Source organism: Palaemon carinicauda, chromosome 27, assembly GCF_036898095.1.
Source record: "Palaemon carinicauda isolate YSFRI2023 chromosome 27, ASM3689809v2, whole genome shotgun sequence".
NCBI classification, from domain to species: Eukaryota; Metazoa; Arthropoda; class Malacostraca; order Decapoda; family Palaemonidae; genus Palaemon; species Palaemon carinicauda.
The window spans coordinates 27,311,053-27,383,141 of NC_090751.1; the positions used below are offsets into that span (position 1 = coordinate 27,311,053).

The 72,089-nt window shown below is 37.4% G+C and overlaps 2 protein-coding genes and 1 long non-coding RNA gene across 6 annotated transcripts in view; 2 read left to right on the plus strand and 1 right to left on the minus strand.

Annotated features, from left to right (window-relative positions):
- Window positions 1-8,538: 8,538 nt before the first annotated feature.
- Window positions 8,539-13,227, plus strand: LOC137620633 (techylectin-5A-like). Its single transcript, XM_068350935.1, is given in 4 exon segments — window positions 8,539-8,662; window positions 8,664-8,741; window positions 8,864-9,255; window positions 12,844-13,227. Coding segments are annotated over 4 exon segments (759 nt in total). The 5' UTR covers window position 8,539; the 3' UTR covers window positions 13,010-13,227.
- A 930-nt stretch (window positions 13,228-14,157) lies between these two features.
- On the plus strand, window positions 14,158-41,157 carry LOC137620631 (kielin/chordin-like protein). Of its 4 annotated transcripts, none has more exons than XM_068350932.1 (17): window positions 14,158-14,360; window positions 21,168-21,320; window positions 23,730-23,955; window positions 24,271-24,456; window positions 25,120-25,305; window positions 26,079-26,264; window positions 27,038-27,223; window positions 29,525-29,710; window positions 32,755-32,940; window positions 33,978-34,178; window positions 37,219-37,332; window positions 37,638-37,838; window positions 38,230-38,343; window positions 39,012-39,212; window positions 39,481-39,621; window positions 40,138-40,302; window positions 40,617-40,644. In XM_068350932.1, exons 1-17 carry the CDS (start codon window positions 14,261-14,263, stop codon window positions 40,627-40,629), a joined length of 2,745 nt encoding a protein of 914 aa, XP_068207033.1. In that variant the 5' UTR covers window positions 14,158-14,260; the 3' UTR covers window positions 40,630-40,644. The 4 variants fall into 4 exon arrangements, with proteins under 4 accessions (XP_068207033.1, XP_068207034.1, XP_068207032.1 ...); XM_068350931.1 differs by lacking the exon at window positions 40,617-40,644 and adding an exon at window positions 40,795-41,157 and having other exon boundaries at window positions 14,159-14,360; XM_068350933.1 differs by lacking the exons at window positions 27,038-27,223; window positions 40,617-40,644 and adding an exon at window positions 40,795-41,157.
- A 21,039-nt stretch (window positions 41,158-62,196) lies between these two features.
- The window catches only part of LOC137621145 (uncharacterized), a 44,247-nt gene continuing 34,354 nt past the window's right edge, over window positions 62,197-72,089 (minus strand). The window contains exons 2-3 of the long non-coding RNA XR_011040133.1: window positions 68,749-68,844; window positions 62,197-62,464 (exon numbers count right to left, since the gene is read on the minus strand). This is a non-coding gene — a long non-coding RNA (uncharacterized lncRNA). The remainder of the gene's footprint in view (window positions 62,465-68,748; window positions 68,845-72,089) is intronic.

Sequence of the window (72,089 nt, forward strand, 5' to 3'; positions counted from 1 at the left end):
CTTCTTCCTTTCTTCCATCGTGCTTCCCAACCTGTCAGCTTTTTCTTTATATCACAACTTCATGGTTTTCCACTAGTTACATTGTGGCACTGAATGGCCTCCCAGGCTCCCAGACATCAGTATCGAGCCCTGTGGCCCAAATTTATAAATCTATCCAATAGGTATAGGATGATGATCCATCTTTCAGAACCTTACTGCCATGTATTTTCTACTGTAATACTATATGCGCTACGGGCATTAAGAGTAATTTTTCGCAGTATTGCATTGATAGAACATGTTTTAACATAGTTTATAAGAGCAGTAGCTTATTTTATGAAGGATTTAATAATTAATTAATTGTCCTAAAATTTCGATGTGATTCTTCTTACTTTTGAATTGCAGTAGGAGCCAATCTTTTTAATAGTGATGCTCATTTGATATTTTTTTTATGTATGTGTACGAGGTTTGTTTACGTTTTCTCACTTGAGAGTCACAACTCGGATGGAGCTGTAGTGGAAACTTTAAGCATTAAACGTATTTCAATAAGAAGTCTCTGATTGTACCCCCTCCAACCAGAAGAAAAGTCGGCGAAAGTCCTGGGATAGGAACATTCTTTATTATTATTCCAGGTATGTTTGATGGAAAAATTCAACTTTGATAACCAACACCATATCCAACACTCACAATAGAGTGCTTTCAATGACGTCACTGGGAATCGCCGGCGGCCATGCTGGAGGGCATACAAAGCGAAAACATGGCGGCTGCTACAGCGAATATGGACAATGAGAGCGACTTTGTCAAACAATTGTCAGGTGATGATAAGCGTTTTTACAAGCAGAAACTCGATCTAATTGATGGCCTAGATCCATACCAGATGCAGAATTCATTCAGTCAAAATATTGAGGATTTTCCCAGTATTTCATACATTGATATGGTGAACTACTTGGTACTGTCGGCCAACCCAGAACATGAGTGGGCACACATTTCCATTGAATAATCTGCTTCCAGAATTTGTTGTTTTTCCCTTTAATGCTTTTAAGTCCAAAATTAGATAAATACTGGGCCGATGAAGAGAGTGTTTATAATTATAATGCTAATATTGATCATTTAGCCTAACCTTGTGTATTATAATTTTTTATTGTCAAAATGTATGTAAAAGTTTTGCATTATTATGTCAAATCTTTATCAGTTCATGCCTAACCATTGTGTTTGTGTTTGGTTACAAATGCTATAATTTCTTATATACATATAAACATATGATGGACAAACTCTTTTGTAATGCTCTTGGATGATCGTTTTGCCTCCTTGCAATTAAAGGCGCAAGTTTAATTATTTTTTCGATGTTTCATATATAAGCTGAAGACCCCTTCGGATTAAACCAGCTTTCAGATATTATTATTATTATTTATAATCAATGTTTATTCATCACATAGGCCTGTATGTCTGCACAATTTAATACACAAATTAAAATAGATATAAATATACACTTAATTATATATAGGCATGAGCACCTTGGCGAAAGAGAGACCTAGGTAAGTAGCCTTTGTTAATATAGCCAATATGGGCGCTTTTAATTTTTGTTTTGTAAATCTGAGATGCCCCTTTTGATGTTTAAAAATTGAGATGCCCCTCCCCCACACACACTACACACTGAACTGACGATGATACTTTTGAAGTCACCCATGCGATCGGATATAGCATGTTTACACAGGAATAATAATACTTTTAGGGCCTAGCCGAGACTGACCTGATATGAAATAATCAGAACAAATACGTGCTTAGGGTAGTGAGGATTCACGTAGATCAGCCCGTGATATTCTGGTCAACCACAAGTCACGTCTGCGCTTGGATAATTCTTCTGTATCTTTGTCCTGATTCTGAATAACTGCCGGTATGCGGTAGAAACTCTTGTCATCTCTTCGTCCTCGATTCCCACAGCCAACAATAGCGCAAAAACTGGGCATTGTGTGAATGTGAATGGGATGAAATGGCTAAATATTCAACAGCTCAACCATAGCTATTCACTGAACGCGTCTTTGTATGCCCTCCAAGATGGCGGACCGGAAGTTTGATGACGTGTATTGAAAGGACTCTATCAGTTCATGATTAAAAATCGTTTCAACTCTCTCCCCCAGTGATGTGAAAACCCATGAAGTGTGTTGACAGTTCACATGATTATCTTTAGTTTCGTCTAAAATAGCCTCATTTTCTTTTTCCTGCCTACTTGAAACAACCAGGTAAGCGCATCCTGAAAAAAATGGGAAAATTTACATGGTTGACGTACGGCATTTTTATATTCATACATTAACTGATGAAAGGCTTGGAGACATTGATACTTTCTGTAAATTTTGAAAAAAAAAATAATTCAACGTAAATGTTGTTCCATAGAAAGCATTGCGTCAAACAGGTTTATATTACTACTTGTTAAACGTCTTATTTATTCATATTTTCATTTTATTTTGAGCAACACTATTGGTAAAGAACTTCATGGTTATCTATTGTAGAATCTGTGACGGGAAAAGATAAGAGTGAAAAATAGGCTACCATCGAGATATCTTGAGAACGACACAGTCTACACATTTTTTTTTTGTTTGGGGGGTGAGGGGGCTGTTTACTTCTCATGGATTCTTATGATTGTATAAAACAGTTAAAGATAAATTTCATAAAGAATGACAGAATATTAAGGCTATAATCAAAAGTATACTCTCAAGCGCGGTCTGTTACCATTAAATCATTAAAGTGCTGCTTATTTTCTAATGCCAGAATTAGTTGGAACCTAATCAAGTTATCAAAAGAAGATAAAGATGATTATTAGAAATTAATACACAATGAGCAAATAAAGTTCAATACAAATTCGTACACTCTCACCTACGACAGATATAGCTGATTTAAGATTTTTTTGTTTTTTTTTCTTTCATCAAAACTACTATTAAACACCTGTCACGCTCCCAGTAATTCGATAACAATAGCGGCTGTCTTCGTGTAAAAATGCTTGTTCTAAGTATTTATTTTCAAAACTAAATTTAGAGTTTTATACACTTTTATTCTCTTGATATTTCATCAGTTATTAAGCTGGATATTTAGGCGAATGATTTAAAAACTGATGTTAACGACAATTGCAAGGTTGTATGGAGAGCAACGCCAATTTATGATTTTTTTTTTTCAATAATGTTAGTGATAATAAATAATAATGATATGTTAGAATTGATACGAATTAAAGACAATACATACACAAATATGACAATGTTTACGGCATCGGGCTTAGTATTTTCTATACACATAATAATACTCTATCAAAACTCCAATTCTATTTTACAGCCAAACTTATTGTTAGATTAAACAACGCCATTATTGTTGTTGACATATGAATTACATATATATCCCTTAGTGGAATGACTAAGATATAATAAAATTCTGCCAGAATTTGGTGTTCGTGTTCTTATTAGGCGTTCGTAATATTTGGTGTATCGCAGGTTCTTGCCCAAATCAGGAGGTTTGAAATTACATTCGCCTTTTTCCTTTCATTGAAATGGGAGACTCAGTAGATTATAACAAAGAAACAAAAATATATGTAGGCCCAAAAAGAAAGCATGAATATCCTAACGAAAGAAAGTATACAGTATATTATTATTATTATTATTATTATTATTATTATTATTACTTGCTATACTACAACCCTAGTTGGAAAAACAGGATGCTATAAGCCCAAGGGCTCCAACAGGGAAAAATAGCTCTGTGAGGGAAGAAACAAGGAAATGCATAAGCTACAAATGACGTAATGAACAATCAAAATAAGATATTTTAAGAACAGTAACAACATTAAAATATATCTCTCATATAGAAGCTATAGAAATTTCAAAACAACAAGAGAAGAGAAATAAGACAGACTAGTGAGCCCGAGTGTACCCTCAAGCAAAAGAAATCTATCCCAAGACCATGGTACAGAAGCTATGGCACTACCCGAGACTAGAGAACAATGGTTTAATTATGTAGTGTCCTTCTCCTAGAAGAGCTGCTTACCATAGCTAAAAGAGTCTCTTCTACCCTTACCAAGAGAAAGTAGCCACTTAACAAATACAGTGCAGTAGTTAACCCCTTCAGTGAAGGAGAATTGTTTGGTAATCTCGCTGTTGTCAGGTGTATGATGACAAAGGAGCTTGTGTAAAGAATAGGCCAGACTATGTGTTGTATGCGTAGGCAAAGGAAATTTAGCCGTAACCAGAGATAGGGATTCAATGTAGCTCTATATGGCCATTCAAAGGACCCAATAACTCTCTACCGGGTGGCTGGTGTCCTGGCGAACCTACTCGCTAAGGTCATGATGTAAAAGAGATTTTTTAGGACTTAAACATTTTAGGGATCCTGCTCACTTCTCAAAACAAGTTTGCGGCCACTCTACTAATTAATAGATAAGTGCAAAACTTCTTTAGAATATCCTTTATACTGTTATAATTGTTTTTCCGTAACTTTATCAGTTTTTGGCAACCTATTCGGGTATTTTCAAACACTTCTTTCAGATTTAGAAGCCAACTTACGTATTCCGTCAGCTTTCTGATAAGATTTTGCAACATATCAACATGTTTGACTTTTCTTTCATTATAGAATTGCCTTAGCGATATCCATTGCTCAAACATGAGGTCATTCATTTCTATAAATCTCACTTTCCACCCCTTTCTTTTTTCTTTAATTGTTATCCGTCTTTTCTATAACTTCTTGATTTCATTTTCAGGATCCTCCCATCCCCATTACTTAGTTCTTCCATTTTCATTCTATATTTATCACAACTTTTTTCAATGCTGTTGCTCTAGCAATTTCCATAGGGCTCCCACAATTGGTCTTCAACTATTTTTCTGATTAATCTCCCGTGAAAAAGGTTTTGATGGTCATTACATATCTTTTTGGCATGAAAACTTAGATTTACATACAATAAATTGGTTGAATCAAGTATTCAATTAAATAACATTTTTTTTATCTTCCACTGGAACAAGGGATTTTTTTTTTCAAACTCGAACATTTTTACAGTTATTGAATTACATATATGTAAACATTCAAACTTTAAAATATGGATCACCAGTGAAGCCATTTGCAACGAGCAAAGGCAGTTAGTGGGATACATATTCAACTTGACCCAATTGTCTGCACGGTGCAAATTATGGGGCATGAAGTTGAACCCCAAAAAAAGAAAGAAAAAAAAAAAGCACGAACGTAGAGGTCCTCAACATCCAGATCTCATCATTAAAAATGTTTCTTGAACTCTAAAAGACTCAACATTTTAGGCATAATTCTTTATATCAAATTTACTTTGAGAAATACACTGTCTGTTTCTTCTTCAATTGCACAAAAAATGGGCTTAAGATATTTTTTTTTTGGTGATCAATCTATTCTGAAGAAGTAGGCTATTCTTTTTTTTTTCTACCTTGTTTCGTGTATTGTTATTATGTTTGGTCTTCCCCTGTTGAATCTCATCTTAATTTATTGGAAAAGAACTTACGGTCTATTAAATTTCCTATACCGATCTAGATATTAATCTCCGGCACCGTCGTTCAATCAGTTCGTTATGCATATTGCATAAGATTTTTCATAATTCTCACCACCCTTTTATTCGGATCTCACAAGAACGTGCCATCCTGCTCGTAATACTAGGAATGTATTTAATTCTAATAGCCAGGCCTTCTCCATCACAAGGCTCAATACTGCGCAGTATTCTAGAAGTTTTATTCCAGTTACGACCGATTTGTGGAATGATTTTCCTAACCAAGCAGTTCAAACTTGCAGTGAATTTTTTTTTTTCGAACAGGCTGACATGCACAAGTCTCTCTTTAAAGTTTTTATGTGAAATATATATTTTAATGTGGTTACTGTTTTAAAATGTGTTACATGATTGGTGTGTTACTTCCCTTGTAGTCTATTTCTTTACCTCACTGGGCTATTTTTCCCTGTTGGAGCCCTTAACTGTTAGCATCCTGCTTTTCCAACTATGGTTACAACTTAGCTAATAATAATAATATTGATAGTAATAATAATAATAATAATAATAATAAGAAGAAGAAGAAGAAGAAGAGGTCAGTTGTTTGTTGTTGGGGTATTAAAGCCAACACTTGTTGTTGGCACGGGCCTTTCCCTTGGTTGGCCCGTAGGTGAGAACAAGAGGTCAGAGGAACGTTCTCTTTACATAGAGAACCGAAGCCCTTTTCGTCGGGAAAAGATGATGATATTTAAGATCTTCGGAACGCGCTAGTCTTTGAAACGGCTCCCAAGAAACGAGTTATTGTTAATTCTATTTAACTACTCCGGGAAGATCTGTATCAAGAAAAAATTATATATATGAATCATTCCGTTCCAAGAAATATTCGTGAGAGATATTGCAATAATAAGAAAGAATTTTAAATTTCGTTATCATAATCTTTTATCGGGCTCCAAAAACCGCTGTATATATATTGAACTACGTAGTTATTCAGATTAGTGCGAGTTTAGTCTCTTCGGGAGAGAAAGCTAAAGTTTAGGCTAAAACTGATTGGGATCAGATTCCAAGGTTCGTTTTCACTTTTAGTTAATTCATTCAGATATGGTTGTAATTTTCTTTTGCATTCTTATGTTTTTGCTTTAATTAGTCTTTAGGAGATTGAGGGAAGCGTCAACCCCTCCCATAGTCTTATGATACAACGGACTCGTGTAATAGATTTATATGATAAAATTAAGAAGACACTTCTCTCTCTCTCTCTCTCTCTCTCTCTCTCTCTCTCTCTCTCTCTCTCTCCTCTCTCTCTCTCTCTCTCTCATAGTCTATTGATACAACGGACCCTTATTTGTGCAATAGATTCAAATGATAAACTTAAGTAGACATCTCTCTCTCTCTCTCTCTCTCTCTCTCTCTCTCTCTCTCTCTCTCAGTATTTTGTACTGGGTTTGGGACACTATGGACCAGAATTAAACACACTTCTTATATTCTACTTTATTCACTATGTATACACATTCAAGCACTATAATCGCGTAGGCTATATTCACTTATAATAACTTAGTTTTATCTTCGTTAATATATATCCAGCCTAACCTTATTTTCTTTTTATACATATTATTATTATTATTATTATTATTATTATTATTATTATTATTATTATTATTATTATTATTATTATTATTACAAGCTGAGCTATATTATAACCCTTGTTAGAAAAGCAAGATGCTCCAAGCCCAAGGGCTCCTTCAGGAGAAAATAGCCCACCGAGGAAAGGAAACAAGGAAATAATTAAACTGCAAGAGAAGTAGTAAGCAATAAAAAGAAAATATTCTAAGAATGAAGACATCCATAATGGACAGTAGAAATAATATATTTATATTTATGTATATATATATATATATATATGTGTGTGTGTGTGTGTATATATAAATATATATATATTATATATATGTATATATATATATACATATATATATATATATATATATATAAATATATATATATATATATATGTGTGTGTGTGTATATATAAATATATATATATATATATATATATTATATATGTATATATATATATATATATATATAAATATATATACTGTATATATATATAATATATATATATATATATACTGTATATATATAATATATATATATATATATATATATATATAATTATAAATATCACCCACGAAATGCATTTAATACCGAATTCTATCTTGGGAATACATATCCACTTGGAATTCATTTTATGGTAACAGCTTCTGGCCGGGTGGTGATTCGAACCACCACCTGTACGGCTAGAAACCATGCTGGCAGGGACCCTACCGAATTCGGTATTAAATGCATTTCGTGGGTGATATTTACATTAATTAAAATCACGTGTGCTTGTGATATATATATATATATATATATATATATGTATAAAGTAGGTCAATGCAGCTGAAAGAAGAATGTAAAAAGTCCAAACTCACCACAACAGCTTTCCAAAACTGATAACAGCAAGGTGTTATCCCAAATGATTCCAAGGTAGAATGGGATAAAAGTAAAGATTAAGAATTTCATTATTATTATTTTTTTTTCTTTTAGGTGATATAGGTAAATAAGCTTGATCAAAATAATATGTATAAACTTAAAAGCTGTGCACCTATCTATAATGCAATAGAGTGCCCGCAAACTTTATTTTGCGCAGTGATCAGTTAGGAACAAGGAACTCTTCCATAATTAACTTTCTGAATACGCTGAATACGTGTTTCAATGTCATATAAAGGATAACGAAAAGTTAACATTGTATCGAGTCCTTACTATTGACCTTCATTTTGCGTTATAATCCTTACAGCATACGTTTTTTTTTTTTTTTCTGTTTGTCATACCTATAAATCACCGTGAGAGAATTTCTTTCCATCCATCTAGATGAAATAAATTTGTTTTATTAAACATCTTGTTTACATAAATGTCGAATAGCTACAGATATTAATCTAAATGTATGTACAGATTTAAAAATAAAAATGTTGAGGTATAGGCTAGGCCTACCCTGTAAAGGGCCCAACATAATTTCACCCTTCAGCTGTAGACCTACTTATATTTGGAATCTGTTTCAGGATGATGATGCTATCAGTGATGTTTGAGGCTGCTCTTTTGCTAGTTTTGTCCTCTGCCCATGCTTTGGTTCCAGCGTCAAACGTCTCCCAGTCTGAAGGTTTGAATAGTCGGAACTGCCTCGAAACTTCGGCAACTGGGAATTGATATCAGTGATGTCTACACAATCTACCCTTACGACAGCGCACCTGAGCATCCTGTAGAGGTTTGGATGTGTTACACTTTCTCTGGTGAAATCTACGAAAATAAAATCTCGTTTTTGAAACTGGCTTTGCTTTAGTTTTCTTAAATTTTGAAGTCTTTAACAGCTCAATTGTTTTGAACCAGGTATTCTGTGACATGAAAACAGATGGAGGCGGATGGACAATCATTCAGAGGAGGGATGACCTTCAACCTAGGGAAGACTTTTATCGAACTTTGATCGAATATGAGCTAGGCTTTGGAAACCTTCGAGGGGAGTTTTGGTTGGGTCTCAATCACATCCATGCCCTGACAGACCAAACGCTGAATGAAATACGATTTGACTTGGAGGACTTCGAGGGCGAAAGTCGATACGCCAATTACCGTACCTTCTACGTCCACGATAAAGCATCGGAATACCTATTGGAGGTCAATGGCTACTCGGGCGATGCTGGAAACTCATTTGATTATCATAATGGGCAGAAATTCTCGACTATAGACCACGATCGTGATGATTGGTCTGGTGATTGTGCTGCCACGTAAGTTGCAAAGTTTTTTTTTTTTTTTATATATATATGATCTGATAGCATTATAAAATAACCTAGAAAGCAGATTTGTCTCCGGAATACTTTTTTTTTTTTTTTTGGCTTAATATGAAGTGCTTGTTATGGGCAGTTCTGTGTCAAGTTTGACAGTAATGGAAAAATCTATATGTGGCATGCATGGGTCTAGAAAAGGTTTAATATAAACGAGGAGGTCCCTGATGATGTATAAGTTATAGCCTACATACCAATTTCTACGACAGAATTTGTTGTGAATTTTTCTCCGACTTATTACAATTATGATTCTAGGCCCGATGGTGTGGGCCGATAACAAGACCTTGAAGAGGTTGGCCTCCCAAAACTGTCCAGGATTCAATAAAATATGAATACACTTTACAAATTTATTACAACAATAACTATTTAACAAGGAAATAACACACTAAAACATTTGAACTAATTGATAAATGAAACTATCTCCCTTAGGGGTCTGTAACATGTGCCCGTGGGGCACTAGGTCCAAGTCGGACTAAAAAAAAAAGGACTAAATACACTTAATTTCAATATGATACCTTGGTAGAACACCTCTGACGTATCTTAGTAAATAAATCTAATCCCCAATCACTGGGATCACAAAGTTACGGACAGATATAAATTACACTTCGCACTCAGAAAAAGACTAGGGGGAACCGACCTGGTTTCACACGGTTTGGAACGGAGACAGAGAGAGTAACAATAAGAAGAACTTACTTGTTTGGGGGATATAGGCAGAGAGGACGACCGTAGCTCTGGACAGCCTCAAAGAAAACTATGATCTCCCGCGCTTACTAAAGTGTCCTTGGGAGAGGGGAGGGAATTCTTACGTTATTTATTCATAAGGGGTCTGATAAAGCTTCTTTATCGACCACAAGACGGAGAAACTGTTAAAGTCTTACTTCAGATCGAAGGGTGAGCTTAATGCTTCGGCTGAAGGCCATAATTTGCTGCAATCCACCAAACTAGAGAGTCCTTGGCTCTAAACATATACATCGATATTTTTATCGTGGTGCAATAATACGAGATGATTTTTGTGATTCGTAAATAACAAATACTTAGTTTCTCTGACACCCGCTCCTTCCCCAACAGGTGGTTAAATTTTATGCCCCAATACCGTCACGTATTGGACCATAGTCATTAGCAGCAACGCCCGCGAGATCTTCCAATCTTACCTCAATTTAACGTAACGTTTGTGGAGTTAAATGGCGGGACTTTCGACTGATCAGTTCGAAACTCCCGACAGAATTATTTGCATTTGAGAATGACTAGTCTGACGTAAAAGTGGGTTTGAAAATATAGTGTATTGTATTTCCGTGGCTTGTCAGTGACTCATCAATGTTTGCCAATGATACGGTACCAATTTGATTTTGAAAGGGTTTCAATTGGAGAAAAGGACATAAATTTGAGCAATATGAATGTCAATGGTACCATGAATTAACCAATGAATGTCGATATGAATGTTATTGTTAGATAAGTGAAATCAGCCAATTCTTTAACGTATTTGGGAGCAAATATGATTGATGAGGGTAGGTGGTGAGGTGTAGTAAACCGGGAACGGAATACGTGAACACGGTGCAAAAGATAACGAAGAATTGTTAAGTCTCTGTGAAACAAAAGGTTGCAGTATATGAAGCGATTATTGAGGCAGGTCTTCTGCCTTATGAAATGGAAGTCCAAATGTTGAATTTAAGGAGATTAATTATTTGCATTGTGTTTGGTGTAAAAATGACAAAGTTATAATTATGGAGTTAGCTTATGTAGATGTTCAGTGTAAGCAAAAAGAAGGACTAGAGTGTTTAAAGGTGCCTTGATCAATAAAAAGAAAGAAAGCCTGAAGGTTTGTGGAAAGATTTCTTAATTTGTAAGCGTCGGGAGGGGAAAGGAGAGGAAGACCCGAAAAGTATTCGATAGATGGCGTGCAAGATACGGGTGGCTGATGCAGGGTGTGACACTGTGAGCAGGTTATATGCACTGTTGATGAGCCTAGAGTGAGCATGATGTAGCTAATATGTGGGAATTTGTTCAGCACAGAGTATTGATGCATGAATCAGCAGTAACAGTAGGGCCTGTACTTGTTTCAGAGGCCATTGTGTTGTATTTTCGATGTTGCAACTCTATTCAGGCTTAGTGTTGAGCACACACACATATTTATATATATATATATATATATACAGTATATATATATATATATATGTATATATATATATATATATGTGTGTGTGTGTATGTGTATATATATATATATACTGTATATATATAAATATATATATATATATATACATATATATATATATAATATATATATATATATATATATGTGTGTATATATATATATATATACATATATATATATATATATATGTATACATAATATATATATATATATATATATAATTTATGTGTTGTATGTGTCCATCTTTTCATTCATGAGAGTGTGGCTCCAGAGAAAACAACATAACAGTCTGTCACATTGTGAAAGAGATTGCTTTGCACACATGTACATGCATGGCTCAACGGCAGTGCTGAATTAAATACCCTGCTAACTCCTAATGCTGGGATCACACTTGGACGATATGGCCATGGCAATGCGGTGAGATGTTGATTTTAACAAAATTTTGAGCATATCACCACACATCCCCATTCATCCCATGTGTGTTTTGCCCCAAATCCCACGGACCGAGATGAGCATCGTTACGTCTGCGATACATCCTAGATTGCCACACGCCATCGCAACACTGGTGGACAGAATGAAACCTGCTCCATGTTTTTGCCTACTCTGCGATAATGGTCCGGCACCTGGGATACAACGCGTGCAAGTATATAACGCATCGCATTATCCGTGTTCTGATTTGCTGTTATTGCTAATGTAATCGCCTCTCAAAACTATATATGCGATATATCTCTCTATGGGAGATGTGACAACATGCATCACTGCACATGCATTCAGCGCTGGTATGTAAAGTGAGAGAGAGAGAGAGAGAGAGAGAGAGAGAGAGAGAGAGAGTGGAGTGCAGTTATACTCTGGAAGAGAGAGAGAGGTTGGAGTGTAGTTACTGTATACTCTGGAAGAGAGAGAGAGAGAGAGAGAGAGAGAGAGAGAGAGAGATACTTTGTCATATTCGAAATATAATACAAAGCCTGAACATGTAACAAATGAAATATATTTGGGTGGAAACAAACTTTTGCTTTTATGATATAAAATGCTTTATTGGAGTGGTGGAAAACTTTTTATATATGGGAGTCCCGTGAATTGCGGATGCTGAGATCCGATCCGTACCTTATGTATATTGCATACATAATGATCACTACCGCAAAGTGCCAGACCAATTGAGATGTCACAATTTGGCCACTGCGATGTATGCTGCGGCGTCCTGCGTTTCGAAAAATATGTGCTGAAATATCGCCTGAAAGCGCCTGTGATATTCAAATTTTCAGGATTTTTCCATATCTCCTCTGATCGCCCAAATGTGATCCCAGTTTAAATATACAAATTGCATATTATGAGCTACATATGGCTATATCATCTTCACCATCTTGCCATTTTATTCATAGATATGCTGGAGCTTGGTGGTACAATAACTGTCATCGATGTAACCTGAACGGATTGTACCTCTCCGGTGCACACGAGTCTTTTGCTGACGGAATTGAATGGGATGCTTGGCATGGCCTATATTATTCCCTCAAGCGAACGGAAATGAAGATCAGGCCGGCTTATTAATAAATGGAATGTCGCTTGCTATAGATTGGCCGGAAGTCTGTGTGTTGTTGACGGAAGCAAGAAGCTGCCAAACCACTGATATTTGAGGGAAGCATTTTGAAAAAATTTGTTAGTGTTCTTTGTTGAAATAAATTTCTCGTAAACAAATCAATTTCACAAATTAATCTTGTTAGTAGAATATAATTTGTATCACTTTTAAAAATATGCACTGAAAACCAGCTGGCGTTTTTCTCATAGATTTATGCTTTTTTTTTACCAAGTTTATTGTAATTGTCAGATGATTCCGTACTTGTGGGGGATCTTAGAAATTAAGAAATACTCTTCTACTCTGTTTTTCTGGGAGCCCGAATGCTAGCCTACTTGTAAAAGGATGCACCCTTATCCCCACATCTATGATCTTCATTTATTTAGATCATATTGTGTAGGCCCACGTAAGCTAATGGATATTTCAGCATTTTTTTTTTCTTTTTGATTCGGGAGTGAAATTCTATAGTTACGACAATGCCTCGGCCAGAATGAGAAAGGTATTGTTAGGTATAAAACTGAATAGCCAGTTATTACGGTTGGTCAGAATGTGTGCTTGTTATTTAAATTTTCATAAAGGAAATATTAATTGATGGAAGAAATCACCAATTCAAGACAAATATTGGTCATCTAGTCAAATGTTTATGGAAACATTGTAAAATATGATTTGGAAGTACAGTATGTGCATTATTGATAGAAATTAATTATTGTTTTTTTATTATTCTGAATTCTTACTAAATAAAGAATTCAGAAAACAATGAAATGGTTGCGCACTTGAGGAATTGGTGTATAAGTTCCTCACTCCATTATCCTTGCTTGTAATTTTACACAGTGGGTAGTTCGAAGCTTCGAAAATCTTCTCGTTGCACATAGCTGTCTATCGAATAAACGAGATCATGATAAGTTTAAGAACGAAGTAACTAGTAATTAGAAGTCAAGAATCATTTATACCAAATGCAATCACTCATGAATATTCTCTACGTGTTTCACGGAGAATCCTCTAAGTAAACGGAGTTTCTCATTTGACGTTTGGTTTCGAACTCGAATTATGATCGAGATACTGAGTCGTTAAATGTCAGGTTAAAGGAAGTGTCGTCAGTGGTCCTTTACCTTGATGACCAGTGACTTAGTTTATTTACGTTGAACGTTGTTAATCATATTCCGGAAGTGTATATTTCGAGTTACGTCGATCTGATTTTCTGAATAAGCGAAGTTTCTGAATTTACAATGCCGTGGAAAGACCAGAAAATGCCGTTTTTTAATATGGCGTGTTTGTTGATGACAAATTCAATAATCTCTGGACAGCTGATATCATTAGAGGAGCCGGGTGAGTGCATATGTATGTGTTTAAAAGTATACTTTAGGCTACTGCAAGGCAGGAAAGTTCATGTTCATTGAAATTAACTAAGCCGTATGATAACGATATTTATCGAACAAATACTAGAGGAATTGGCTTGTAAGAAATAAGATTCCTTTTCTTTTGGTCACTCAAAGGAACTTCTTAAAATCTCTCTAAAATAGGGTGTGGTAAGTTATGATACTTTAAATCTCTAGCAAACTACATGAACAATTTGTTTGTCCAGCTAGTTATATCCATTTCTGACGCAAGGTTATTGGTTTACATAAACCCTTACATCAACACGACACAGCATTTGGGTAGTTTGTAGTGCTACGGCCAAGCGTCCTAATTTGCTTATTATCGCTCCGACTGTCATCTTGTATAGAATAAAAACGTTTGGAAATGGTCTACGGATTTTAAATATGTTGTGTAAGGGGGGTCCGGGGGGGGGGGCGCAGCCCCCCTGGGTAAGGACACGGCTTTTAGCATAGGTTAGGTGGGTTTAAGTTAGCTTCTCCCGTCGTACTCGTAGGTAAGGAAACTGTTGTGTAAGGGGGCGGGGGGAGGGTCCGGGGGGTCGAAGCCCCTCTGGGTAAGTATACGGCATTTAGCATAGGTTAGGTGGGTATTTTAAGTTAGCTTCTCCCGTCAAAATCTTTTTTAGAACGACGGCCACAGTTCAGAATATTCCCGTTTTCTACGGGATCTGGCCATCACCCTACAAAGGCTCCCAGCATTTTCCCCATTAGTTTTCCTGTATTATAGTTCTGATGTTACCTGTTGGCCGTTAACACAAATGTATCCATTTCCCTGTTACCACTACCAAACACCCTTATTCCCAGGTGGGAATATGGGTTTTTGGGTGGAATGAAATTAAAACTAGTGAATTATATGTCAGACAATTACCGCTAAAAGCAACTAAACAAGACGACCAACAGAAATAATTTTTCTCATTCCAAAATGACCGTGAAACACCTATCGAATAACTGTTGCAGTTCTGTCTTAAGCAACATTCTCTTAAGTTGTGTATGAACCCCATTCTCTATGGAATGCAATTTTTTTTTTAACGAGGTCTTGTTTTCTAAAAGGAAATATACACTAGAATACCAGCTAACCTAACCTTCCCTTTCCTGCCTAACGTGGAAGCCGTATCCTTACCCACAAAACCCCTTTGCAACCCCCCCCCTTACACAGCCAAATCTGTCTTAAGCCGAGACCTGTTCTGCAACGACTTGCCTTATTTATGCGAGGTTATCGGAATTGCGTATACAAACAAAGGTGACATTTTAGCCTGAAAATAGCTTTTAATCTACTCTGAGAAAATACTCTGGTCACGCTAATCATTCTAGCATTCGCATGATTGCCATTAGTCTCCCCTGTACATAAAATTTAATTTTGCTTGGCTTGGAACACCTTCTTTCTGATGGAAAATTAAACCTTCTTTGCTATTGGTTAACGCTAGCTGTGCCTCGGCTAAAATTTTATTGAAATGAACTGATGAGCTGCCATCAAAAGGAGTGATTAAAATTTATCTGGATTCTGATTGGCAAATTCGAAGTAAAATTGGTAGAAAGTGTCGATAATGTGTACCTGCTTAAACAAGTCGATAATGTCAAAATATAATGGCCAATAGTACAGTAATGCTTTTAAGAGGTACAATGTTTCCATTGGAGCACAGAGTTCGGTGGGGATGGAGCTACCGTACATTTGTGCAGAAATTGGCAAGGTGCACAATGAGGAGTTTTAAAGAATGGGAACAAACATATGGAGTAATGGGAACCAAGTTTTGTGGTGGCATTTAAGTTAGCTAACTCATTTGCCTTATATTGAATCAGTACTTGAGCACCTAATGGTTCACAAACAAAATTAATAATCTAGGGAAAATGAGAACAAAGTTTAAGTCCCTTTATAAATATCTACTCATATATATTCATATAGTATTTGGGATCAGTATCATTAGTCACTCAATAAAACTCTTAATCACTCATACTAAGGACATTCACCCTGTAGCATCAACTTTACTTTAGTAAATTTGGAGGTCAGACAGTTTTATTGCGATGCTCTGTTAAATTCTTGCCCAAAGCTGTTGCAGCTTATATTTTTTTGTGAAATTTTACAAATATTTAGTTAATATTAAAACGAAAATTCAAAGTACACCATGGCTGGTTGCCCCCTATGTGGATTTTCGAGGGGAGACCAAAGTGGGTATGTGGCTGTAACAGGTGCTACCACAAGAAGTGTTTATAGAGGCAAACATCAGTGATGAGTATGCAGCTAACTTTAAATTGATTCGTCCACTAGCTTAGCAAGTAATAATGAGTGTAGATGAAGCAATTATGGCCAAGGCAACTATTTTAAGAATGAAGGAGGAATTTATTATGACCTTTATATGAATCGACATGGAAAAAAAAAATTGCTGAATTGGAATGCCTTATAGCTTAACTAGCCCCAGAGGCAGCCCATTCCACCCTGACCTTTGATCTCGCTGAGAAAGTTTATAATCTATCGATGAAAAAGTTAGTGCTCTAAACACTACAAGTAATTAGACATTGCAATTCTTAACAAGTAGTGAACATCCAATGGAAATTTTATAAACTTTGCTGACAAGATCAGAGAGGAAGCAGCAAAAAAGATTCAAACCATGGTTGCCAACACAGTTGGAAAACTAAAACTCAAGATTTTCATGTATACAATAATGAATAGTCATTGCTTTAATTCGAAGAATTCGTTGCCTATACCACAAACAAAGCATATGGAAGCTAAGTCTGGTATTCAAGAAAAGTGCTGTAAGTGGGTCTACCCACTACTTGTTGAAATATGATCCTGAATTTCTGAAGGTTATTAATGTTAATGGTAACTTACGTTGTGATGGGTTACTTATAACATACATGAAAGGTACCATGTGATCACATGCTACCACTGTCAGGGGAATGGATATTTTGAAAAACAATTCAAGTTTAAGACTGAGAAATTCTGTTCAAACTGTTCAGAAAAAAAATCCAAAGAATTGTAATTTGCAACAGGAAAAATATATAAATTGCACTGTTAAACAAATCAAATGACCAGTGAATTAAAGATATTGTAAAGCTTATGATTTTTAATTGAAAAGATTAGCAGAAAATATTGACCATGTTGGTAATAATTCTTCTAATTCAAGAATTGATAAATCAAATATTTGGACATGCTAGCACTAGGACAAGGCTAAAATTTCTAAAGTGACCCGCTACACTTTCACATTCTGAAATAGGGCAGGTCTGGTGCGGGGATCGTGGTCTTCATTCTTAAGGGTTACTCAAATCTCAAGATGTTAAAAAGAAAGTCTAACAAGCTTTGAATATATAGAAATAAACTTTATGCACAAAAACAAACAAATGTCCAATGTAACAGTTAACAACCTCCAAGAACAATTACTAGTATCTTCTTTGAAGAATTCAGTTTACTCATTGGGGTGATTATCAGGGAGAAAGTGTTATTTGTAGAGACTTCAATCTTTGGATGGATGACGCATCACCTCTGTTTCAGCAATTAGCGAGTTATTGGAATCATATCAATTGGTGAATTAATGTAGACTGTGCAAATACTTATACTGGGCATACTTATGGACCTAGTTTTAAGTGATGGAATAAATAAAATTTTATCTTGATATAAAATTTAGAAAAGTGAGTGCACAAATTAGTTACCTTTACGCTACCTCGATAGAAACACACAGTGGTGAAGAAAGTAAACTTAGACATAAATTAAACTTTTCTACTTTTGTATTTATTAAGGTTACAAAGAAATAAATTAAACTTCCCTCCTTTTGTATATATTAAGTTACAAAGAAAAATGCTACCGGTATTCCCTGCGATCTTGATAGCAAAAATTTTTTTGGCGCTGTTGATTGCTGTGTATAATAGCGAGCGTAAAAGTGAACAGGATAGTGTCCACTGATGGAAAAGTCTATTGTTAATGACCGATCTCCTTTGCATTATCAAAACTAAACAAGCAAGAGGTTTCTAGGGACTCTTCCGGACTTTATGAGATAAACTGTAGGGAATAAGCCTAGAAAATGGAGAGGCCTGTTACCCACTATAGGACTGTTACTTTCATCCAAGTGTCTTGATTAATACAGTATATTTGTAGGTGCTTGGTTTGGGCTCCAATTTGATGAACTGTTCTAAGCCTGTATGGCTTCTCTCTTGACTCCTGCGGGTACAGGTTAATAAGTCTGGCATAGAAAACATGTAACAAAATACTGCATTTAGATAATCCTGGTGGCTTTTGTTAAATACCTAGAAAGGTATTGATACAGAAAGGTATTGATACAAATATTTTGCACATACTCCATGCCATGTGATCCACTCTAAAAGAACTGAAGTCTCAAGGTATTGGTGCTGATAGGTCATTTGAGAGTACTGTATTGCACTTTCTGCCTGTATTCAAAAGATATGAGAACATAGAAGGAAAATAATTATGGCAAACCATATTTTTTAAAAATGGGGAAAAAATAGATCGCCAAGAACTCTGAGGGGGGGAAATATAGTTTACAGTAGTCTTATACTGTATAAGAGTGGGTATGGATTTGAAAGGTTTATGTGATAGTCAATCTGTGTTATACATGTTCGTACAATATGCTATGTATATGTATGACTAAATTTTTATTGGCTTTACTGCTGTACAGTATGAAAATTAAGTATTTGGGAGCAATATGCCTCTGATTGTACAAGGTATTTAAACTTGGATTATCGTATACTAATGAATGGGCTGCTTCACCATGCATTCTGCTAAGACTAGATTGGAGGAACTCTTCCTCACCAGACTGTGATATGTGCTTGCCTATGGCACAACATTAGCACACTCAAACACCTCTAGGGCATTGTCCTGCTTGATAGGGCTATATCACTGTCCCTTGCCTTTGCCATTCATGAGTAGCCTTTAAACCTTGAAAGGGGAGGAAAGTGGAAATTATACCAACCCATCCATTTAAAAAGAATAAAAAATAAATAAAATAGGTAGTCCTATATTCTTAAAGGCTGATTTCCCCTTTGGGAGGAAATGGTTTAATTTGACAAGGAATATTTGTGTGAAGGCCAGGCTCTATCAGTCTTCTCATCCCTATGAAAGTCAGTCAGTAGGTTGCTGAAGTCTGCTCATTGTTCCCATGTGGGACCAGGCAGTTAGACACTTTCAGGGAAGAACCAACCATCCAGTTTGCCTCTAGGCTAGGGGATTAACAACCCAACAAGCCGTTCGTCTCCTTATTAAAGGACGATTATTTGCATTTGTCTTGAAGAAATAGCAAAGTTTTAAAGCAGTTTGTATGTTTCCTAGCTACATTATAGCCAGAACAACCGAAGTCCCTCAAGGGGTCTGGCTAGCTAATGCTGTTTTTCAAGAACAGGACTTTGACATCCATACCACTTAGTAAGGTGACTTAGGACATCTCCGAACTGCATAGGAATTTTGCGTCTGACCTTCGGTTTTGCGATGCCAGGGCGATTTATCCTTAATCTTATATTTTTCAAATTCTCTCCTCCCTTGATAATTATAAGACCTGCGATTACTACCCTAGATAGACCATTATGGTAAAAGAATACTGTAAATTGTGGAAAAAACTAAAAAAATAAAAAATTAACAAATTGGAATAAAGGCTCTATTTGATAGTTATAATATCTAAGTTATATACCTAATTTCAATACTATATCTTTAAAAATATGGGAGAAGATAGAATTTGAAGGTATAAGTATATTTTTGAGTTGTTTTTCTGTATTTTTTACAAAAACAATATTGATAAATTATGTTTAATGAATTTTGTTCCTTTTTTTTATATTAATAAACCAAAAAAGTTATTTATCATAATATAATTATAACTGAAGACCCCTTTGCTCAATATCTTGCTTCTTTAGGTGAGACGGTAGCTTACTTCATCTCTCTCCTTCACTAACTCTGCTAATATTGCTGATATCATCCATTTCTGTAGTCTTGATAGAGCAAATTTTCTTCCTTATGTTAGGGAGATGTTGAAATTCTTTTCCTCTCAAAGAGAAGGCCTTATGTGAATGTGGGCGGCCAAACTCAAAACGTGTGCTCTCAGATAATCATAAAACTTCCTTCTTGTGATTCATGGAATCTATACAGATGCCATTGCTCATAATGTTTTATATTAAAATGTACTGTAGTGTAGCCTCCTGGCTAGTACAGTGGTAACGTGTTTGCCTTGCACTCGCGTGGCAAGAGATCGATCCCCGCCCAGGGCCGTGAGTTTAAGCTGTTTACTGGGGAGGCTACTGCTGTGGTAGGGCACCACAGTGGGGGTTGGGCTTGCCCGGCTGACGTTCTGGTGAGCATCTATTCTGATGGAACTAGAACTGAAACCAGACACCTTTAACCTTTAATTATCAACATTTACGATAACAGAAGAAATACAGCATTTCAACATTTACGATAACAGAAGAAATACAGCATTTTCTTAAGGATCAATGTTATTGTTTTATAGTTTTACTAATTGCCCTGTTACTATGAAAGTAAGAGGAATTTTGACAATATTTCATGCAGGCATTCTCTATTGCCATACGTAGCACAGTGAATTTTTTTTAGGATTTTGATTTTTTCATCGTAGACTCCCATATATTGGCATACTTGCCAGGCCCTTTAAGCTAACTTGCTGCCTCAACCACTTCTTTCCTGGGCAGAAAGGTAATCTAGTCATTTAAGTTTTTTAAAAAAGATTAACAGCCTCCAGCTTGCACTGAAACAGAGTTCTTATTGAATGATTGTTTTACATCATGTCTTACTTTAATTTTTTTCTGTCCACAGTATGCTGTTTTAATGGAACAGAGCACAGGCCTGGAAGTAAAGTGTACATTATTGAGGAATCTTGTGTTGATCTTGTTTGTGCCATTGATAAAAGCAAGAGTCCTGCAGTTGCTGTTATTATTAATGTGCAGAAGAGACCCGAGGATTGTAAAGGTAAGGTTAAGACACTTAAAATTTTATCCTGTAAAGAAATTTTTGTAAACTCCTTTTTGGTAACTTTGTGCCCAGTAGCTGGATGATAATTCTGTATCCAATCTTTGTTTCATGAATAAGAACAAAAGTGTAATCTCTCTAAGGAAATAGATACTGCCTGTACGTTTCTCTGATTAAGACTAACATTGAATGAAAACAAAGTACCTTTTGGAAAAGAACCTCCCACTGCAAGCCTTGTTAGGGAAATGTTTCTTCCCATCTTCTAGCCACTTGAAGAAGACCTAATGGGAAAGTTTAATTCATATGTAGAAGACCTAATGGGAAAGTTTAAATTCATATAATTCTTACCATCCAATGTGTCTGCAGTACTCCAACCCACGGATCAGCACATGATCTTTAACACATAGAAGCTTGATACAAATTCAATCTTCCAGTAATGCTCGTATCACTGAAGGGATACATTCCCTCTCAAGAGTTTGGAAAGTAAATTTTTCTATATCGTTAACTACCTTAAAATCATTGAAAAAGGCGAAGGGAGATCACCATTAGACCCCTCAATTCTGTTTGGAGGAAACTTGAGCCTCAAAGCATTTTTTAATGCAATTTTGAGGGGTTTGAGCCCATGCAGAAGGCAGTTGATTAAATTTCTTTGGTAGGATATGGGGTTGGAGGTGGGCAAAAAAGACATAACATTCTTCATGAATATATTGAACAGCTGATTACTTGAGAACTGTTGAATTTGCAGGAACAGCTAAAAGAGGTTGTAGAGTTAATTTCATTTGAGTGGTAGGGGTACAGACTGACAAATTTGTGTGGTGAAGATCAGATATGTTAATGTGCGAAACCCTGCAAAATTTTGTAGACTAGGCACCCAAATTGAGCCTTCGGCAGAGTGAATGGCAAATCTATTTAGACAATATAAAGTCCCCTGTTCATGCCATCTTTAAATGAAGGCAAATTCAGTAGTCTCTAGAAAGGTTCCTTTGAATGTTGTACACTAGTGTCCAGAAAGCTTTTTACCCTGAGTGAGTCTGTGCGTGATAGTACTGTATATCGTTCAAGAGAGTACTCGCAATTTTATGAAGTTTTCAGTGAGGGAAGTCTTCCTCCAAGCATTAACTATTCTTCCTCCTCCTCCTCTCATCTCTTATAACAGCCACGACTTGTCTGTATGTAGATTTTCTTTTTGTGAATTATTAATTTGTAGTACTGCAATTTCTAATTTGTAGTACTGCAATTTCTTCCCATCTTCTAGGGTGTTATGATTTTTAGTAATTAGTAATTACCATTACATAACCTTTAGAAAATAGTGTACTGTATAGTTGTGGAATTATGTGCGGAATGCGTAATATGTTTGATTTACAAATGGAAATACTTTGACACAAGTTTGCTCCCAGAACAAATTAATCTCTTAAGAGGTATTATTATTTATCATTATTACTTGCTAAGGTTCAACCATAGTTGAAAAAGCAGGATGCTATAAGCCCAGGGGATTCAACAGGGAAAGTAGCCCAGTGAGGAAAGGAAACAATGAAAAATAAAATATTTTTAGAAGAGTAACGTTAAGATAAATCTCTAATATAAGCTGTAAAAACTTAATAAATAAGAGAAATATAAGATACTGTACCAGTGTACCCTTTAGCAAGAGAACTCAAACCCAAGACAGTGGAAGGCCATGGTACAGAGGCTATGGCACCATCCAAGACTAGAAGACAATGGTTTGAATTTGTGTCCTTCTAGAAGATCTGCTTACCATAGGTAAAGTCTCCTCTTCCCTTACCAAAAGGAAAGTGGCCACTGAACAATTAGTGTAGTAACCCCTTGGGTGAAGAAGAATTATTTGGTAATATCAGTGTTGACAAGTGTAGGACAGAGGAGAATCTGTAAAGAATATGCCAGACTATTCGTGGCATGTGTGGTTATTAAATTACAATAGCTAAGCAGGTCTCCTAAAGGTTGTTAATTGTAGAAATTATCAGATTCCCTTTACATCTTGAGAGATTTGGTTTTTAACCTTGCCGTATGAAAGAATCAAATAGAACAAAAGTAAATGTCTTAATTTTAATAAATTGCTTGTTTTTTAAGCTCTTATGTTCTTAATTTTTGAGAATTTATTTGGATAACCTAGAAATTTATTTCTGTGTTTTTTTGTTGTTGACATGTAATTTGTCCAATTTAAGAATTCTTTTTAACTAATCTATTGTAAATTGTGAAAATATACCAATACAAATGTGCAAAAGTCTGTTGAAAGTAATTTGAGGCATACAACCCTGCCAAGTAATGAAATTTTTACCAATAGATTTTTAGATTTTTGAAAACTTATATTAAATTTCTTACTTGTTTCTAGGAGACTGAGATGAGTTGACAAGGGCTTTATTTTAACAATATTTTAATTTTCCTATTTTCAAGGCACACCATGCAAAGACTGTTATGACACAAGCTGTGTTGATCAATCTGGAATAGTTCGGTTGCTGGGAGACACTTGGATGCCAACTAAATGTTTTGCCTGTGAATGTACTGCTGGACAAGTAGTAGATTGCAAACCAGTGCCAGTTGCTTGTGAACCACGACCAAACCCATCTTGCGTGGAAATTTCTGGTCCTTGTTGTCCTACGTGGAAATGTTCTGAAGAATAGTAAGTTTTAAGAGAAGAATTCTTTTGGCAATAGACAAATTTTGGGCTAATGTACAGAATAGTACAGTACTGATCTTTTTGCCTTCATTTTTATGAAATTTAGTAAGTGTTTTGTGCATGCATGTTACTAATAAGTCAAATTTAATGGAAGGTTTAAATGACAAGGTACAGGGCTGCTGTTATGAGTGATAGGTCTGTATGTGAAATTCCTTAAAGCATTAGAAATCTGTGCATTATATAGAAATTAATTAATAGCAATAAGATATTGGAATCTTACTGTCACTGCAATACTTAACCCCATTTTGCTCACTGCAGTTGTGTAGATGGTGATGGAAAGCGAAGAGAAATTGACGAAAAATGGGGAGGCCCGTGCATTTTTCACAGCTGTTCACCCAGAGGAATACTAACCAGCGTCATAAATTGTGTGCGTCCACCATTGTTGAATAGTTCTTGTGAGCTTTTCACACCAAAGGACAAATGTTGCCCTGTTGTAAGCTGTGGGTAAGATTTCTTATTTTTACCACATTACTACTATTATTGACGAGTAATTGGCTCGGCTACTACTATTATTGACGAGTAACTGGCTCGGCGTCTGAAGTACTGTACACGAGGATAACCTAACATTGTCTGGTACAAAACTATTATTACATTAATTTTGGAATAAACAAATGTGATTTCTCAATGTGCATATATTTTTGTACAATTTACTGACTTTTTTTTCTTTCTCTGATCATTACAATGCAAGTTTTCTCATCGGGTCAAAGTTTTGCCTTTATTTTAACTTTTTCATTGTTGGATTTTTAATTTGAATACATATTGAAGTGTAGAAGTATTTGTTGAATAAAACTTTAACCAGAGTTGATATTGAAAGTACTTCTGCAAATCAATCTAAAATTGCATATAAGTTTTGCGTTATATACTATTAAAAAAGCTACCTTTTTATTCCTATAAAAATTCTGATATACTGTAAGTTTCTTTGAGTTATACAGGGGATAGGGAAAAATTATTTTTTAAGAGAACTTTAATAAATTAAATATCCAAATGCATAGGGGATAAAATTGGAATGCTGGTTATATTAAAGTACAGTAATTAGTAGTTTATCACTCGTCCTTTGGATCGGGCATCGTATTTCATGAATTCTTATCTGGAGAGTTTAATTTTCAGCTGTGTCGATGACAAAGGAGTACAGAGAAAGCTGGGTGAAGTATGGGGAGGGCCCTGCACTGTGTTCACATGTACAACTGAAGGAGTTATCACAAGAATAGAGGACTGTGCACCCATACCTTTATTGAATAGTTCTTGCGAGATATTCAAGCCAGAAGGAAAATGTTGCCCAGAAGTGAGGTGTGGGTAAGTTATCCTTAGCTGCCTTAAAATATGGTGCCACCATTCCAATAGAATATTTCCTCAACCTCAAGTAATTAGGTTGGCCTATCTTCAGGAGAATAATTTTCCCCTCTAAATCAATTTAACAATAGCTAAAGCGTTTTTAGTTAGTCTTTGTGTACAGTACACTGTTTGCTTCCATACTGCCAAGGTTAAAATTTTGCCCCTGATCACATTCAACTCTTCTTAGTTATCAAACAAAGACAGTAAAGGGATTTTGACGAAGGAAAAAATCTATTTCTGGGGAGAGACCGGTAAAACAAGCAACAAGCTATACAGGTATGGAAAAGAATACAGGTAGTCTTGTGATCACTACTATTGAATATAAATATGGAAAATCACTAAATAAATAATAAGACCAATTATTGGAAAACTGTAAAGCAAAATAAATACCTAACAAATAAACGAAACCCAGTACAGTTTTTTAGCCTATTAGCAGGAATGTCAGCAATATATGGCATTGACAGGCACACATGATTTTTATATGTAGGCTTTCTTTACTTCCCTTTACTGTCTGTTTGATAACCAAGATACTGCAGTTTCTTTTAGTTATACAGGGGATAGGGAAAAAGGATAATTTTTAAGAGAACTTTAATAGATTAAATATCAAAATGCAAAGTGGATAAAATTGGAATGCTGGTTATATTAAAGTACAGTAATTAGTACAGTTTAGCTCTTGTCCTGTGGATCGGGCATCGTATTTCATGAATTCTTATCTGGAAAGTTTAAATTTTCAGTTGCGTCGATGACAAAGGAGTACAGAGAAAGCTGGGTGAAGTATGGGGAGGGCCCTGCACTGTGTTCACGTGTACAACTGAAGGAGTCATCACAAGAATAGAGGACTGTGCACCCATACCTTTATTGAATAGTTCCTGCGAGATATTCAAGCCAGAAGGAAAATGTTGCCCAGAAGTGAGGTGTGGGTAAGTTATCCTTAACTGTCTTAAAATATGGTGCCACCATTCCAATAGAATATTTCCTCAACCTCAAGTAATTAGGTTGGCTTATCTTCAGGAGAATAATTTTCCCATCTATATCAATTTAACAATAGCTAAAGCATTTTTAGTTAGCGTTTGTGTACAGTTCACTGTTTACTTCCATGCTGCCAAGGTTAAAATCTTGCCCCTGATCACATTCAACTCTTCTTGGTTATCAAACAGACAGTAAAGGGATTTTGACGAAGGAAAAAAATCTATTTCTGGGGGGAGACCTGTAAAACAAGCAACAAGCTACGTATACTGGTTTGAAAAAGAATACAGGTAGTCTTGTGGTCACTACTATTTAATATAAATATGGAAAATCACTGAAATAATAAGACCAATTATTGGAAAACTGTAAAGCAAAATAAATACCTAACAAATAAACGAAACCCAGTACAGTTTTTTAGCCTATTAGCAGGAATGTCAGCAATATATGGCATTGACAGGCACACATGATTTTTATATGTAGGCTTTCTTTACTTCCCTTTACTGTCTGTTTGATAACCAAGATACTGCAGTTTCTTTTAGTTATACAGGGGATAGGGAAAAAGGATAATTTTCAAGAGAACTTTAATAGATTAAATATCAAAATGCAAAGTGGATAAAATTGGAATGCTGGTTATATTAAAGTACAGTAATTAGTACAGTTTAGCTCTCGTCCTGTGGATCGGGCATCGTATTTCATGAATTCTTATCTGGAAAGTTTAATTTTTCAGCTGCGTCGATGACAAAGGAGTACAGAGAAAGCTGGGTGAAGTATGGGGAGGGCCCTGTACTGTGTTCACGTGTACAACTGAAGGAGTTATCACAAGAATAGAGGACTGTGCACCCATACCTTTATTGAATAGTTCCTGCGAGATATTCAAGCCAGAAGGAAAATGTTGCCCAGACGTGAGGTGTGGGTAAGTTATCCTTAGCTGCCTTAAAATATGGTGCCACCATTCCAATAGAATATTTTCTCAACCTCAAGTAATTAGGTTGGCTTATCTTCAGGAGAATAATTTTCCCATCTAAATCAATTTAACAATAGCTAAAGCATTTTTAGTTAGCGTTTGTGTACAGTACACTGTTTACTTCCATGCTGCCAAGGTTAAAATCTTGCCCCTGATCACATTCAACTCTTCTTGGTTATCAAACAGACAGTAAAGGGAAGGAAGGAAAGCCTACATATAAAAATCATGTGCGCCTGTCAATGCCATATATTGCTGACATTCCTGCTAATTGGCTAAGAAACTGTACTGGGTTTCATTATTTGGAAGGTACTTATTTGCTTAACAGTTTTCCAATAATTGGTCTTATTATTCATTTAGTGATTTTCCATATTTATATTAAGTAGTAGTGATCACAAGACTACCTGTATTCTTTTTCATACCTGTATAGCTTGTTGCTTGTTTTACAAAATGCAGGTTAAGGTTAGGACATGTATTTCAGGTATATAATACTGTAGATATACCTTCCAGAAAAACAAGTCCAAAATAGCTGTGCTCAAGACTAAAGTAGGAGGGGAGAAGATTGGTGCGGGGTTTAATACTGTTTTGTCTTGGGGTTTTTTAAGTTTAAATTTTCTCATACCATGTACAGATAAGGTCAGGAAATATAAACTGCTTTTTCTGCATTTAATGTGATTTTGGTTTTTGAGGTAAGAGTTTGTTTACATGAGTGAATTAAGGGCTCTTTAAATGGTTTGTTTCTATTAGGTTCTGTTTTAATGACTCTGAAGTGCACATGTTCTGGAAGTTATAATCTTGTGTACATTCAATATATAACCTTACTTTAACTGTGCATCGATAAATGCTCGGAAAAAATGCTCTTTTAAACTTAAATTTATGCTTGGGTAGGGGCCAATAAATTTAACACTTGCTTCTCGTTTTATGTATGGCGACGACATCGCTACAATTATTTTGAAGACTCTAGTTAGCGGTACCAGTTTAAGAGATCCCAAGTTCCCCTGGAAAGAATGGAAATAAACCAATTGTGAGCTTAAATGAAAATAGAATTTTTTTTTCTTTTTTTCAATGATAAATTTTTTCTTCATGGTGTAGCATATATTTGTATCATGCCTGATAAAAACAGCACCCATCATAGTTTGAAAGAAATGCCGGTGAAGTTTTTCAAACTTCCTATTTCACTAGGCAAGTAACAATGACAAGCGCACAATATATTGGCACCGTTGCGGATGCTCCCTACTAAAGAGGGCAAATCCTCATAGAAATTAAGAAACGTTCTTGCCTTCCCTCTACTGTCTTTGGTTATCTAAGGCATGAAAGTTCTGAATAAACTTAATTACAAGGTTTCAGAGACCCTATTCATGTATTTAGCAGTGCCCAACTCCCATGCCTTTGATATGTTCTTGATTCCCTGATAGATATCATAGGTCTTCCAAAAGTCTTATTGATAAATGTGGGTCTGCATAAATGGCATTGATAGCTTGTGCAGATAATTTACTTTACTTATAAAAATAATCTTCAGTGGTAGTATATGGGCCCATAAACACACCTTAAACATTAGGGTCTAAATTGCCAAAGGGAGAAGGGCGGGAGGGCTCATTGTCCAGTATCAAGAATTTTGAAAGGGATTACACTGTACTTCTTCTTGGCAATACTGATCTGCAGGTGGGATCAAACTAAAGAATCAATCTTCAAATAAGGCCTCTTGTCATCCATGCCTTACGATGGGAAAAGTATGTTTATTAATGTTCTTTTTAAAGCGCATGGATTCTCATCCAAGTAAATTAAGAATGATTCTAATTTTAAACCTGCAACTTTACCGCCTAGCAACAAAACCCCTTTTGCATTATAGTTTCATGCCTTAACATTATTTTTTTCTTAGCCACATGCATTCCTTTAGGCCTTTATTTCCAGTAAAATCCTGTTATCACCTATTAGCATGTATGGCGTTTGCTAAGCAAGTTTCTAAGTGTACAGTAAGCCACACCTGACCCATGCTGACTTTTCATTGAAGGAGATTTTTCACTTAGCGAACAGTATAGGCAGATTCTGATACAGATGTCTAAAGATCTCGATAAGATTAAGAGATCTCGATAAGATCTTAAAGGAGTCCTGAGTTGTGGATATTAGCTGCTTGGCAGTATTTTATTATTCTAGATAGAAAGCTAAGTCGCTAAATTAAATTGGGTGGAGGGGCATATACAGTACTTGCATCAGTAAAGTTATGGACTGCAGCTGTTACCACTTTTTCCTCAGGTGTGTTGATGATCAAGGAATTACAAGGAAAATAAATGAAACTTGGGGGTCCCCATGCAGCCAAAATACATGTACTCCTGAAGGAATTGCCACACTAATCATAGATTGTCAAGAAACACCAAAGTTGAATTCCTCTTGCCAGTTGGTCTTCAGTGAGGATAAATGCTGCCCAGAGGTCACCTGTAGGTAAGTAGTTTTATTATTTCTTGCCTTTGGGTATTGACCTGCATTTAGCAGTGCGGCTGACAAATACTGTACTTCCTCCTTGGAAATATTCAAAGGGCTATTATCATTGACAAGTCATGGTAAATCTGTACTGTTTATTTTCAATGCTTTTTTTATTAGAACATTAATTATGATCTATAAGATAAGTATAGATCAGGACTACTCCTGAAATGCTAAACCTGCTCGGTGTTGAAATTTGAGTGAATGAGGATTTATAACTTTGTGAGCATTTTAATGCAAATTGGCCAATATAGATGGCCAAACTAAAAGGATGGTAAAAAAATTTAAAGTCGTAGGGTTGTGAGTATTATTTATTTGGCAACATACTAATATTCAGGATACAAAGTAACTTGTTGGAATAAAGTGGTTGGGTGGCCATATGAACACTGATGTCGGGAAGGCTGTAGGCTACTGCTGTTGTACCATTCTTAAATTTAACACCTCATAGATGTGTTGAAAGTAAAGGAATCTAAAGAAAAATAAACAAAACTTATGAGATTGCTGTGCATCTATTATACTTGTACAGGTAGCTGTTGACTTACAAAAAAGAGACAGACGCGTCTCTAGTCGATCTTCGCGTATGATTAACTTAAAAAAAAAAGTGAAGTTTCCATAGATTTATTTTGCTGCGTTATGATTTGGCAATCATCGGAGTCTTGCTTTATAAATCCTTTCTTACTGTATATAATTTGTTGTTTGTTCATAGTACTGTATATCATATGCTTTATCAAAGCATCTTTGTACTTAAATTTTCAATTTTGGATGAATTTTAACAATTGAGAATAAAGTCTTCAAATTTCTTTAGACGATATTTTATTTAATTGTAGTTTATTATACCATGTTTCTATTCTATTTTAAAATTTTGAGTTTCATTAATAAACAATGGTTTTACTGGATAGTAATCAGCTGATCTCAAGGTCATGCTACTTTGTTGTGATTATGCACACATCCGAATATTGGGGAGTGGAATCCTTTATATGATTTCTTAACTTATAAAACTTGTCAATAACATCAATATATTATAGGAGATCGTAGTTTTATAGCCATTATTATATATCGGATTTTTTTTTTCCGTACGGGATTTCTCTTGGGTAATATCGGATATTACGTGGTGTTTTAATAATGGGAATGCTAATATTACCTGAAGTATCAAAAGGAAATTGCCAGATTTGCAGGCTTGCCTTCGCCAAAAATGTCATCGCCAGACATACAGTACATGTGTACTTTCTTAGATTTACAGTAAATAGTATTGCAGGCTACTCGTAATAACTGATACAGACCACCAAGAGTTTTGTTGCTACTAGATGTTTCGATGACTGGAATAAGATTACTCTGTAATGAATCTAGGGATTTGCTAGATTTTTCCACTCCCTCCAACTGGAATGTGACTTCATGAGATGTGAGCGCAGTGATAAGAACTCGACAAGAATATGCTTACCAAATATGTAAAACATATAGGTTTTTGTGCATGGAGAATGTAACTTCTCCAGCAAAAGTATTTTTTGTTAAATATATTTAAGAATTTTTCTTTTAGTGCACTTTCATTATATTTATCGACTTTACTTTAAGATGACACAGAAAATTAAACAATATTTTGAAATATATTTTGTCCTAGTTGTAGTCAAATTTACTCTGCAATACTCGTAACAACTGATACAGACTCGCAAAACTTGATTGTGTGAATACAGTACTAACATTATCAGATAGCCAGTTGAAAGGAAGTTGCTTGATTTGCCTGCTAGTTTTTCGCGTTTTTACCAGAAATTATACAGTATGAACTAGATATTAAAAAGTTTCTTTGTTTTTAGAAATACCCTACTGCATATTAACAATGAAATAAAGTACGAACTTATACGATAAATTATTTCATTTTTATACATGAGTAGATCTCAGGGAATTTTCTATTAATGTACTATTTGACAGACTTGACTTCATCACAGTGAATAAAGTGATAGTATAGTCTCAGTCGTAAGACGCATAGGCCTTAAAGTCGATGACTATATGTACTCTAAAAGGAATTGCCACACTTATATATTGATAAAGTATACAGAAGTTTAATTTCTCCTGCCCGTTGGTCTTCCAATACGGATAAATGTTGACCAGAGAACAGATGTGGTTTAGTCTTATGCCCTGAGCATTTGAGTCGGTTGTAGAAGTTTGGCAGACAAAACCTGAATGTTACTTTCTTTGGAAATATGAAAATAACTATGAATGACTATGATTAATAGGTCACGATTAAACATTAGTTTCAAGTTTGTAATGTGTAGATTGTATGATTTTAGAGCTGATAATGTTAAATCTGCCTTATTGCTAATGCTGTTTTTTGACATAATTTTTTGCAATTGAATGCCTAGTTTTAGATAGACCAATACAATACTACACAAATCATAGATGGTAGTTTAATTTTATTATAAAGTTGCAGTACTGCACAACAATAAGCATTTTGTAAGAATGAAATCTTTGGTTATTGCTTAGACCTGTCGTGAAGCAGTTGGTTAAGCGTAATGGATGATGTTACTCTTAAATAGTATATAGGTTCATTTTTCTCCATTTATTGAATTAGTGATAGAGGTTTTGTGAGAGTTTATAGGGCATTGAGGTAGTTGTTGATGGTCTTGTGTAGTATATATATAATTTTCTAATCATTGCTCAAATTTGATACTGTACAGTTTAAGGTATGGCTGTACTTGGTGTAAAATTTACTGCTTAACTCTCCCCCCCCATATTCAGATTTACAATATCTGGTCAACCAGACACTTACCATTATTGTATTATGTCAAAGTTCACTTTTTGGTCGAATTCCATGAACTTTATGGAACTGTGGAGTTTTCCCATAAGTTGTACTAATTGCCCTGACCTCACCACTAAGTGTTATGGACCAAATTCTATTAACCATTTTAACGATGTTGAATAGTATTGCTGATCAACCAGGAAGTTTAAGTAACCCACAGTTTTAATGGAGAATGAGTATTTGTGCTAAGCAATCTTCAATTTTTCTCCTGTAGTTGTGTGGATGACAACGGAGTTACTCGGGCAATAAATGAAACCTGGGGAACTCCATGTATTGTAAATACATGCACGCCCAATGGTGTTGCTGTCTACATTAAGGACTGTGCGCGACCTCCTGTACTAAATGAAACTTGTAAACTTGTCTCAAAGCCTGACGAATGTTGCCCTGTTATAAGTTGTGGGTGAGTAGATTGCCTTGACAATGTATCCTTACCTATACACAAGTTTTAGAATTATAGGTGCGATTCATTACTACATTTTTAGTTCCCGTTTCTCCTTGTTAAATAGCTTAAAACTTTTGGTGATAAATCTCTCTGAAGGAAACTTTTAATCTGTTTAAGTATAGTTTTCATGTCTGTTCTAATTTGCTGACTCTTGAATTTTTTGGGGACAATTATGGGAGATTTAACTGAATATATCTTCCGAATAGATTTATTTAATGAATATAATTTCTGCATAGAATTTTTCTGTTTGTCACAAACTGCTTTCTTCTTTAAGCTGTACTGCTGAGTATAGAGAACAAATATTCGCAGGTGAATCTAATAAGATACCGATAGACAACTTTTGAGAACATTTCAAATGGATAAGTGTTGTACACACATGGCATCTGTATAACCAGATGAATTTTTTGAACAGGGATAGTGGGGTATCTTGTGGGAGTTTCAATTCTTGAATACCTTGACCACCCGTTTTTGTCAGTAATTGGTATATTTCAATGGGTGAATTGGGGGTGGATGTCAATTTTGATGTACCCTGCTAAAGTGGTATCGGTGAGTATTGGTAGTTCTAGTATTTGGGTGTACAATTAAGAATTGTTACGAAGGTGAGTTTTTAGTCTGCAGAATAGTATTTGGGACATATTTCTCCTTTACTGAAGTTTGGCACTTTAAATTTTCCTATTAAAAGATGGCCTGAAGGCACTCATTCTAGTAGCATTTCTTGCTGAAGCTGGTCTCATGAGAGGATCGCTGAAGTTCAAAGGATAATCAATATTTCATGAAATATAGGACTGCTATAACATTTGATTAGGAAAAGTTTGTAATTTTGTTGGAAAATTTTTACTCTATTGTACTATATAGTACTGACTTTTTTAATGCTGTTCTGCGTTAGTTTATTGTAATCTGTTCATTTGTAAACTTATTTTAGTAACCAAATTCTTAAGCTGAAAATTTAGTTGAAAACTTTTTTGACTTTTCTTTTTATTTTTTTTTTTTTTTAGAAGCTGTATAGATTCAAATGGAATAAAGCATGATGCAGGAAGTACATGGGAAAGAGGCTGTAAATCTTTCACTTGTACTGAAGGTGGGAAAATTATTGAAGCTCTAGTGAACTGCACTAACAGTACCCTTGGCGACCCTGAACACTTGAACTGTATTGTCAGTGTGGTTCCAGGGAAGTGTTGCCCTGAATGGGTCTGTGGGTAAGTGGCTTAAAGTTTATTGCGTTAGTCATTAAATTTTGAATTTTTCTCTTAAAACAAGTTAGGAAAGATTTTGTATATGCATGTAGTTAGCAGGTAGCTTTGAAAAAAGTAACTAAAATTGATCAGTCCAAAAATTTATTTAGTGTTTATATACTAAAGTTAGGTTTGTGGGTAAAGATGATCAGGGTCAATAACTCTTAACCCTTTTACCCTCAAAGGACTTATTGGTAAGTTTCACAAAACTCATCCCTTTACCCCCATGGACGTACCGGTACGTCCTTGCCAAAAAATGCTATAAATTTTTTTTTTTTTCATTTTTTATATTTTGAAAAAATTCAGGCATTTTCCAAGAGAATAAGACCAACCTGACCTCTGACAAAAATTAAGGCTGTTAGAGCAATTTAAAAAAACAATACTGCAAAATGTGCTGGGGAAAAAATAATCCCTTGGGGGTAAAGGGTTGGAAATTTCCAAAGAGCCTGGGGGTATAAGGGTTAACTAGCATTAGGTAATTTTTAAATAAAATTTAATGGCTTAACTAAAGTAAGAGTTAATATTGGATTCAATGGTTTTTTGGTCCATGCCACTTGTCACATGGGTATCATAATGAAAAAAATTACATTTTTAGATAATTCTGGGTAGATTTAGTACTTAAGGGTAATGGCATTTTAGAACGTAATAGTTATTGATGGTCTAGTCTTATTGTGCAGGCAGCATGGCTGGGCTATAGAACACATCTCCTAAAATAAAATTGGTCACCTGTAACTGCCAGCGAAATGTCTAGAGTACTCAGTGGCTTAATAATACTTGATCTAGTTTATTTTGCATATAAATTTTGTACTTATACATTGCAAAGGCCCTTAATGCAATGATTTCTAAATGCCATTCCTCCATTCCCTGCAAATAGTTCTAGGGAAGAATTACCTTAGGTTTTTTAGTCTTATACATATATACATATACCAAGGCACTTCCCCCAATTTTGGGGGGTAGCAGACATCAAACAAATGAAACATAAAAAGGGGACGTCTCCTCCCTGTCTCATAAATACCTTATGTACTCTCATAAAATGCGAGTTTTGAAGATTAATTTTGAAGCTAAATTCAAGGGGGTCGCATCTTACACAATATCCAATTAGCATATTTATTCTTGGACTAGGCTATGTCATTGTTCAAATTGAGCCATAAAAAAATTGCTTTATTTCAAGTGAACTGTATTTTTTATTAAACTGATGTTATACTCTAACTTTATCCAATAATAGTGCATGTAATATTCATATTTTAGTAACTTATGAATAAAACCATGCAAATTATATTTTTCAATTTACGTTTGAAAGTAGCACTCCTGTGTGCTTTCCAAATCAGCTGATTAAGAAAACTACCGAAGGATATTTCATGTATCTCAAAAGAAACTCTAATTACTTGATCTATCATTTTCCAAATAGCATACTAATTTCAATAGTTGCATTTGAAATACTTTTAATATTTTATTTACTGTTAGTTAAATCACATAGAGAAGTTATTACTTATTTCGTGTTGACGATGTACGATAGTTTATAGTTCTTAGCGGTGAGGTGCTTGATTATAAAGCTTAACAAATCATTTATATAGTGCTATATCAAAACTATATATTCTGTTTGCAGGCACTTTGTAACTTTATCTTTGAAATTCGGTATTTAAATTAAATTACGCAATTTGCAAATAAATAGCTTCCCAATCAATTTAATTTTTGTCTTCTCCAGTTTCGAACAAAGCTTTCCCAGATTCCAAACAGAATAGAGGCTATGATTGTTTTTCATGCCTTCATTTACAGCTTGTTAGTTTACTTGGTAGTATATTTTCTTTTCTTTTCTCCATAGTGAATAAAGGTATGATGTAAAAATGTTTTGTCTTATCGTCTTATCTACTTCTACTATCTTACAATATAAAAATGCAAACAAAGTAGGTGCTATATGATTTGAGTGTTTCATTTGTTGATGTCGGCTACCCCCCAAAATTTTGGTAAGTGCCTTGGTATATGTATGTATAACAAAGTTTTTTTGCTTAGTTGTAATTGTGGTTCTATGAGTTTACGTAATGATTATAACGGTTACTAATAATACTTTTAACCTTTTAATTTTCAACCCATTTGAAGTAGAGGATGGAATAAAGATATTGAGTAAAAATGTTGGTCTTTTGTTATTTAGTTTCTCTATATGTAACTCACAAGATACAAGGAGATTTATAGAATCATATTTTATGGGTGAAAATTTGGGGGTCGCACAATATGCGAGATCTGCTGTTACACTAGTATATACGGTACCTGGAACTTAATGCAGTGGCTATATTAAGGAATGATTATAGCCACAAAATAAGTAGGTGCAAGTTCAAGAAAACAAGTTGGAGGTTAAGTAGGTTTTAAGTCAGTCTTAAAATAATTTGGACTTAAGCAATATGTTTGACAACTTAAAAAGATAACTTGCTAATTCCATCATGTTGAGGGTACCTTGAGAGACTCCATAGTATAAATGGTGACTTCGTGTTAGCACATAAAGGTAATCTTGGTCAATTTAGCCTTAAATAAATTCCTTATTTTGTGCATCCTATTAGTAGTGTTGAGATTACCTTGAGAGAAAAAAATAGTGTCCGTGGTGACTTGATTGTGTTAGCGCACAAATATAATCTTGATCTTGCCCTATGAAAAATTTCTTGATTCTGTGCATCCTATTAGTTGTGTGGATGCTACTGAAAAGTGATTGGAAGAAATTGGGAAAACTAATGCATATAATTTTTGTTATATTAATTTAATGTGATTTTTTTTTTTTCAATTAAGAAATTTCCTGTTAGATTTAGTATTTTAGGATGTTAGTTGGGTGGGTAATATTAATGATTTAGTACATAGTATTAATATGAATGTTTGTGTTCTTGAGAGGCTCCATCTCTGGGCTGTATAGCCTAGTTTCATGAATTAAATGAAATAATAAAATTGAACATGTTTAAATGTTAGAGAAATTGTTTAAGTACTGAGTAAATATACTTACCCAAGATACCTCTTGTTTCAGTATCGATTGTGCACTTGTACGTTGTAGAGGGCCTCCACACATTGACTGTGTGGCAAATGCCCTTCTTCCATTACAGTGTTGTGCTACTTATACTTGTCCTGCAAACAGTACTGGGTAAGAATATCCGATATTTTTGTTTACCAGGAACCTAATATACAGTATAAATTTGAGTAAATATATTGTATTGAATAATAGGATGGGGAAGTAAGTACTGATCAAGTGCATATTGAAGAAAGTAGAGGTGCCAGTTAAAAAGATTAATTTAATAATTTAAACTAAATTGGTTCTTGGTGATTTTAACATTGTTAGACAAAAAATATTTAAAATAAATCCTGAGGTTGCCTTGAAGAATATTATATGTGGGGCAGCTGTATTAGCATGTTAAGTTAATCTTGTCCTTGTACTGTACTTACTGTTAGATGTGTGGATGCCAGTGGAGTCACAAGAGCTGTTGGAAGCAGGTGGGAAAAAGGATGCACATTATCCGAGTGTGTAGAAAATGGGACCATAGTTGAGGTTCCTATAAAATGTCCTTCAATCAATGATCTTGAGAGCCCAGAACATACAAACTGTATTATTGGCATTCCTCCTAGGAAGTGTTGTCCACAGTGGATTTGTGGGTTAGTGTCTTTTTCTAATTATTATAAACTTGGTAATAATTTTTTTACAGAATTTGTTTGAGCAAGAGTGTCATGGTAGAATATTTAATTGACCATGTAACTATATTTCTGGGTGGGCGAATCAATATCCAACCTTTTTAACTTGTATTTGTACGTTTTTAAAGCTAAATAGTAAAATTTCTAATGTACTTCAGAAACTGGAAATTAATTGGATTAAATGGAATTTTTTTATTTTGGATATTGAATTTATAAAATTGTGGGTTGAGTTTATAATCTTGAATTTTCAACATTAAATACTTTATTGTAGTGAAGTTTACCTTGGGTGTATCTGAGCTCCAGATTGTATCCTGTAAAATTTTAAATCAAAGCGTGAATTTTTCTTTAATTCTAGCCCAGACTGTTCGCTCCTGTTTTGCGCAGGACCTCCAAGCAAAACCTGTTTTGCAGATGATCTTCCTCCCCTTCAGTGTTGTCCAACATATACCTGTCCTCAAAATAATTCAGGGTAGGGAGAAGCTAATTCATTTTTTATTTTTGTTCGGTTAATGGGTAGTTTGGAATTCACAAGGTAAAGGATATGCTTAGGAAATTTTAAACTTCATTTGTTAAACTTCATTTATTAAAATAACTTTTCTTAAAGGCTTGTGTGAATCACTTAAACTTTATTACTATCCTTCTTTTTTAAAGTTTAAAATATAAGAGGAACTTTCATTAAATCAATGACATGATTTGAAGAATGAATTGTCACAAAATTAATCATTGAATTAAGTCCTCAGTTTTGAAGAATTCTTTTTATATGGTTATTTCTATGAACCTACCCTGATTCATACTGCTTCTTTGCCAGAGGCTGTTTAGACATTTATCCCAGAAATTTATGCCAGGTTGGTAATTAGCACTATGAGTAGCACATCCTCCTTCCAGATTGTGGCGTGTTAATTAAGAAGTTGTCAACTAAATGACATGCCAATACTCGCTCACCAGCCAAGTCAATCTGTGTTTAGATCTTAACCTATTCAACTTCCTTTTTTTCTAAGAAAATTTAAGAAATGCCAATAGTACATGGAAGGAATTTTATAATATTAGTGATAATCCAAATAAAACATTAAATAGTTTTAATGCTCTTAATGAAAATTTTTTCTTAGGCTTTTGATAAATTCTTTATTTTATTAAAAGCTGCATTGATGCCACCGGGACATTCCGTGCAGTAGGAAGCAAGTGGGAGAGGGGATGTACATCCTTCCAGTGTGTGGAGGAGGGGAATATTATCGAAGCCTCTATCACATGTTCTTCAGTTGATGCCTTTGGAAGTCCACCCCACTTTAATTGTATTGTTGGCATTGTTCCAGGGAGATGTTGTCCTGAGTGGATCTGTGGGTTAGTATTCTAAGAGTATTAAATTATTTAATAATTTTGTTCAACTGTGGTTAATTTTGTCAAATTGTTGCAAGTCTGTGTGGAAACGGTTAACTGGAACAGTTTTATAATAATTTTTGTGGTGTCTGCACCATATTTTGTAAATTTATGAAGCAGTACATTGGAGATGAAAGCATTTTGGTTTTAATTTTATTAATTGATCTTATTATAGTCTTAACTGTGCAGGTTTGTTGCTGAATGTATTTTCATCTGCTTGGTTTGATTTCAGCCCTAACTGTGCAGCAGTGCTCTGTGCAGGTCCTCCAAGTAGTAACTGCATTGCCAATGAAATTCCTCCCCTCAAGTGTTGTGCTACCTACGAGTGTCCCGTCTCTCCTACAACTACTACTACTACTGCAAGTTTTTTTGGGTAAGGAATTTTCGTGCTAGGTATCTAGAATTTTGTTTTTGTAAGCTTGGATCAACTTTGGTTTATTATTTAACTTTAATAAACTTTAATAGATATTTATGAATGTGTAATTGCAATGCATTTTGATAGTGGTGAGAACAGATTCCGAAGAGTATAAATTAGCTTCTTGCCAAAGTCAACCACTTAAATATTTTATTGTATTCCTTGCATTTATCATATAGGTGTTAGGAAAGGTTTATAAAGTTAAAATTTTGTTTTAATGTTTTGGAACTTTTTTTTATAACATTCTATATAGCTTTGGTCGAGATCTTTTGTAGTTGTACTTGGAAAATGTATTTGAGAATTTAGTTCATAGATTTGATGTAGAAGAAAATTAGCAGTGCTCTAGAAAATGTTAGTTTAGATGTCATTAATAATTAAAGTAATGTTAGTGAATATATTCAGAAGTATTGGGGAAGACTTTTTTGATACGAAGATGAAAACTAGTTATTTTTTTTTTTTTTTTTTTTTGTTAAGGGAATGCAATGTGGGGACAACATGGATACAAGATTGTCTCAAGCACACATGCACTGCAGAGGGCATAATATCAAAACCTTATCAGTGTGAGATAAACCCAATGCCAGATCCTGGTTGTACTTTGGTATTACCCCCTGGAAAATGTTGCCCTGAATGGCAGTGTGGGTAAGTAAGGTATTGCAGATTGATGTGATAAAATGATTTGAAAGGAGTAAACGAAAGTTCATTTGCTTTTCATTTAATTACCTGTAAATTTATTTGTAGTCAGAATTGTAAATTTGATAAATGGTGCATGTAATTTAAATATGGGGGGAACTGAAATATAATTAAATTTGAACATTTTGATTAGATTTTGATTTTAGCCAGTTTGTAGACAGGGTATTTGTTTTAATAAGAATCCTAGAAATTTTGTATAATTTTGTATTTTTAAAGAATTTTTATTTGTTGGAGTGGTTTAAAACTAAAAATTAATTTTTCAGATATAAAGTTTGAAGATAAACGCACTCGAGATCAATCTCGTCAGTTATAAGGATTTTGAATATATTTAATCTTGAATCAGCCAGTCTTGTATGTGTACAGTAAATACTATATTTTGAATGTTTGACACCTTTATCCCTCAGAGCCCGAAGAAGTTTTAAATGAGTTTTCCCTTTTCAGTAAAAGTGCAGCAGAAATTCCAGATGAATCAGAGTTGGTAATACCTATAACTTTATAATTTACACTTCTATGTAATATTTAACCCAGAATAACTTTATTTTAGGATAAACTCAAAATTAGGATTCAACAAACTTCTGTAAGCTTAATTTTCTGGTTTAAAATAAGATTCAAATCCCGGATAAATTCTCAAAATTTTCACAAACTATTGTTATTGAATTTTTTTCTTATCCAAGATAGCCTATATCCGTAGCTTTTATTTTTTTTTAGAATGACTACTTGGTATTATGGATTTTTATATATTTTTGTAGGTCGAACTAAATGTACTCGTAAAATTTTGTTTTTCAAATAAGACTTTTAAAATATCTTGAGCTTTTTATTTCCTTTATTTCAAGAGGGGTTGAAGAACAAAAATATGAAGTAAATGAATTTAACTTGTTCCTATACGTAATGCAAACTTTCAACCTTCAAATAAGAGAACTCCAGTGGACAAAACTTGAATATAAAACACTTTTTAAGATGTAAACGCAGCTGGCTGCCAGGTGTCGGGCAAGCCCAGCCTACTCGACAGGTAGTGCTACCTTCACTTTGACTTTGGTCACTGATCAGTTTAGATTTTCTGATAAACCTGCATTTCCTTTGGGATTTTGCTATTGGCTTGATTGATATCTGCTTCTGTCATACTTGTGGCTGCATCCTGGGAAACTCATCAAAGGGTATGGCCAGTATATGAGGAAGCCATAAATTTTCTTGTTTGTAGCCATTGTAGGGGGCGTGGTCGGTCTTTAGATAACCCTGTGGTGAATGTACCAGAGTGGCCTCTGGGGTAGTGGTAAGTTTGCAAAAAGTGGAAGTAGGCTAAGAGATTCTAAGGACTCTGGTATGCCTGAGCTGATGCCTAAGAAGCTCTGTTCTCTCCTTCCTGTGTTTCAGGTTAGTTCCCTCCTTCCTCTCTGTTTTAGGTTAGAAGACTGATGCACACTTTAGTCAGTCAGAGGAAAAAATGTGGGAACCCACGCCCTTCCCTTGGAATGGTTTGCCTTCCTCTAGTGAAGGCAATACTCCCCTTGCTTCTCGCCTTAGTTCTCCCATTGCTGTATTGAATAATAATACTCCCAAGGACCAAGACATGGGTATGCTGTGGCCTGCCCTTGGGATTGAGTGTTCCCCTTCAGCATAAAGCTCCTGCAGGTTCTTGAAACCACTAGGTTGCAGAAGTTTTAACAGCCCTGCTGCCGTGGAATGTCCATATTGTCACGTTCATGATCGAAGGTACACGGGTACACAAAGATCTCCGGCATGAGCACAATAGACATCAGTGTTCCCTTGCATGCATATCAATATGAAGATAAATAACTTAACAAAATATCTGTTTGGATCATAAGGTAGGAAACTAACTATTACTAAGGTAACTCTCTCGTGGTTCATGCTCCCACTCCCCAGGTGGGTAAATCACATCAGACAATTGGTGTACCCCGAGCGAAATCCCAGGGAAAGGCACCCCCTTGCCTCCCTGAATGAATAATGATAAGTTTGAGAAGCCAGAAAACTACAAAGCATTAGCATGCAGTCGTAATATAGTGAAAAATGCAACCAGTGTCTGTCTGAACTATCAAATGTTTTTTAAAATTTTCATATTACTGTACTGGCTTCGTTACTTAATCAGCTGTCTAATGGTATTAAAACCATTGTGGGACAATACGCTAATCAAAATTACTAAAGACCTGTACTCTACTGTCTCGTAGTAAAAAATCTTGATGCACCAACATTGTATTCACTGCAATGGGACCTGATTAAAGTTTTTTACATCCAAAGCTCTACAATTTGTGTTCACACCCCCCAAAGTATGTGATCCATTGCCCGGATGCAATGTCCACATGGACACAGGACTCTGCAGAGGGCTGAGATGCCACTAAAGGTTTTCCCAGTCTTTCAAACTCTTGGCTCATGGTTGAGTAAGGGTAATCCAATTCTTATTAGATACGTGTTCCATGGGAAAGACTTGCATGGGCTCTGGTTGGCTTTACCAGGTGGGCAGTGGTTTATGCATTCAGCATTTTGGGCAACAAGTTGCTGACTCCATGGGGTAGAGGCTTGTGTTGATTATATTGCAGAATTTGTCATTGTCTAACCACCTGGTGATCAAAGAGTGGGTGCATTTCTTTTCTCACTTCATATTTTAGGATATTTGAATGGGCTGCAAGGTGTTGCAATACCTTCCAAACCTATAGGGTACTGGATAGGGTTTTGCTCTTGAAGCACCAGTAATTGTTACCTGCAAGAGTTCAGTGTCAGCTTATGGGAATGACTGACCTTTTCCTGACTGGTGAGCAATATTTGGCTGTGTAGTCTAGTAGTCGTAGTTTGCCATAGGGTTTTAGGATTTTTCCTCTAATTTGAATTGGCTTAAAAATTGCCAAGGAGGATATTTCTGGTAGCTACTTTAATTACATTCTTCCAAAGGTAGTGTTAGGTCTAAATGTGATGCTTAAAAAGACTGAGAAGGTATCATTCCAAAATTTCATATCATTCCATGAGATTTTAAACTCCCTCTTGCCTGGTAGTGGCAAGTTTTGCTTGTATCATTAAAAGCTTAAAGTATCTAATAATCAATCCTCATTGGTAGTAAATTAATCTAGGCACGGACCATCTGCATATATAAAAATAGATAAACCCCAAACTGGTTGGTCATTGGTATTTGGTGAAAAACGTGGGGCCAACACACACCCCTGTGGGGGAGTTTATCTATAATGCTATGCTCTCTGGTTTGGCCATGTTGAGAGAATGGAGAATGGCTGTCTGCTAAAGAAGGTGATGAATGCAAGAGTTGATGGGAGAAGTACAAGAGGAAGGCCAAGGTTTGGGTGGATGGATGGTGTGAAGAAAGCTCTGGGAGATAGGAGGATAGATATGAGAGAGGCAAGAGAGCGTGCTAGAAATAGGAATGAATGGCGAGCGATTGTGACGCAGTTCCGGTAGGCCCTGCTGCTTCCTCCGGTGCCTTACATGACCACGGAGGTAGCAGCAGTAGGGGACTCAACAGTATGAAGCTTCATTTGTGGTGGAAATGTGGAAGGTTGGGCTGTGGCACCCTAGCAGTACCAGCTGAACTCGGCCGAGTCCCTGGTTAGGCTGGAGGAACGTAGAGTAGAGGTCCCCTTTTTTGTTTAGTTTCTTGTTGATGTCGGCTACCCCCCAAAATTGGGGGAAGTGCCTTTGGTGTATGTATGTATATTTCAACAGTGTTACTCAGCAGTGGCTGGATGATATGCACAATGCATGAGTTTAGATAACTTGGAAGTTTCGAAAGCAACAACCTGGGGTTTAGTTACATAGGCTACTGTTTGGTCAACAAAAACTATCCTTTACTTTCCCAAGCCCAAAGCCATCCTCATTATACAGAATGCTGATAAGTACCTGGGAGCAGTAGGACCTTTTCCTAAAGCCATCATAATCTGGTGTCTGTTGTTGTTGTGAGAGCTATGAGGGCCATCTTCCATTCATACAGTTTCTACTAGAAGAGGAGGAAGAGATTGGCAAAAAGCTTTTGGGAATTACTGCTCTTCAGTTGTGCAATCTGGAATGTTCATGCTGAGTTGTCAATACCCATCATTTTAGTCTTGCTGGCAAGCTGCAGTATTTATAATGTAATGTTGTCCAAGCCAGCAGTTTTTCCAGGTTCAAGGGGTTTATATGGCATCTTGGAGTTCAATAGTGGATGGTTTAATCATTTTCTTGAATGGTGTATGTTTAATTTTGTTCTTCATTCTTTTGATATCCTCGTTCATTATATGGTTTTCCATTGAGTTAGCCGAAGGGAGAGTTAGCCGAAGGGAGAGTTAGCCGAAGGGAGAGTTAGCCGAAGGGAGAGTTAGCCGAAGGGAGAGTTAGCCGAAGGGAGAGTTAGCCGAAGGGAGAGTTAGCCGAAGGGAGAGTTAGCCGAAGGGAGAGTTAGCCGAAGGGAGAGTTAGCCGAAGGGAGAGTTAGCCGAAGGGAGAGTTAGCCGAAGGGAGAGTTAGCCGAAGGGAGAGTTAGCCGAGGATCAGTTCAATTACTTGGGTGTTGTTGCTGAAAATAGTAGGGTGGACGCAGATGTAAAGTGAAGTGTTGGGTATAGAAGGGGAGTGGTAAAGAATGGAGGGGGTTAAGAATGAACGTCTAGTTTTGTATTTGTGATTGTACCAACTTAGAAATATGGATCAGATTTGTGGGGAATGAAAGTGACTGACAAAATTGGGTATTGTTACCAGTTATAACAAAATTCTGATATCTTTCTTATTTATGCTAGAGATGATTAGTTTGAAAGTTACTAAATTCTTCTGTATATTAAAGGTTACGGAAATATTTGCCGCATTAACCAAAGGATGTACTTATGCTGCTATGTTAGTTTTTCTCACGATGGTATTTTGTTATTTAATGCATTGTGGGTAAAAATGTCTGATTGTCCTTTGTGTTTGGTTATGATATATAGGTACAGTAAAAATGCTGGAACATGATTGGTTCTTTTAGTTCAAGATTATCCAATTAACTGCAATTTTGGATTTTTCACATCCTCTTCAAAACCATGTTTGTCAAATAATTCGGTTGTGCAGACTTGCAGTGGTGGTTCTAAGTATTTTAACATTATCGGCCGGTTTCATGGACATTACCATGTAACTCCAGAAGTGGTAAATAGGCTTCTGCATGAACATTCAGTGCTACCCAAGTGTTGTCCCAAGTGCAATTCTGGTTAGGATTTGCGATATACTTTATCATTTGTATGACTCTTTCAAAATTTTAGGTGTGATTCTTGACAGCAAATTTACTTTTGAGAAACATATAAGGTCTGTCTTCTTCAATTGCACAAAAAATTGACTTATTGAGAGTCTTTTAAGATATTTGGTGATCAATCTATTCTGAAGTGTTTAAATTCTTTTATTCTACCTTGTTTTGAGTATTTTTCTCCTGTCTGGTCTTCAGCTGCTGATTCTCATCTTAATTTGTTGGACAGAAACTTACGGTCTATTAAATTTCTTTTTCCTTTTCTAGATATTAATCTCTGGCACAGTCGATCAATTAGTTCATTATGCATGTTGCATAAGATTTTTCATAACTCTGACCATCCTTTACATTCAGATCTCCCTGGACAATTCTATCCTGTTCATAATACTGGGCAGGCAGTTAATTCTAATAGCCAGGCCTTCTCCATCATAAGACTCAATACTATGCAGTACTCTAGAAGTTTTATTCCAGCTGTTACCAAGTTGTGGAATGATCTTCCTAATCGGGTTGTTGAATCAGTAGAACTTCAAAAGTTCAAAGTTGGAGCAAATGCTTTTTTGTTGATCAGGTGGACATGAGTCTTTTTATAGTTTATATATGACATATTTGTTGTTGACGTTGTTAATAGTTTATATATGATATATCTCTTTTGACATTACTTTTTTTAGAATGATTTATTGTTAATTTGTTCTCTTCAGTTATTTATTTCCTTATTTCCTTTCCTCACTGGGCTATTTTTCCCTATTGGAGCCCCTGGGCTTATAGCATCTTGCTTTTCCAATTAGGGTTGTAGCTTGGATAGTAGTAATATTAATAATAATAATAGTGATTTACTTGTGATTTACTTTTAGTTTGTGTCCTGGGAAGGAGTCTGTGACCGGGGAAGGGGGTCTGGGCAGGCGGCCTTGTCCGCAGTTAGGTCTGTAACTTTGGAACCAGGGGTTAGGTTAGGTGGGTTTGACAGTTCTGTGGCCTTTTACAGATCTCGAAAGGTTTATTTGATCACATTGTCTGTTTTCCCACACCCAAAGTTCTAGGTTCCCACTTGAGTTCATCAGGAAAGTGTTGGGTTCCTTAACGGTAGAACTTCTAATTTGCAGTGGGAATAAAGGTCAAATTTGTTGAAGATACAATAAATAAACTAGAAAATATGAATTTTCATATCTGATCAGTTCGGTTGGAATTAATTTTACCTTGGTTGGAACTAATTTTACCCAGAATTGAATGTATCAGAGATGGTGTCTGAGGAGTATGGTTGATACATTTAGAGCGTAGACTCCTTTAAGGAAGGACTGGAATGTCCCCTGCTTGGGGTTTTTAACTTGAGTCTGGACTAAAATTACTTCTAGAAGGGCTAGAAACATGTTCTCTGGATCAAAATGGGGGTTTTTGAGGATGGCGAGTTCAATAGTAACATTTTCAACACCACCTGGGGTCATCTTCAAGGTCTAAAGTTAATTTATCAAGGTCAAATTTGTGAATTTTGGTCATTTTTGCTAGTTTTTTGTGTGTAACTCATAAATGGTGAGGGATGGCTGATTATAATAAGAGGCAAGTCTGTAGTTCTGTCCAAATTTAATATATATTGTCAAATATTGTATTACTCAAACATTCCAAACAAGCCCTAAAACAATGAAACACTAAAATAAGAAATAAAACTAGTAAAATTGACCAAAATTCACTATTTTGACTTGGAAATATGACCTTTTGACCTTGAAGATGACCCCAGGTGGTGTTGAAAATGTCACTATTGAACTGTCCTCAAAAACCCCCATTTTGACTCGGAACGTGTTTCTAGCCCTTCTTAGAAGTCATTTTAGTCCAGGACTCAAGTTAATCCTTCAGACTCGTTAAAAACCCCGATCAGGGGTCGTTCCAGTCCTTTCTTGAAGGACGATATATGACAATATATATTAAATTCGGACAGCTCTGCAGACTTGCCTCATATTATAATCCGCTATCTCTCACCATTTATGAGTTATACACAAAAAAACGAGCAAAAATGACCAAAATTCACAAATTTGACCTTGATAAATGACCTTTAGACCTTGAAGATGACCCCAGGTGGTGTTGAAAATGTTACTATTGAACTCACCATCCTCAAAAACCCCCATTTTGATCTAGAGAACGTGTTTCTAGCCCTTCTAGAAGTCATTTTAGTCCAAACTCAAGTTAATCTTTCAGACTCAAGTTAAAAACCCTGAGGTCCTGACGTTCCAGTCCTTCCTTAAAGGAGTCTATGATTTAGAGTGATTAGAGTGAATAGGGTTAGGAACTAAGTAGTGACAATGAGTAAGAAGTTAATTACCAGCTAGAGTGGATACAAATCCTTGAGGTGGGTTTGGCCTTGGAGTAAAAGGTAAATGCCAATCTGATGATGAATGTGATGAATGCAGAGTTGATGGGATAAGTACAAGGAGAAAGGGCAAGGTTCAAGTGGATAGATGGAGTGAAGGAAGCCGTTGGTGATAGAAGTAAGAGGCGAAAGAATGGGCTAGAAATAGGAATGAAAGGATTGAGATTAAGACACAGCTTAGGAAAGCCCTGCTGCGACCTCTGGTCACCTTAGTGTCCGCTTAGGTAGCGGCAGTAGTGGAGTACACGTGAAGGTTGAATTGTGGTGGATAACTGAAGGCGGTGGGTTGTTGCACCCTAGCAGTACCGACCAGACTCGGGCAGCCTAGCAGTACCGACCAGACTCGGGCAGCCTAGCAGTACCGACCAGACTCGGGCAGCCTAGCAGTACCGACCAGACTCGGGCAGCCTAGCAGTACCGACCAGACTCGGGCAGCCTAGCAGTACCGACCAGACTCGCCAGGCAGGGAGGAATGACGAAAAGAAAAATCCCCTTTTTTATTTTTGACATTGGTTACCTTCGAAACTTGGTGAAAATGCCATGGTAGATAGATTTTGCTACTGCGTTGGGTGTAACTGCAGCTACTCTTGTTTAGGTGTTCTTGTCAGAGTTTACGGATTGTTTTCCATGCTTTCTTAACGTTGAGTCAATCTACTGTTTATCAGTTCTTGCTAGCTTTCTCGTTGGGAACAGAGGCCAACAAAAGCTCTCCTATTTTGATGGTATGTTGGCCAATTGAGTCTGAACTGTGCACCTTTATATAATCATTGTGGATCTCTACTTTGGTCTGTGATACATAGGAGGATGATATTTCTGCTTCGTCTTGGAATGTTTCCTTGAAAAGTACATTGTTCTCTGGTTCTGGTTTGATGTTATCTTGTCATCCAGCTCTTTCATGAAACATTCACACTGCTTTCTAGAAGTTGAATCTTGGTTTAGGTTTTAGACTCTAGCTCTGATAACTGGTCCGATATTAACAGCATAAGGTCTGTGTTGGGATTTTGGAATTTGGTCAGACTGATTTTTCAAAGATTAGTTAGTTACAAGACACAAATGCTAGGTCAGGGTTAATCCTTTCTTCCATCTTGTGCTCATAAGTTTTTTTATTCACTATGAAGAATGTTTAGGGTCTTAAGAACCCAGTCTTCACCAGTGTCAATCTGCTATTGTGGTTGTAGCCCCATTCAGTGTTGACTACTGAAATCGCCAATCACTAAAGATGCCCTTTTTCCAAGGTTGTGATATTGAGGCCATATAAATGGTATAGGAATGTGGATTATACAGACCTCATGTTTTTAGTCTATTTGGAGTATCTCCATCCCTAATCTGATAAGCCAATACTATTCTTAAAGGCTTTTTCCTTATGTTATACAACAGTGTGTTGGGTATGGCTGATAGATTGCCAAATGTATGCTTGGCATTTTTGGTGGGCCAGTCCTAATGTCTTTTGAAAACATCAGATGTTCATCTTACGAATGCTGGGAATTTATAATTTAGGGGCCAAGAGGTGGTCTGCATTGAAACTTGTGTCCTACAGATTCTAAATATTGCAGAGCTGAGGGTTAATCAATTAACTATCGCGTAGGAGATTAAGGTGGTGCACGTTGTGGTAATCTCTCCATCGGGCACCATAAGAATGGTTACTACTTGCCCACACTCTATGGTATGAAAGAAAGAGGGAGCGAGATCTTTAGCATCAGACCGGTGTGGAAGAGATCAACTACTTGCACGTTGTGGTACAGACTCGGAAGATGTAGTCAGAGCTCATCTTACCAAAATTCCAGTAACGGTCAATGACAATCTGCATTTTGAATAGTAGTGAACCCCAATTTTCTGTGATGTTTGAAAAACAGTAGGTAAAGAGATAGCCAGTAATAACAATATACCTCAAAGGATAAAGCCAACCAGTATCTCGGACATTGATAGCTTACAGCGTCTGGACTGTGAAGTTACTAGTGGTGGTGTTGATCTTTGAACAGTTTAAAAAAGGTATGAGTTTATTTTAGTTGCCATTTTTTTTAAATTCTAATTTTTAAATGAATTGAAAGATTATTCTGAGCATTTAGATTATAAAGACTTCATAACTGTTGACATCACTGTGAATCGTCTTTAAGGTTTAATGAGAAGTGGGTGTTTTTGCTAATGTTTATTTGAAGAATTTCGCTTCATTTGAGTATTTGTGCATAAAAACTAAGTTCTTTTCTATATTTACAGCTTGAGCAGCGGACATTAAAATGGAAAAGTTGAAGATAACCCCTTGGAGTCGTCATTGCAGGGGCTGGAGGAGCCTGTGCTTGTGTCCTCACCAGGCTATAGCTGTGCAGAGGTATTCCTTCATTAAGAAACTTGGGGGGGGGGGGTTTATTAACTTTAAGTTGATGTTCAAATGGGTAAAATCCAGTCTTTTTTTTTTTTTTTTTTTTTTCTGTAGCCATTTAATTTTGTCATTACTTAAGATCTTGCTATATTTCTACAAAATTCAGGTGGCATTATGACTTTAGTAAACAAATACTGTAGTAAGATACAAGCTGCCAGGATTTAGAAATACTTTTAACATTTTGTAGATACTTATTCCAATTTTCAATAGGGTGGCTGGCAGTACATATTATGGTACTGTATATTTTATTTTCATATCGGTAATCTCTTAATCAAAGAGGTAAAGTGAAATTTTAGGGAATCTAAAGTTTGGATGTAGCTATATGGAGAATTTTATTTCTCCCAATAAATTTAATTAAACTTAATCATAACCTAGACTTTAAATTTGTGCCCATTTCATCAGCGTAAGCCATAATTGTATAGAATGGAAGTTAACTCTAGCCATTAGTCTACGTGAGTCTCTTCAGCTATGTGTCATTTATTCTCCCATACTGTTTTCTCCACTTGCTATGTTTGCTTGAACGCTTTTAGGTAAGAATTAAAAAAACAGGTATCGACAACTTAAAACTGTGCGCCTAAACTACAACTGAAACATTTAGATATGGGATAGTACTAGGCAAAAGGCAAGGATTTTGGTTAGGACTAATTGTAAAGTTTAGCATTACTGTATTATCATTTGTTTCATCATTGAGATTAAATACATCCTTGCATTAAAACAAAGGTAGATTTGGCTGAATCATTGCAGGAAAATCTGATTTTTATGTTTTTCCAAATACTATATTTTGTAACGGCCTGTAAACAATTTAGCAATTAAAATAACCACATGTAGTATGGAGTGGGTAGACAGTTTCAGATGTTGCATACATTTGAGGGATAATTTGTTACAATTAGGTCAGAAAGTAGGATAAAATTTATTGAAGTTTAGTTATTGCACGTCTCTACTTTTGATTAGTCTTTTGTACATAGAATGCAGAATCATTGGTTTTAACACATTTACTTAAAACTTCAAGCAAAGAATGGCACTTACTCCTCGAGTTGATTCGTTTTAGCTGGTTAATTTGATGTATCTCTATGAGGTGCCAATGAGTTATCAAATTTGCCTTGTAGTAATTTTACAGGACTTAAGGTTACACTTATACCAAGGCACTTACCCCAATTTTGCAGGGTAGCAGACATCAAACAAATGAAAAAAAGGAACCTATCCCTCTACATTCCTCCCAGACCAACGAGGGACTCAACCGAGTTTAGCTGGTACTGCTAGGGTGCCACAGGCCACCTTCCCCTGTTATCCACCACAGGTGAAGAAGCTTCATAACCTTGAATCCCCTAATTGTTACAATTAGGTCAGAAAGTAGTATAAAGTTTATTGAATTTTAGTTTATTGCACTTCTCTACTTTTGACTAGTCTTGTACATAGAATGGCAGAAGCATTGGTTTTAACATTTTTACTTAAATCTGAAAGAAACTGAGCTACAAGTAAAGAATGTCGCTTATTCCTCGTTAATTATTTTTAGCTGGTTAATTTTGATGTATCTCTTTGAGGTGGGCCAATGAGATATCAAATTTGCTCTAGTTTCATCTAGTGCTCTCCTCACTTCCTCTCTTGTAAACCCCCTCTCTCACTCATCTTAGTTTTTAATAATTTTACTGTAATATATCTTGGAGTTTTTAATAATTTTACTGTAATATATCTTAAGAGTATTTTATTTGATCTGGTTTTAAGTCAACTGTTTTCTTCAGTTCAAATATGTTCAAACTCTTATATAAATAATATTTTTGTCACTGACCACAATTCCTTTATAAGAATGGCTTCTAACAAATCTGTTCTCATGTTACAGGCCTTATACCACATGACCATTTTGATATAAATTGTTACCAGAAGTATCCAATCTTAATTTCCTGTCATGTCTCTACGGAACATCTTGGAAGTTTACTACATCTACCTTTCAAGAATCACTCTGCATTCACAGCAAAAGGGTCCACAACATCTACTTTTCAAGAATAACTCGGCATTCACAGCAACAGGGTTCACAACATCTACCTTTCAAGAATAACTTGGCATTCACAGCAAGAGCGTCCACAACATCTAACTTTCAAGAATAACTTGGCATTCACAGCAAGAGCGTCCACAACATCTAACTTTCAAGAATAACTAAGCATTCACAGCAAAAGGGTCCACAACATCTAACTTTCAAGAATAACTCGGCATTCACAGCAAAAGGGTCCACAACATCTACCTTTCAAGAATAACTCGGCATTCACAGCAAAAGGGTCCACAACATCTAACTTTCAAGAATAACTCAGCATTCACAGCAAAAGGGTCCACAACATCTACCTTTCAAGAATAACTCGGCATTCACAGCAAAAGGGTCCACAACATCTACCTTTCAAGAATAACTCGGCATTCACAGCAAAAGTGACCACAACCACTACCTTTCAAGAATAACTCAGCATTCACAGCAAAAGGGTCCACAACATCTACCTTTCAAGAATAACTCAACATTCACAGTAAGAGGACAATTGTTGTTGGCCCCAAACATCTTCCAGAAACTATACTGTACATTTTACTATTGACAATGCTTCAACAATAATAGCTTCAATTTTTTCAATCTTGTTTAATAAAAATTTTATATATATATAAATCAAAATTTTATTTACCAGTATGGGTTAATATTATTTATCGAGAATACAAAATCTGCAAGTTACAAAAGTTACAATTTTCATGATATTTAAACTACTTTGTTTTCAAACTCTTGTCCTTCAAATGTGAATTGAAAGTAAGAGAAGGCACTCTCACAATCTTGAAATAACATAGATAATTGAAGATTCATATACACTAAGATTCTCATATACATTAAGAAAATTTATCCCATTTATAGTGCCATTGTTTATTAACTCTGCAAGTATATGATCTGGCAAAATTTTATACTTAGAGTTCCAAGAAGCTGCTTGTAAGTTGAGGGCTTGTAAGTTGAGAACTTTGTAACATCTGCAGAAACTGTAGTGATTTCCAGTGGTGTCCTTCGACATAGACAGCGGTGTCCTAAGATATCAATAGTAACAAATGCTCATAAGTGTTCGCTCTTGTTACAGCCTGAGCCATGCAATTGTCTACTGCATTATCTGGCAGAATCCAGTTGAGGCCCTTCTCTTACACAGAGACATGCTTCAAGTTGAATATCACTTGGGGCTGAAAATTTCACACCATCCTGCAGTACAAAAAGGACCTGGTACATCTGGGAATGGATATCATTACCTGACAAGATGACTCATCTCATCGAGCAAGATTGAAAAGGTTCAAGAAACTGGTCTCTGATCCTTTCTCCTGTGCAATTTTCTGCAAGCCCATCAGTGCCGGTCTGTTGTGATGCCTGGCGTCCTTGGAACAGTCTCCAACAATAAGCCTCCACATACGGTCATTCCAGTGGCAACTGAAGGCCTAAGGTCTTGGTACAGTGATCCCCTGGAAAAGTGTTCCAATAGGATTTAGTGCACAAGAGACTAATTTAATCGATGCAAGACTCCAACCTTCTTTCTCCCAGCCAGGATTTGATGCTCTTTGCAGACAAAGCCCAGAAAGTAATGGAATTTTTAGCATTTTTCCCCAGTAGGACACGTTGGCGACGTTTGGCACTGATCAGATCAAGCTTTTGTTTATTTACCTGGAATAGAAAAACCCAATAAAGCATGCTTAACATAAATTAAGTTTGTACAACTCTAAAATGATAAAATACATGGTTAAAGAAAATGCTATTTTGTATAAAAGCAATACCTACAGTAGTGCACTACTGTCAGGGGCTCAAGTTAAAAGAAAGAACAGTGTCATGTCTGTAGATCCTCAGTATACTTCCATTTTAGTTTTGTCAATAGACAACGCTGATCAGAGAGCCAATACTCACAGGTTTTTAGTAGAGGAGCTTTCCAGTCTTCCATTTACTGTCTCTATTCACAGAAGTATCAAAATTAGGGTGGAGGCCTGCCTGCTACAGCACACGGCCTCCTAACTATGATCCAATCCCGATCATTAATACCACCCTGATCAGTAATACCATATAACCTTTTGTTGAAGGCAAGCTTTCTAGCCCTTCAACACTCTTTCATGTCATTCAGTAGTGTTGATGAGCACCAACATGACCATAGTGTCATACTGACACAGGGAGGTACCTTCTTACAACAGCTCTGCCATCTGGCAGGTCTCATCTGCCATGTCTCACTTTCAGCTCTGTTCATTCCGGGCAAAGAGATCACCCTAGCAGACAACCCGAACAGGAAGACACTGATAATAATTGGTTCCGAACGGGCTTTGGATCCTCGGATAGTAACGAAAAGTCCTACCTTTAGGTTTTGCCTGCTAAACCTGTTTGGGTTGTCTCAATCACAAACTGTCAATGTACAGTACTGCTTTCCAGTAACAGACCCACGGACAAGCATTTAAGTCTTCTAACATCCAAGGGACATAATAAACAAGTTTTCCCCATTTTGCTTGATCTGGAGACTCAATAAGGCAAGATCTTCATACCAACCCATCAATGACTGAGGTTCCGAGTGTCCCCCACTGCATGACTACCAACCAAGTACTTAGATATGCCACAGGGCAGTTGCATCCATACAACTTTACGCCTGGGGGTTATCCAGCATATTCTGAGAGGATTTTCAAGACCAGTGGCAAAAAGGATGTCTAGATACCTCAAGCAGGCCTCTATCGCAGTCTACCAGGCGAAGTGGGCAATCTTTTGTGGTTGATGTCAGACGTAGTCTCTCCACTGATCCACTATACCCAATTGCCCAGTGGGTTTTATCTCAGAGGAAAAACTGCTCAGGCTCAGTGGTTAAAGGCTATCACATAGCCTTTACCCAGTTCTTTTAGACTGAAATGGGTTCATATTTCCTCTTCGGCAGAATTATTTATGCTTATACGAAGCTATGCTTATACTAATCTTAGAGTTATTTGCACTTGACCATAAATGAGATCCCCTCCTCGGAATGTGGTCAAAGTCCTCCATTCTTAGAAAGAAATTCCCTATGAACTGTCGAGTCAGATTGTGACAACCTTAAAGATTCTCCTTATTGCCCTGGCTCTGCAAAGAGAGCCAGTGAGTTACATGATCTCTAATTACTTGCTAAGCTACAACCCTAGTTGGGAAAGCATTATGCTCTAAGCCCCAAGGTCCCCGACAGGGAAAAACAGCCGAGTGAAGAAAGGAAACAAAACTCAGAAGTAATGAACAAATAAAATAAAATATTTTAAGAACAGCGAGATTAAAATAATTTTCATACATCAACTATAAAAACTTCAAAATAAGAGAAATATAATAGATAGTGTGCCCCAGTGGTGTTCCCTTAAGAAAGAGAACTCTACCCCAAGACAATGTTAGACTATGGTACAGAGGCTATGGCACTTACCCAAGAACAAGATTTTGTTTTGTGTCCACCTAGAGAGCTTCTACCCTTGCCAAAAGTAAAGTAGCCATTAAATAATGACAGTGCAGTAATCACCCCTTGATTTTAGAACAATTGTATAGTAATCCTAGTACTGTCAGGCATATGAGGACAGGAGAATACAGAGAGAGGTGGCCAGAATATTCAATATGAGTAGGCAAAGGAAAAATGAGCCTTAACCAGAGAGGGGGATCAAATGTTGTACTGTGGCCAGTCAAGGGACCCAATAACACACTAGCATTAGTATCTTAACAGGTGGCTGGTGGCTGGTGCCTAGGCCAACCTACTATGAAATTGTCCATTAAAGACAATGGGGCCACTTTAAGGCCTTTCTAAATGAGAGGCCAATGCAGGGCGGACACTGATTTGCCTACATTTCTTTTGCTTTTTAACAGTTACAGATCAAATAGTCCAGCACAGGTAGGCGAACTTATGACTTGGGCCAGATGTCCGGCCGAGTGCAGTCACAGTTGTCTAACAATAGTCAGGCACCGGCAACCATCCAGTTGCTCATCAATGGTTACAGGCACTTTGATGGTTTGTTTCCTCGTCTATGATGTGATCTACACTCATGATTGTTACCCATACAACAAAATTGTAACTCTGCAGGCCATGCATTTGCCCTTCATCTAGAAGGGTCTTTACTTAAGTTTCGCCCCTGAATTTTTCAACCAAGACAAAGTCTGGCAATAGCGGATACTAGGTTCATGCCCTTCTGGATTGCGATTCTACGGGGAGTAACCAAAGACACGGGTCAACTGTTACCATGTTCTGTGAGGGGCTACCTCAAGCACACAAGAGCAGCTCTCCCACAAGCAGGGTAACGAGGAAAATTGGTAAAGAAGAAAATAAACCCTGTCCCTCATGGATCAGACAGATCATAAACCTAGCTGACTTAGCTCCTTAAAGAACAATTACCAGTTGGTTGAGGGCAGAGGTTAAGGTTTTAGTCTGGGGCAAATGTAATAGAATGACTGGCCCTTCATCTTCCCTGCTCTTGGGGTACTGCATCAGATTCCTGCTAGCTGACTCCCATTAACTGAAGTCAAACCCTATTTTGCAAGTTACCACATTTCCTACTATATGAATATAAAGTATCACGTACCCCATCTCCTAGCGAGGGGGTGTTGGGTTGCATTTGTCTGTACAAAAAATGTGTGGTTATACTGTACATTAACCTAGATATAGTCAGGGGGTTCCTCACGCACCGACTTGTTGCATATGAAGTCGACCTTTGGTGTCGAGTTCATTAACCTAGATATGGTCGGGTTCCTCACTCGCCAACTTATTGCACATGTCGACCTCTGGTATTTTCATCTCAACCTACCCTAAGCTCCGCTGTGAATCACAGGGCAAAATTTTCAGCCAGATGACTGGCTTTCCACTCTCCTATAAAAGTCTCCCCTACGTGAAGAAAAAGCGTTCATGTCTGCTCTATTTGGAGGTGGACTTATCTTAACACTATACAACCAAAAGTTCATTACACTCGTGTAATCAAAAACTGAAATTGGCAACAGTGCAGTAGTCAAAGGAAATTAACCTCTGGGATCTAGACCTATGCATCAGAGGGCGAGTTATCTAGTGAAAAGGGCTTTCACTCCTGACATCAGTCATGTTGTAGAAAGTCCTGCCTCAACCATATAGGAAAAACCTAGAGCTTTAAAGAGTGCGCGCCTCTGAATCAGAGGAGGATCTAGTAATCTTTGAGACTCCTTTATATCAAAGTCTTCCTCTCTTTAAAGTGTTCCTCTCCTGCAGTAAGTCATTAAAATGGGCCGAGGGCCATACCGTTTTTTTTTTACTAGTTATGTGCAATGTGTGCCAAGGCTAGTGCTTCAAATGAGCCTTCCTATCAACCGCTAGCTTTATGAATATTAAACAATCACATACATTCATTTGGGAGACAAGGAATTATCTCCATAGGGTCACGTGAAGCTGACAGTGACAATGTGTCTCACAGGCTTGCTATTGTCAAACATGGGCACATCAGGACCACGCTGAGCAAAGTCTAGAGGGGCAGGGTTTTCTGATAGAAAGTTGCATGTACGAAGCAACCCTATGCACGAAGCAACCCTTTAATCGGTGAATTACCATCCAGTCTAAATGCTCCTGCATGCTCTTGCACATTGCTTGCAGGTGCATGCATTAACAGAAAGCATACCTTTCTAAATCTGCGAGAGCAAGCCCACTCATAGACAAGACTACAGGATCTTTCGGGAAGGAGAACTTTATTGTTCCTCCCTATACAGCCTTCATCCAACAAGTACTGCATTGGACAACTAGAGAAGTCAAGACTTGAAGGTGTCAGAATAGCTGGCAACACTATCAGACCCAATGACATTTAAATACTAATTATTCCCCCTCCAGGGACTAAGTGATAAGGATCACTTCTTTTTGTTGGGACTACACCCTAACCCTAGGAAATTCCAAAGGAGCATAACAGTCAATTATAACATTTATAAACTTTAACCCGTCCTGACGACAGCGCTGCCTGCAAGCAAAGAAAGACCAGAGGCACAACTGTATAGTGTAGCATAGTAACAAGCAGAATTAGTGAAGCCCTGGCACGGCCAGGGCATGTGGTCTGAATGTTCAGGCAGGACCTACTGATTTTGTACATTTATGAAGAGTTCCTTCAACAAAATGGTTTTTGTGAAACATTGAAATTTAGATTAATTTTTCTAAAACCAGTTTTTACACGTTCCTTATAAATACCATAATAAAAATAACTTTTTGATGGCTTTATTTCACCTAGGATCTTAAGCTAGGCAACTGAAAATCTCTTTGAAAATTGATAACTCCTGAGGAAGTCCATTTGGAACAAGGTAGATACCAATCATACCAAAACTTGTACAACTATTTGGAAGCATTATGGAACTGCTTGCTAAAAGCACAGTTTGGAGGCATTATGGAACTGCTTGCTAAAAGCACAGTTTGGAGGCATTATGGAACTGCTTGCTAAAAGCACAGTATAAAACACCTTCCTTCCAGATATAATTTTTACTGAACATTGAAAAGTTTGATTTAAATCAGTAATGTGCCCTATTGGTTTGAAGATTAAAGGTAAGAAAGCCATATCTAGTGGGTAGCAATTAAAATAATCCCATCAATTTCAATATCAAGGTAATTATTTAGCAGTTAAACAGATTCAGTTCTGCATCCATGGGATAACCAACACTCACCGTATACATACGAACCACCAGGTAAAGACTAAGTGTGTTCATAAAACCACTTATCAAAGCTTTCATTTTTGGTAAACTATTATTTTAGCACTAGTATTTTTAAACAAGTTTCAACTTAAACCTGATCTATTCAAGTAGATAACCTACACGACACATTTTAGTTATAAACATCTTTTAAAACTTACGAGAACTTGTGCCTGTATCTAATGTTCGAATTAAATTTTACATGCCATAGCCGATAAGTACCATTAAATGTAGAATATGAGGGCTAGACCACAGATCCAGTGGGAGCATACAATTTGTCAAACAAGAGTATGACAACTGCCCTTTTCCTCCATAGAAAACGTTGTGTTGCAATCAAATTACTGGACAAGCAAGTCTTGCTTTCACTAAACCACCAACAGACTTTACCAGCTATTTAACAGGTACAAGCTATACAGCAAGCTTTTTAACAGGCAAACTAGAGCAAGCAGGCAATGCTTTTGTCTAGCTAGGCATCAGTCTCCTGAAGGAGGGCCTCCCTTAGTTTCGAAAGTTCCGAGTTTATTGGCTGTATGACAAGTGTTTCAATCCGCCACTACTTTCCTATCATGTCCCCAAAAGAACTCCAAGAAGGGTCATAGGGCAGACTACCAGTGATAAAGTTATAGAGGATGAGCCCAAAGGAGGAGAATTGCCCTTGCCCATCATCCACCTACAATACACCTGCCCCTTGGATGCCCCAAGTACAGCAAGAGCATCCACCTCCGACATTACGCAGGACTTTCTTTTCCCCAGACACTACTAGGCAGGTTTGCATGTGCCTTGGGCATTGATAACCCCACACTAGAAAACAAATTTTAGAAGCAAAGTTCCAAGACTGATACCATTTCTTATTCAGCAGCTGGAACCGAAGATTATTAACGGTGAACCAGCAATGAGGCTGGGCTTCTTAACACTAAGTGCAGGTCCAGCTGTGCTTTAATGAGTTTTATAGGACAAAGGTTTGTATTCATGTTTGCAGATTAACCAGAGTCTACGAAGTTTCCACAAATGCTGCCTCCTGAACATTGAGTATATACACCGACCAGAACAAAACTAATATATACTACTATGGAAATTTGTTTGAATATTACAAAATGTTCAAACTTAATTTGCCCTTAAGCCAGCAATGACTAATCCTAGCTAACTATTCAATTTCCCCCTCCCCCCAAAGCAGGCATAATGCAAAAATTGAAAATTTGAATGGAAGACAACTGAAAAAATCTTCAAACAACTTAAGGCTATTGTGAGCAAAAATTAGTTACTTACAATGAGTAAGCCAATATAATTGAAAATTTTACTATGCCTTAGCTACCTTCAGGGTATCAAGGGACAAATTTTAATATAACTTATTTTTAATAGAAGTTTTTTGTACCAAGGCTTTATGAATGAATGAAGATTAAAATATACTGACTTGCCATTGCTTGTACAATCTATATATTTTAATCCAAATTATCCGTAATGTTTTTTATAGACTTTAGCATGAACATTAAGGAATCTTTCCACCTGTTTATTAAAAGCCTAATGCTACTTTTCATGCAGACGAGACCATACATGCAGAAGGCTTGTATAGCTACTATACACTACAAATAACTCCTAACCCTTATTAGGGCCTAAAAAACACAACCTACTTAGAATTTGCCTCGAGTTTGTCTTGTTGGAGCACTTGGGCTTAATAGCATCCTGCTATTCTAGCTAGGGTAGTAGCTTAGCAAGTAATACAAACCCCTCTCGTAAAACAAAGTGGCTCGAAAAGCGCCATTTCTTATTTTCAACGATTCAAGTTTTTTCTTAGCTTTAACCAGTCTCAATTACCAGACTATTTTATTTTAAATTCTTCCTCAATCTTACAGGTATGAACTTGACATGCCTTTTGGCAGGTGTTATTGCTCTTTTCACCTATAAAAACCTTATTATCCCACCATCCCAGTTTTCAGTAGACACTTTTTTAAAATAAAATTGGTCTCTCTAGCACATGTCAAATAATCTTAAAATAATTTAATGCAATATACTGTAATTCCAAATTCTTTAGATGCTATGTTGGTTTATACTTTATACTAAGCTTTGCCAGAATAAATCTTTACTTGGAGGAAACTAACATCAAAGCCACAAAAATAACTACAAAACCCAAGTCCTACCTATAAATTCCCAAATTTCCTGTTACAGTAACTTTTGGTACTGCCTTACTATATAGGACGTAACCAAATTCAGTGCTATTGGAATTTATGAAAAAGAAATTAAAACATTTCAATAAATTTTTAATGTCCAAATGTGCATATTGAATAAACAAGTGGAAGCACTTAGTGGTGATACATTTTTTGTAATCTTGCATTGGGTAAGACTATACAAACTGAAAATTTAGAAGTTCATGTAAAAAGTACTAACAAAAAAGCAGGATATATGAATATGTACCCATGAATGCATACTAGTGAATACTCACTAGAAACTAAACCTTCCCAGGCTGTTAATCAACAAAGACGTATGCCTAAGAATTAAAGCCATTAAATTTTAACCTTTTTCAGCTACTATTAATGCAATTTAGAAATTCCTTAGGTCCTTGAAAATTGAAAATCTCAATTTCATAAGTTTTAAACTCTTGCCAGCCAAAAATGAAAGTTTTAAAATCTGGAATCTAGAGCAATGTTGGGTATCTAAGTAATTGACGAACAAGGATTAGTCTATCTTTGAATAATTGACGAATAAGGATTCATCAATTATTTATAACTAATTAACGAATAAGGATTCATCAATTATTTATAACTAATTGACGAACAAGGATTCGTCAATTATTTAAAGATACCCAACATAGCAATAGATTCCAAATTTTAAAACTTTCATTTTTGGCTGGCAAGAGTTTAAAATAATGAAATTGAGATTTTCAATGTTTAAAATAAAAGTTATACAATTTAATATTAAATATAAAAGCCTAAAGGATGACTGCATAAACACTAAATTACAGCCAACAGTTCAATGGCTGAGACATTTTGAATTTTAAATTAGAAAATATTGAAAACATTGCTCCCTAGATAGGGGGGGGGGGGCGTTAAACCTACAGTATGTATACTCTAGCAGCAAACTAATTAGTAAATACAGTACTAATATTTTTCAGGGTATTAGAAACTTATTTGTTTGCTTCCTAAGTGCACAAACAGTATTTCAGCAGTTTCTGTCTCAATTCAATCACAAACTGTTATAAGGTGGTTAAGATCTATACTTTTCAAATATGCATCCAAACTTACAAGCTCCCACTAGACATCCTAAAGACTGAAGATATTAAGGCTTTCAAGCATCAGACAAATTTTTCAAATCTTTGCATTTTCCATCAAGTAATCAATTAGTTTCAAATGGAACTAAAATAACTAAGTTAAGATCTTGCTAAAATATTTAAACAGCCGTTCAAGTTAGTTTGAATTATAGTTTCTTGGCCTTACTCTTCAGGATGCAAACATCAGTCTTCGTTAGAGGTCTGTGCTGTAACATCTGCAATGGCATTGCCTTCCATTTGAGATTCTAATCAGGAATTTACACTGGAGTAAATCTGAAAGAAAAATTAGAAATTATTTCCTCCCAGTTCCACTATTTTACACATGCCAATAACTTTACAAATTTCAAATGTACAGTTGAGCAAGATTTACCAAGCAATTAAATATTTCAATTTCACAATTTTGACTTCTTTACACATTAAAAACTACTACACTTTTCTACTTAACAGGTATATTAAAGAATAAACCTAGCAATTTGCTAAAATGGCTATTTACCCTAACATTCTCACCCAATAAAGAATTTAAATATATCTGCTAAAACTGGTAAAGAATATGGCCTTATAGGAACACTAGTCCCAATTACTCTATAACATTGTGCCAAAGATCCAGGTGTAGTTGCTAGATCAAATAAGCACTCATTTCAAAATTTCATGGCTGAATAGCACCTACATGCACATTTCCCATTCCTGGAATCTTAATTTATATAGAATTCTCAGAATAACTAGCTACTTATTAGTGGTTGGCTCTGTTAGCTCCTGTCACACCTTACAGTATTTATGCTAATTACTAGATTTTCAGATCTAAAATACTATCAGAAGTTTAAACAAACAATTGAATTAAAAACATGTAATATAACTTAAGCAGTGGCACAACTTATTCACACATCAAGAGATCACTTCATATCCCCTAGTCTTTGTAGATTGGGATCTTGAAACGGATTTTGAGCGAAGTGAAAAATCAATTTTTGGGGAGATAGCCATGTCGTCCTGAACTTCTTTGCCTCCGACCATGGCTTGAGGAGTGATCGTAGCAGAGTTGGTAGAAGTCTCGAGATCTCAGAGCGTTTGATGTGTATCTTCTCCAGACTCCCAATGCATCTTTTAGCCGTGTTCTGAGCACTGGGTCTGTCACTGAACCGAACTGGAGGGAGCCGAGCACCCGTTCCTGTTGTCTTGAAATCCGTTTGGATCCGAGAAGTATTGACAGACCTCGCTATTTCCTTCCTCCTCTTAAGCGGAATGGAAAGACTGTGACTGGATGTCTCAATGTATGCCTAGACATTGGAACTTCTGAGCTGGAGAAGTAGATGTTCAAGGAATTGGATCACTTTCTCGGAAGCTTGCAGGCATTCCTCTTCTGATGCTGCCCACACCAGCCAATCGTCCAGGTAAGCCATCACCTAGACGCCTTGTAGACGTAGTCGAAAGATTGTCTCTGCAAGCTTCTTGAAGATCCTTGGGGCTATGTTTAGCCCGAAGGGCATGGCTCTGAAGACGTACTGTCTTCTTTGAAGCCTGAATCTCACATAGGTGGTGGTCTGGCGATTCATTGGAATGTGCCAGTAGGTGTCCGCCAGGTCTATCGAGACTGTATGCCTTTTGAGGCAATAGGGCTCTATGTGCTGAAGGGTCAGCATCTTTAACTTCTTGTTCATGCTGAAGTTGTTGAGAGGGGAAAAGTCCAGAATGACTGAGTTTGTTGGAGTCCTTCTTGGGAACACAGAACAGGCTTCCTTGGAACCTGATGGACTTTGCCCTCTTTATCACCTTTTTGTTCAAGAGTTCTTTGACGTATTCTTCCAGAACAGGGGTGGAATGTTTGAAGAATCTGGAGAAACCTGGTGGTGGTGTCCTCCAGCTCCAGCCTAGTCCGTTCTTGATTCTGTGAGCCCAGGGATCGAAGGTCTAACGATCCCGGAAGAGGCAGTCTTCCTCCTACTGGAAGCAATATATTGCTTCTGGTTTCTGGAGGGCTTGCCTCTTCGACCGCTTGCTCTCCTGCCTCCATTCCCTCTGGAGGGACGTCTAGAGGAGTCTCTTCCGGAGCCTCTACCTTTGGCACGGAAGGTAGTAGTCTGCCTCTCGTATGCAGGCGTGAAGGATGGTAACAGTCGCCAACGGCTGGGGTACCAGTTGGAAGGTTTGTTGGGGCTGTGCCACCAACTGGGGAGCTGCAGCCACGGGAAGCTGATGTTCAGCTTGTCGAGGCTGTGACCTTTGTCTCTTGGACTACAACTTCGGTTGGGAGGCCTTCATCCGACATGCCCCACTTTTGGAGAAGGTTCCTGTTCTCCGTGGCGGCCTGTCGACGATTTCCTTGACAAAGTCATTGGGGAAGAGATCTTTTCCCCAAATGTTGGAGGAAATCTGCTTCCTCGGTGCGTGTTTGACCGCGGCCGATACAAACGCGAACTCTCTGCAGACCCTCCGTGCTCTGACGAAGCTATAGAAGTCCTTTGTCAGGGTCGCCAGGTGTGTCTTGGCTAGGACCATGAATGCACCTGGGGTCCTATGTTCCCCAGCCATTGTCTCCATGATCACTGAGGGAGAGAGGCAGCCAGCCTCTCTTTTGTATGCTGCTCCCGACGAAGGAGATTCCGATAGCTTGGGGAGGTTCTCACTGAACTGACATCCAGCAATGTCTGCCTCCCACTTTCCCAGAGAAAGTTATCTGGACGTCTTTCCAGTTCTTGTAGTCGGGGGTAAGGCGAGGGAGAGGGGCCTACATTCCTCCATGTAGGGCAAGGTTTCCCTTCCTCCACCGCCTTAAGCACTGCCAGGAGGGACTTCTCCGGAAGGGGAAGACCATGGTACTTGGGGCAAGAAAGGACGGGTGTTTCCTGCTAAGGGCTGGCACCTTAAATTTGGTGTAGCCCTTATCCTTCAAGCAACAAGCTAGCAGAGATTGAGCCTTTGCATGGTCAAACACTACCTCCTTCGGCTATTTTTTCCTCCTTGGAAACTGGTTCTGACTTGAGACTTACAAAGCAGTCCGGATACGCCTCGAAGCTAGGCCAGAATTCCACCTCTTCAAGGGGGACGGCGACTAGCTTGTCCGAGATCATGATCCTACCGCTGGTGATGGACATTTACTCAGCATGCTTCCACGGGTTGGTCACAGAGCAGGTAGGAAGATCCTTGACATTAAGCCTTATCTGAGGCTCACGTTGCTTTGTCAAGTGAAGGATTTCCTTCTTGAAATCATCGTCCCTCTTGCAGAGCCTCTCCTCGAGGATCGCCATCATGGCTTGGAAGTTGTCCATGGAATCGTCCGGTCTCGTGGACATGGGAGTGGACGACGTAGAGGGGATTGGTTCCGAGATGACTACAGAGGCTACGGAGCTCGCAGTGACGTTCTCTTCGGAGTCGGGAGCCGCCGTAGGCTCCTCTTCGTGACTCTCTGCCATAAGGGTCCTCTCGGTGGTGTCTGAAACCTCCGACATCCTGTTGTCATCTAGATGGATGTCCTGAATTGCATACGATATGTCGGGATCAGCCGTCAGCTGGACGCATGGGATTTCGTGTCTTGGGATGACAGCATCTGCAGATGCCTTAGGGAAGAGCATAGCCCTATCTTCTCATTGGGAAGGTAAGGCCCCGTGGTGTTCTTTTAGAAACCACGCACCAACTTGCGCAGTTTCTCCCGGGGCAGTTTCTCCCGGGCGATGTCCCTCGACACCATTAGCAGGTCCTTGCACGTAGTGCATACTTGTGGGTCCCAGTACCTGAGACCCGTGTGACAGAACAGCTGGCGTGGGTTCGGCACGCCAGATGGCCGTAGCAATCCCAGCGCCGAATACTGCAGAGGGCTCTCTCACGCCGGATGTACTCCTCCTGTAAAGAAAGGAAAGGTACACGAGTATGCGAGAGAGTATTACGAGCAATCTTAGATTAATCTTAATGTAATCTTAATTATAACCTAAGATTCCTTTCCAAGTGTAAGCTTAGGATAGGTAAGCTGGAAATGAAATAGGAAAGACTTGTGAATCCCGCACAGCCAATTGCCGCGACCCTTCTCCATTACTAATTCTAGAGCTACCATCAAGGTAGGCCCGAAGGAGGAATCTAGCCAGTAGGGTTAGAGTAGTGTAAGCAGCACTTCCTCCAAGGGATCAGTAGTGGGGAAAGGGGGAGAGCCAATGATCAATCAGCATAAAGAAAAGGGGAGGATAATCCCCATTCAAGTAGGTCCCGGCAAGGGACTGCGCATGGATGCATAGAGTATGCTAGAAATGTATCTATTGCATAACTATACACCATAGTTTTCTGTCTAAGGTATGTACTATACCACAGATGTATTGGCTACTATATACAGCCATACAACAGACTACCGGTGCACTGACGGCAGGGCTAGTGCAAGAGAATTGTCCATTATCACAATACTGTAATGTATGTGGAGACTGCGGCCCGCCGGACTGCCAGAGGGCCACCGGCGGACCGCCGCCGGAGGGTAACCCGCCCCAGCCATCATTCTATGTGGCTGGGTAATAGGAGAAAACCCTATGCATTGTCGGCGGCTTGCCGACTCGCCGGGGACCACTGGCGGCCGGCAGGCAACCGGTTGAAGGTACACCTACCCTGTCATTCTATGTGACTGGGAGGAGACTTAGGCTACACTGCCGGCTGTGTGTGTGTGACAGTGGGCCAGCACTAGTTTGGAGAGAGAGAGAGAGAGAGAGAGAGAGAGAGAGAGAGAGAGAGAGAGAGAGAGAGAGAGAGAGAGAGAGAGAGAGAGCAGTGAAGGAAGGGGAGGGAAGGGCAGCAGCTCACTACCCTAACCTCGCCTTCCTCAAGGAGAGCTCAAATGGAAGGAAGAACATACGTAATCAGGCTTCCTTCCAGCTGCAGCTTTGCCGTCTGTCGGCTAGGGCTGCGGGTGGCGATCCAAGGGAGGACCAACGAACACTAAGATAGCATGGAGGTCTCCCACCGGCAGCTAGACCTGCCGCCATGCTATCCCAGAGCAGTATAATGCAGGGGAAGCTGAACGGCTTGGCGCAGCAGGCTAAAGACCAGGCCGACCCCACAACCCACCGGCGGACAGTGTGTGATGGCTAGGTCATCACCAAAGGACAGAGGGGGAGGGGAAAGGGTCCGTGTAGGGGTTGGTGTAAGCCTTCCCCAGCACCCTAGTAGGGGACTGTTTCGGTACCGGCACCATCCCAGGTATAGGGAGAGAGTCTCCAGCCTAGGGTGGGTTAGTACAGTAAAGGACCGGCATTGTCAGGCCGTCCCAGACTATAAAGAAACAATCCCTAAGCCTGCCTAACCTATGCTAGGGAAGATATCTCCCAGCCCTGAGTAGGGAAGCGCAGGACAAGTCGCTAGGCCACAGGGAGGAAAGGTCTCGTAACCCTTCCAGGTGCGGTCTCGGGTGGGGGGGCAGAGGCACCCCCCCGGCCATCCAGCAGGGACCAACAAGAGTGGTCATTCACCTTTGGGGTAGCTTGGGGCATACGACAAGTACTCAAGAGGTTCTGACCCGAACTCAAAGCTCATGCACTATGGCTCTGGGATGGGGAAGAAAATCCTAACCTTACCAGAATCACAAATCAGGGCAAGGAGGGCTAGGATGTAGCCTAGGCTATCTGAGAGGGAGGAGAGATTACCTTGTGTATAAAGGTAATCTGGGAGTTGCAAAAGTATACTAAAGCCCCTAGGCTAGCATGCCTAGCATCATAAAGTAGGCTACCTACATACCCGAAATTAAAGAATACTATCGGCATAATATAACTAATTCCTAGCAATGAATACTAAATAAATAATACCGACAATTACTTGAGAAACCCGACAATTACTTGAGAAACCGGGACAGTCTTTCTGGCCAACTAAAAGCATGCGATGTGAATGACAGCATCAGCAACGCCTCCGGTTAGGCAATAGCTCCGCCACAAAACTATATATTTCGATAGAAAAAAAAAATTACTTTACGGCCAGAGCTAATTTAAACAGTATAAGAATTGAATACTCAACTTCCCAGAGACAGAAGAGGCTGAAGATTGCGACATGGCTGCAGTAAATAGCGAAACTGGGAAAAACACCTGGTCAAAGACGCTACAACGAAAGGAGTTGGCGGGCGGTGATGACGTCAGCAAGATGGCTGATGCATATGACGTCATCAGAGTACCCATAACAGTAACTGAGGAGAAGAACTTTGTAACTGCTCCTCCCATATCTTGTAACTGCTCCTCCCATATCTTGCCACTAATCCCCCCTCGAAGCGTAAACGCTATGTGGGGTGCAGATAGCTATGTGGCTTGTCAAGAATACGTCCCGTTATTATGAGATATCCTGAAGGACAACCTTAGGGTACTGGTGCCAGAAGTTAGAATTCTGGAAACCAAGTTTAATTCTCTGGTTACATCCACTGTAGTCATGTATACCCTTAGAAAGCTATTACAGGAACCTTCCATCAGGACGACATGGCCCGAGCCCAAAAAAGCCATTTATAGATCATAATTATGCTAAAGGTGAATAAACAGTATTAAAATTTAGTTTGTACAATAAAACTCCCCATAAAGTTATTTCAACCAATTACAGTTAAGACTAAAAGTACTTACTCTAGGCTTTGATTCAGTGCATTCTGATACATGGAACAGTTCTTCTAAACTGAGTCTAAGGAATAAAGATTAGATGAAACCTCCAGTCTCCCATGTCTGAAATTAAAATTTCAAGCTATTAATCAGCTTTAACATTCAGTGCAACAAATAGTTACATTAACGATTCAATAGGAATAATTCATTAATTGGTCTAAAATCTAGTGCTTGGGCCCTTCGAGGTAATTAAATGCCCAAGTGTAACAGACTAAGGTAGAAGTTACAAAAAAAAACTGGGAACAGGTCAAGTACAGTAGAGGGAATAGAATTGGGATAAAGTTAATTTAGGAACAAACATGCAAGGTCAAATGAAATGGGCAAATGTAAGAAAATTGCCTTCATTGAATGATACCAGTTTTATGAAACATTAGGGTACTTTGAATTCAAATTGTGTGTAATATTTGCAAACTTCGCAAATACTGTAGATTATTGAACTAGCAAAATTTTTACCCTCATGGCATATTCTATAATTATGGACATCCTATGGTTACTTATTTTAACTAGCATAAATTATACTGTACTTAATTCTTTGAGAAGCTAAAAATCTACGTTTAGTTTAATTCTTGTTGTAACCAAAACTTCTTAGATAAAACATTATGTAACCAAAACTTCTTTGATAAAACATTATGTACAGTGTGTTGCTGAAAATATTCAAAGTAATATTTTTTCTAACTATATAAATCAGTCCTTTAATTAGGGAGAAATTTCACCGTTTGAAGTTCCTTTAGAACCTATAATTGGATTGTTAATTTTCCTTTAAAGTGACTACTGCTTGAGCAGTACAGGAGCTAAGGCCCCAGTGACCTCTTGCTAGACTTTCATAGGGATTTAAGTTAGGGCCTAGCCTGTATATGGGCGCACATACTGTACGGTCAAAAGTACTTTCCCCAAAGGGGGAATTTAAGACTGCTGTTCAGATTACTTCTATAAATCCCACTATCGGCCCCTCATTAAAGGAGAGATTGAGAGTAGATTAAAATTTGGAGCGCTGTACTTTCAACTAGCCACAGTATCATGTCCAATCCAGCATTAACTATTTAACTGCCACTTTGTCCTAGAGAAAGGACAAAAATTGAGAAGACGCAGCCAATTTATTTTCATTTAAGGGGCTCTTGAGTATTCTACCATGGATAAAAGTCCATGAAGGAGTGTCTTCTTACTGGCCTTAAAGCATTTGGCCCACTAATAGGTTTCCCCTGAAAGCTAACGAGGGACCCAATAAACTGCACAGCCTCCTAGTTAGTACCTAAAACTTATAGCATGCTTTCAGAGTCTGGCAGTCAGTAAATGGGGTTCTTCGACACCTTTCCTGGTATTGACTGCTTTAAAAAATAAAAGCCAAAGAGTTCACATCTTTGTGCATCTCTCTGGTGTGGTTTGCCAGCATGTATGCATTCCAGATGCACTCTCCTGCACAAGTCAGCTACCCCCATGTATGAGGACAACCTTCTGCTCCAAGGTAATGTCACATCACCACCAGATCTTAATTGCTTCCCAGGAAGCAAATGCCCAATCAACATCAACCCTACCCCAAAACAAAACTGACCTTACTGACATTCACTTTTGTTATTGCATCATTTCCCAATTACCCATGAATTTGTACTTCTTTACAACTGTACTGGAAGCTACAAGCAGCTCTATGACTGACCCTTGTGCTATATAGAGCAAAAATACTAGTTACTGTAGTTCTACATCGCCCTACTTACCAGATTCCAAGACAGCCAACAGTGTCACCACCTGCAAACCAATAGGAGGAGCCTCTTCATAATGAGAGACTAAGGCCCTTCAAGCATTATCTGCATACTTCCTCAGGTAGCAAGAAGTCCTGCCTTATTGTTGCAGGACCACTTACCTGGATAGCATTGTCATACCTTGCAAGGGCAACACCACTGCTTCATCTATCAAACAGCACTTCACCTACAAGGGGAATGTTCCCGTGCTTAAGTACAGATGAAGACCAGTTCAATAGCAAAGAATTTGCAGACTTCAGAGCATTGTGGTTGTACACCATATTATTTGATCATCACATTACCCACAGTCTAATGGAAATGTCAAGGCTGTTAAGCCCCTTCAGGAAACACTGACCAAAGCCTTAGATCTGGCCTCCTCAGGTTACGAAACTCTTAACCACTGGTCTCTCTCTTACCCAGGCACTGTATGGTAACCACCTCTACATTCATGTGCCCATCTATCTTGTCTTCAGCATGTCTTCAATATGATGTTTAAGGCAGACTAGTAGCCTTCGATAGGCACGACAGCTCTTTGCGAAGAAAGATCTGTGAGAAATATCCCTTCCAAGACCCCAATGGCAGATGGCCCACTTCACGTGGTAGACAGCAGTAGAGCAATCTCATTAAGACATCTTGTCCAGTGCCTCACGTAAAGGCTTTTGCTCCGAGATGCTGCTGGAGACTCTCCACCCGTAAATAGCACAAGACTCCATTGCCTGGTGGCACCTCTGCTAGTGCAGCCAATAGAAGCATGGGCCACTAGGGTAGTTCTCTAGGTACCTCTACCTGAAGAGCAATAAGATTATACTTCTGTATTAGGCCACCAGGGGAGCCACCATGGTCATTCAGTCCTGGCACAATCAACACCGTTAATTACCATCCAGATCAACAAACTTTGGCTTCGGTAAATATTGTGCTCAAATTTGACCTTTATTTCCACTGTACTGTAAATAAGCCGTTCTCCTGTTATACCCCCTTTCCTTACTGACAGGTGGGAACCTGGGACTTCGGATGGGAGAAAATGGGAAAAAGTGATTAACACCGAGTCGGAGGCCACAGCACCCAACACCCCACCTAACCTAAGAGCTCCTCCCCAGACTCCTTTTCCCAGGTCACAAACCAAGCCAGGGAGGCAAGCCCCCAGACCCCCTTCCCAGGTCACAAACCTAGCCAGGGAGGAAAGCCCCCCAGACTCCCCTTCCCAGGTCACAAACTAACCCAGGTCACAGATCTAGCTGGTGTAAGGGATGTTCCTTTATATAAAGTAACCATAACTGCACTGTCTTCAATCTTTTTTTTTCAATTTTTACTAAAAGATAACCGAATTGCACTAAGACACTAAAATTATGGCTAACACAAAGCCTTTCCTAAAAGCTAACTCTGAATCTCACTTGGGACACTAAACCAAGAGAATACAATTAGCTTAAATTGTTCACTAAGCTAGGTGTACTGTAATACTTGTGGAAACTTTCCTAAATCATCCATATAACCATAACGGCAGTCATTACACTTTGTTACGTTTATTCCATAACTCAAACTAACAGCTACAAAGAAACTGATTAAGTCCTAAGAAAA

Excerpts from the sequence above, each read along its gene's own strand:
- LOC137620631 (XM_068350931.1), top strand. The coding sequence starts at position 14,261 with ATGCCGTGGAAAGACCAGAAAATGCCGTTTTTTAATATGGCGTGTTTG. Across the intron at positions 25,306-26,078 it reads TGCCCAGAAGTGAGGTGTGG|TTGCGTCGATGACAAAGGAG; the intron begins GTAAGTTATCCT and ends TTAAATTTTCAG. Across the intron at positions 32,941-33,977 it reads TGCCCTGTTATAAGTTGTGG|AAGCTGTATAGATTCAAATG; the intron begins GTGAGTAGATTG and ends TTTTTTTTTTAG.